This window comes from Molossus molossus, unplaced genomic scaffold (assembly GCF_014108415.1).
Source record: "Molossus molossus isolate mMolMol1 unplaced genomic scaffold, mMolMol1.p scaffold_m16_p_15, whole genome shotgun sequence".
Taxonomy (NCBI): domain Eukaryota; kingdom Metazoa; phylum Chordata; class Mammalia; order Chiroptera; family Molossidae; genus Molossus; species Molossus molossus.
This window is the reverse complement of record NW_023425350.1, coordinates 36,031,255-36,103,343: the sequence shown is the minus strand read 5'-3', so window position 1 is coordinate 36,103,343 and position 72,089 is coordinate 36,031,255. Positions and strand designations below refer to the sequence as shown.

General features: G+C 34.4%; 1 pseudogene; it reads right to left on the bottom strand.

Moving 5' to 3' along the window:
- Positions 1-38,617: 38,617 nt before the first annotated feature.
- On the bottom strand, positions 38,618-48,867 carry LOC118631157 (annotated as a pseudogene).
- Between the last annotated feature and the right edge of the window lie 23,222 nt (positions 48,868-72,089).

Here is a 72,089-nt window from a genome sequence, read left to right as displayed (position 1 = left end):
CCCGTTAAAATTTCCTGTAATAATGACTTGGTGATAACAAACTCCTTTAGCTTTTTCTTATCAGGGAAGCTCTTTATTTCTCCTTCAATTTTTTTTTAACTTTATTGTCTTTATTGATTTTTTTAAGAAACAGATTATGGGAGAGGGAGAGAGAGATAAAAACATCAATGAGGGAGAACATTGATTGATCGCCTCCTGCATGCCCCTACTGCAGATTTGGCCCACAACTTGGGCATGTACCCTGACCAAGTATCAAACTGGCAACCTCTTGGTGCATGGGTCGATGCTCAACCACTGAGCTACACCAGCCGGACTCTCCTTCAATTTTAAATGAGAGCCTTGCTGGGTAAAGGAGTCTCATTTGTAGGTTCTTGCTTTTTATTACTGAATATTTTGTGCCAATCCCTTCTGGCCTAAATATAAACTCTTTATACTGACAAAATTGTATTGAGAAAACAAAAAATATTTTGATCTTGAAAAAATATTAGAAACATTGGAAAAATTGCATGGTGCATAATCAGATGGTACATTAACAGAGTTATATCTGAGTGTGAGACACTATGTTAATGCTACTTTCTTATGTGCGAATTCAATTACACTTCAAGATAACCCTTAAATATTATTATTCTGATTTTAAATATGTTAATTCAGAGTTAAGCTGATTTAATTATGTTCCCTCAAGCATGTGGTCAATAGATGGGAGGCAGCATTAAATCTAAATATTATGTCTCCAGAAACACTATGGACCAAATTATAATTTTCTGCGGTTAAGGCCCAATGATGTATTAGCTTTATCAACATGAGTATGCTATTTAAACTTTCTAGTTCTAAGTTTTCTCACTTGTAGTGGTGATAATAATTAATGTATAAAGAACTTACAATGTGCCAAGTCCTTTATATGCATTATTTTATTTAATATTAATCTCCTTTTTATGACAATCAAAAGAAATTGCAAGTTAACTCAGCTGGAAAATAGTGACGTGAGGCATCAAACCAAAACTATCTTGCTCTGGAAACTAAGTCAGGATACTGTTCTCCTGCCGTCACTATGAAAATTTGAGAGGATTGAAAATTTTAAGTAGTATGTAAAATTCTGTGTCTATCTTATATTAGTTATATCATCATAATCATCATTATCATCATCATCAACTTTAACTTACATTGCCGTTCTGTAAGCCTACATTTTTTTTTTCTGAAAAATTATACTTTGTATTAACAAATATAGTTATCATGGTATACACAGTGCCCTGTTTAGTTAAAATTAAATATCCAATTATTTTTAAGTTTGAAAGGAAGCTGTTTTATTCTCTCCCCCTACATTTCTGTTCTCTCTGCAAATTCAACTTCTAAGAAAGGACTCTAAATTCATTGGATTATTTCATCGTTTAAGTTGGGAATCACTTGGTGTTTGAGAGGGCAATATGAGTGGATTATATATAAAGGCTGTATTATAAGCACCTGTATCAAAATATTCACAATTCCCCTAAATATATCTTCTCCCTTCATGAAAAGCAGTCATATAATGAACTTTCTACCAAATAAATGCCATACGTACTTCTTAGAGCATAGCATTTCCTTAGAGCACTAACAAAGGCACTGACAAAGCTTAAAGATAGATGGTAGAATAGTTCAAGTTTAGGACAGGTGGAGGGAAAACTTGAAATAGACAGAAAATATTCATAGCTGAAATACTTGCCTTGAAAACCTTATCTATGGTCAGGTACCTTGAGTAGAACTGACTGTTGCAGCCACAAAACCAATTGGAATTTGAATGCAGCAAAGCCTGTGGATGATGCTAATGCATCCCAATATAGTCTGGTTACAACAGTTAAAGAGTTATTTTTTCCTATGGTTGAAATAGTACATTATTGACAATTGAGGTGTGGGGCACAGCAATGCACAGTCAGTAATTGCCTCAGAAATGAAAAGTGAATGTTTCAGCAAGATAAAATATTTGCATTTAAATAAGAAAAAATCATGTCAGCACTATCTTTGGATTAAACTTTCTGAACATTGCTTATATATTTTCTTCTTTAAGTTTTGTTTTTTCATTTAGCTGCAGAGATTAGCATCAGAAAAAACAAACTCAATGATATAATACTGTATCATTCTCATATAATTGAATAGTGAGTTTGGGGAATAATGATAGTTGCAGGAAGGAAATAAGATAGTAATTTGCCAGGACTTCACTGACAAAGGAATATTCTAGAATGATTATTATACTCCAAAAAAATAGTTATGGTGATCAATATACCACATAATTTGTGTGATACTTGTTCTCTTTCTTAAGAATCTCTTGTGTCTTTCACTATTTCTAAATGCATGATTTCTTTCAAAAAATGCCAATTCTGATTCATTTACATACTTGATAAAGGGAATACATTTACATTAAGTGACTAAAACCAAATGTACAAGCTAGTGAATACCATGAGCATTTATGACTAATATATGTATTTTGAAACTAAAATTATGAAATGCATTAAATAAATCAAGCAAATGTTAGATCATCACATGATGATATTAAATATGTAATATATCAGGTTGATAATACATTTGAAAATGTATAGCATTCAGTATATGAAACTAGCCCTGGCCAATGTGACTCAGTTAGTTGAGCTTCACTGGTACATGAAAGGTCTCTAGTTCAACTCCCTGTCAAGGCATGTGCCCAGGTTGTGGGTTTGGTCCCAGTTGGGGTGCATGCTGGAGGCAAATGATTGATGTTTCTCTCTCGCATTGAAGTTTCTTTCTTTCTCCCCCTCTTCTCCCTTCCTCTCCTTTCCTCTCTCTCTAAAACCAATAAAAACATATTTTTTAAAAAAGAATATATAATCATTCTTATTCATGCAAAATATATTCAGTCCTAAAACAATATATGCCTGTTATCAATGTTAATTTAAAGTGAAATATGCAAGTCTTTATATCTTAATGCCATAACATAGAATATTTAAAAATATGAAAAATCCAAAATTATCAGATTATGTCAAAGAGTTCATTTATATTGGTGCTTTGTCATTTTAAAAGAGGAAACTAGCCCGGAGGGTGTGGCTCAGTGAGTTGAGTGGCATCCCATAAACTGAGAGGTCCTAGTTTGATTCCCAGTCAGGGCACATGCCTGTGTTGTGGGCTCCATCCCTAGTGGGGGGTGTGCAAGAGGCAGCTGATCGATCTATATCTCTCTAGCATAAATGTTTCTACCTCTCTCTTTCTTCCTCTCTCTCTCAAAAAAATCAATAAAAACATATTTCAAAAAATAAAACAGAAAATTAGTTTAAAAATAAATACTTGATTACTTATTTTAAAGATGGAATACAGAATATGAATTTCTATCCCTTAGAAGACTAGAAAAATGTTGCTATCATTTTTATATTTTTCAAAGAAAAATATTCTGTAATATGCTGGGAAGCAAGAAAGGGTACCAAGAGCAGGAGAGAAGTAAGGATAAATTTTCAGAAATTACTGAAGAAAGTTGGTTCCTCTCTAATTCTTACTCTTACAAAGAGGTGAATCATCAGGAACTACTTGTATTCCCTCCTGCAATTAACTCTCTACAAATTATAAAAGAAGGAGGTACCCAGAATAGGATAATATTGTGTTTTAGTGCGATTTTTAAAATATAGAGGGCGTTTTTTTAGGGCTATCTCATTCTGATTAAATGCAGACTAGTTAGAACTCTTTAAATTGTAGATAACTGATAGCAATGTAGAATAACTCTTATCTCTTGACAGGTAAATTCTATTATATCCAATTGGTTTCCCTTGTCCCCTGTGGGACAGTTTTCCTTTATTTGCATATTTATTTAAATATTCCTGATTTTAAATGTCTCTCATCAAATACTTTTTTTTTTTACCACTAAACTTTATTTTATTAGAATTGTTTAGGTTCAAAGTAATATTGAACACAAAGTACAGAGTCTCATATACTTTCTGTTCCCACATATGCATGAACTCCCCTACTGTGGACATCCCTACACCCTGGCGGTATACTTGCTAATATCGATGCACAAACATAAACATATAATTATCACTCTAGGTCCAGTTTTCAGTAGAGTTCACTCTTGGTATTATACATTCTATGGGTTTTAAAAATTGTATAATGACATCTATCAAAATCTTCTGTGCTCTGCCTATTCAATCCTCCCTTCCCCCAACTCCAGGAAACCACTGACCTTTTTACTTTCTCCACAGTTTTGATTTTCTAAAATGTCATATTATTGGAATCATATAGTATATAGCCTTTTCTGGTTGGCTTCTTTTACTTAGCAAATAGGTAGTTAGGGTTTCTCCATGTCTTTTAATAGTATGATAGCTCATTTCCTGTATTGCTGAATTACATTTTATGAATCAATCACAGCTTGTTCACCCATTCAAAGATTAAAAGTTATCGTGTTCATCTCTGTCTAGTTTTAGCAAGAATCCTGTTGAGTTGGTTTAGCTGGACTCCACCATCCTCCATATGTGACCACTCTCCATATCTAATCAAATTCTTCACCCCCATCCTTCCCAGGTAATGTCTGCCCCCCCCCCCACCCCAGTCTCCCTTCAGCAGCATTCTGCTTGGTCACTTTACCTCATCTCTCCTGACCTTGAGGTTTCCTTAGTGGTTTTGAAATAAAAATGAGTTTTTAGAAATTATGAGTAGGTCTGCCATAAATATCCATGTGTGGGCTTTGTATAGACACACATTTATCTCACTTGACTAAATAACTAGTAGCATTATTGTCAGATTCTAAGGTAAAATTATGTTTGTTTAGTAAGAAACTGCCAACGTGTCTTCAAAGTGGCTGTAAAATTTTGCACTTCCACTAGCAATCAAGGAGAGTTCCTGTCACTCCACATCCTCACCAGCACTGGGTATTTTCAATGCTCTAATTTTGTCTATTCTGATAGCTGTATAGTGGTATCTCGTTGTTCATTTTAATTTAGTTTCCTAATGAGATATGATGTTGAACATCTTTTCATATGCTTATTTACCATCTGGATATCTTCTTTTTTGAGGTGTCTTTTCAGGTCTTCTGCCCATTTTCTAATTGTTGAATTTTAAGAATACATCATACATTTTTAATAACTGTCTTTCATCAGATGTATGTGTGTGTGTGTGTGTGTGTGTGTGTGTGTGTGTGTGTGTGTAATAGCTCCTGGTCTGTGGCTTTTCTTTTTAGTCTCTTGACATTGCCTTTCTCATACCAACTTACCAGTTAGGTCTTTCAAGGATGGTTCCTTTGGTGTTGTATCTAAAAAGTCATAGTTATACCCAAGTGTATCTGAGTTTTATACATGTTTGAAGTTTTATAGTTTTACATTTTGATTTTAGATGTGTATTTTTAGTTAATTTTTGTGAAGGGTGTAAATCTATGTCTAGATTCCATTTTTTTTTTAATGTGGCTGTCCACTTGTCTTAGCATCATATGCTAAAAAATATTATCTTTGCTCTACTGTATTACCTTTGTCCTTTGTCAAAAATTGTTGACTATATTTATATGGGTCCGTTTCTGGGTTTATATTTTGCTCCAATGATCTATCTGCCTATTCTTCCACCACTACTACACTTTCTGATTACTATAGGTTTATATTGTCTTGAAGTCAAGTAGTATCAGTCTTCCAACTTTGTTCTTTATCTTCAATATTGTGTTGGGTATTCTGGGTTTTTGCCTACCATATACATTTTAGATCCATTTACCAACAACCTGCTAGAATTTTGACTGGGATTGTGTTGAACCTATACATCAAATTATGAAGAACTGATATTATTAAATCTTCCTATCCATGAATATGCAATATCTCTCCATTTATTTAGCTCTTCTCTGTTATCTTTCATGAGAGTTTGGTAGTTTTCCTCATATAAATATTTTACATAAATCGTTAGAGTTATACCTAAGGATAGTAACCCCCTACCTTATCCAGTTTCATTTTCTGCAGTTTCAGTTATTCACAGTGAATTGAACTTTGGAAATAATAAATGGATCATTTCAGAAATAAACAATTTATAAATTTTAAATTGAGTGTTTTCTGAGTAGTGTGATAACATCTCTCTCTATACCACTCCATCCCATCTGGGATTTGACTCATCTCTTTGTCAAGTGTATCCACACTGTATACACTACCCACCCATTAGTCACTTAGTAGCTGTCTTGATCATCAGATCAACTGTAGTGCTATCACAGTGCTTGTGGCCCCAAAATGCAAGAATAGTCCATCTGGTAATTTAGATAGGCCAAAGAGAAATTGTAAAGCGTATTCTTTAAACAAAAAGGTGAAAATTCTTGACTAAGAAGGTATGTTTTCATCTCACATCATCACAATAAGAAGGGTAAGTAATGTACAATGAGATATTTTGAAAGCTGGAGACCACATTCACATAACTTTTATTACAGTATATTGTTATAATTGTTTTATTATTAATTTTAATCTCTTCCTATGCCTGATTTATAAATAAAAGTTTATCATAGTTTGTATGTATAGGAAAAATAGAGTATATATAAAGTTTGGTATAACCATGGGGGTCTTGGGATAAGGGAGAAGTACTATATTACATAAACTCGGGTGCTAGTACAAATGGCATGTGTTTTTTAATTTTAAATTCCATTTTTTCATTGCTGATATATTAAAAAGCTATTGGCTTTTTAATAACAATGTTATATCTTCCAACATTGCTGTAATCATTTATTAGTTTGAGAACTTTTTGTTGAATATTTCAGATTTTCTCCATAGATGATCATGTCATTTGCAAACAAAGATAGTTTTATTTATTCCTTCCCAACATGTATACCTTTTATTTTATTTCCTGGTTTCACTGTATTAGCCAAGCTTCTACTATAATGTTTAAAGCAGTGGTAAGACAGATGTTCTTGATCATGATCTTAGCAGGAATGCTTCAAGTTTCTCACCATTGTGTATAACATTTGCTGTAGGTATTTTGTAGATGTTGTTTATAAATTTGAGAATGTCCTCACTTATCCTTTGTTTTCTGAGAGCTTTGCAATGTTGACTGTTAGATTTTTCAAATGTTTTTCATTCTGCATATATTGATACAATCATGGTCTTTGTCTTCATTAACCTATTAACGTGGTGGGTTACATAAATTAATTTTCAAGTGCTGAATTTGCATTGTATACTTGGGACAAATTGTATTTGGTTGTGATCTACAATCCTATTTACACATTGTTGAATTTGATATTCTAGTGTTTTATTGAGGATTTTTGAATCTGTTTTTATGAGAAAAATAAATCTGTAGTTTTCCTTTTTATTTATTTATTCATATTTGATCCTCACCCAAGGCCTTTTTTTTTATATTGCATTTATCTTGAGATGCAGCAGGAGGAAGAGAGAGAGAAATATTGATGTGAGAGAGACACATGGAGTGGTTGCCACTCACACAACCCCAACCGGGGCTGGGGACAAACCACAACCGAGGTATATACCCTTAGCAGAAACCGAACCCCAGACCATTCTGGTCCACAGGCCAAAACTCTAACTGCTGAGCCAAACCAACCAGGGCTGTTTTCCTTTTTTATAATGTCCTTATCTCATTTAATTTTAGGGTAATGCTAAAATCATAAAATTATTTAAGAAATGCCCCCCTTCTATACTTTAAAATAGATTGTAGAAAATTGGTATGATTTCTTCCTTAAATGTTTGGTTGAATTCAGCAGTGAATACATCTGAGGCTGTTATTTTTTGTTCTGGAAAATTATTCATTAATAATTCAAATTTTCTAAAAGATGTAGACCTATCCAACTGTTTATTTTTCCTGTGAGAGTTTTGACAGATTGTATGTTTCAAAGAATTAGACCATTCATTTATTTTCAAAAATATGTAAGTGTAGAATTACTTATAATTGTCCTTTATTATCATTTTAATGTCTATTAGGTCTGTAATGATTTTCCTCTTTCTGATATTAGTAATTTGTGCCTTCTCTTTTTTTCATAACCTGGATAGAGGTTTATTGATTTTATTGAACTTTTCAAAAAATCAGCTTTTGGTTTTATTGAATTTCTTTGATAATTTTCTGCTTTCACTTTTATTGATGTCTGCCTGTTATTTTTTAAATTTATTAATTTCTAGATTATATATATATGTATATACATATTTTTTTGAAAACTCTATACTCTTTTCATGGTGGTTGCATCAACATATATTCCAACCAACGATGCATAGGGTTCCCTTTTTCTTACATCCTGTCCAATACTTGTTATTTCTTATCTCTTTATAATAGCCATTCTGATACATGTGAGGTGATATTACCTTGTAGTTTAGACAGACACTTCCCTGATGATTAGTGATATTGAGCACTTTTTATGTACCTGTTGTACATTTATATGTCTTCTTTGATAAAATGTTTATTCATGACCATTTTTTAATTAACTTGTATGAGTTTTTAATATATTTTAAATAGTAACTACTTATCAAATATTTTTACCCATTCAGTAGATTGTATTTTCATTTTGGTTTTGTTTGTTTTATGTTTGTCTGTCTGTTTGTTTGTTTGCTTGCTTTGCTTTGCAGAAGGTTTTTAGTTTGATATAGTTCACTTGCTTATTTTTGCTTTCTTTGCCTTTGCTTTTGGTATCAAATCTAAAAAACCATAATCAAGACCAATGTCAAGGAGCTTATTGCTCATAATTTCTTTTAGTTTTATGATGGATGTTTTACATTTAGATATTTAATCTGTATTGAGTTCATTTTTGTGGATGATGTAAGATAGGATTTTTATTCTATGGAATATTATGCAGCCATTAAAAAGGAGGAGGATCTAAAGGTTATGGTATGGATAAAGTTCCATATTTCTTATAGTTAAGTGAAAAAAGAAAGCTGAAAAGCATATATGCAATATTACACCATTAAAGGAAAAATGTTATTAAATGAATGTAAATATCTTTACTTACATGTATTGATACATAGAGGATATTTGGGTGGATAGATAGATAGATAGATAGATAGATATGGATATATATGTGTGTAAGTAAATACACACCAAAGTATTAATAGTGGTCATATCTGGGAGGTTCGTGGAATTGGTAAGAGTTATTGAGGAAATTTTACATTTTATTGTTTGAATTTTTTTCAAACGTTCCTCTAGTAAACATCTATTTTTATACAAAGAAATAATTAAAATAATTGACTGACAAGACATGTATTAGTTTTTCCCAAAGCATGCTCAATCAGCATAATATACCCAATATGATTTAAAAGTATAGTTAATTATATATCTTTGAGAAGTTACATTTAAAAATTCTTTATTTACTATAATGCATTCTGTCAACAAGTGATTTATAACTTGAAGATAATTCTATTCATTTAAAAAATCTCTTTGCCCTGGCTGGTTTTGCTCAGTGGTTAGAGCATCGACCCACAGACAGAGAGTCCCGGGTTTGGTTCTTACTGAGGGCACGTACCTTGGTTGCAGTTTGTCCCCGGCCCTGGTTGGGGTTGTGAATGGCAACCACTTGATTTGTCTCTCTCACATCGATGTTTCTCTCTCTCCTTCCCTTTCTTCCTCCTGCTCTAATAAATGCAAAAATGTCCTTGGGTGAGGATAAAAAATAAATAAATAATATTTTTCATTGGTATATAAATTCTTTTCCTCATTTCATAATTCAGTATTTTATCTAAAGTTAAAAATGCAGACTGAATATGATAATATAAGATTATATACAAATATTTCTATGGATGAGAATTATACTTAAACTATACATTAACTCCCACATATTGGAAATCTGGGATAACAAGTGAGTTAATGTGATTCGAGAAATAGTCAACCCACTTTAATATTAGCAAAGTTTTAACGATACCTCTATCTTATTCATTCATATCCCAACGCTCATGTGTCACAATGCTTTGACAGTTCTTATCTCTGCCTGCAAAAATAACTTCAGAGTCCCTTGACATTTATTGTCAAGATTTACATAAACAGTCACTTTTACAAAATGAATAGAAAAAAGAAGCAGAGTTTATTTAAGAGTTCTTTGATTTTTTTTTCTTTTTCTTGATTTGGTGTACAAAGTGTGGGTGAGATTAGCTGTCTGATTTTAGAATACCTTTAGAAACTAGAAGAAGGCTAATGAGCTCAATTATTTTAATAACTTTTGGGAAATATCTAGACAATTAAAAATAGATCCTGATCTGGGAGAAATTATATATATGTATTTATAGTGAAGCAAACAATCTGCATTTATTGATTTATTTTTTAAACAGAAATATTGAAAGAAACTTTAAAACCATAATTCTCTTTTATATCTTCAAAGGTCAATAAAACAAAATCTGCCTTTCAATTATATTTTTCTTTAAGTATCTCAGAATGGATCTATATCCTGTCTAAAGAATACAATAATACACTTCCCAACTTGCTATTTGGATTTTTTTTTTTCTGCAAATAGTTTTTTTCAAATCTGTTATGTTGATTAAAAGCTGTCCTTTGTAAATATCTCTTTACTTTTAAGAAAATAAATTACATCAGTAATAGAAATACTATGTGACTACTTTGTGTATGTGAAATTAGAAGCTTTTTGGGTTCTATTACCATCCCATAAATTATCTACCAAAACATGGTGCGATTAATTAGAACCATTACATGAATCCCAAGAGTGATTTCTTTTCTTTGGTGCTGAATAAATGTAACTACATTAGACACACAAATCATCATACTCTATAAACTAATCAGTTCTTCTAAGGCAGTATAATAAAACCATCATGTACTCTAAGGATTCGTAATCCCATTCATGTCTTAGAAACATAAAGACCAGTAAGAGCTGTTTTATATTTGCCCTATATTTTCATTAATATTATAAACTCATGAGATCAAGTCATTAAAGTTGAGCCAAATGCCAAGCCTAATTTTGATAAATGTGTATTGTGGTTAACTGTGATTGGTTGGCTTCATATTCTTTGTTTCTAAGATTTATTAAAAGTCTATTCTTTATTTCTTTCTAATTTTGGCTAGCTTTTGGGTGTAGACCACATTTCACTGAGTTGAAATTTTAGGTTAGCATGGCGTTTATAGAAGCATTTCCTCTTCATTATTAAACAAGCAGCAATAAACAATATGCATACCACTTGTTAATGAATGAAGATACAGGACACCCTCTATTGTTATATCTTTCAGAAGAAATGAAGGCACCTAGTCGCTGGAAACAATCTGTTCTCCCTGACTTTTTATAGTATACATTAACACTTAACCTTAGGACAACTCTTTGCCAAATAAATCTGACATTTTTTTCAAGCTGAAGACCGCTGCCTCAAAGGGCTGTTGTGAAAGCACACATCATAACACTAAGGGGGAAACTGTATTTTTAATGTTGCATTCACCAACATTTTAATGCTATATTTTAAAAGATATCATGAGATTTAATGCCATTCAAAACCTTTCCCTCTAAATTTTATCCAAATCTACATTCCCCTACAGATTATTAACTATAGACATATTGCACATCTTATAAACAAAAATGTACAACATTCAGTGGACCCAAAAGGAGCCCCCAAGTTAATGTTTCAGCCAACAATAGACCGTATAGATGATGGTGGTCCTATAAGATTATAATGGAACTGAAAAACTGTTACCTAGTGACGTCATAGCTGTTGTAATGTCATAGTGCAACACATTATGCAGTGACGTCCTAGGCCCTCACATTCACTTGCCATTCACTCACTGACTCACCAAGAGCAACTTCCAGCCCAAGAAGTTCCATTTATGGTACCATTAAAAATATATATATATTATTGGGGGGGTTTCTTGTTGTTTTTTACTCTCCTTTTCTATGTTTAAATATGTTTACCTACACAACATTGTAGGTAATGTTGTGTTTGGGAAATATCTAGACAATTAATAATAGATCGTGATCTGGGTCTACAATTCCCTGTAGTATTCAGTAGAATAACATGATATACAGGATGCTAGCCAAGGAACAATAGGCTATACAATATAGCCTAGGTGTGTAGTAGGCTATACCATCTAGGTTTGTGTAAGTATACTCGATAATATTCACACAATGACAAAATCACCTAACAAAACATTTCTCAGAACATTTCCCTGTAGTTATTAAGTGGTGCATGACTGTGTTAGGAAAAAAAAAAAAAAAGGAAACCATAGAACTCAGGTGCATAATTTTTGTTGTTGATCTTCACCTAAGGATATTTTCCAATTGATTTTTAGAGAGGAAGAGAGGGAGGGTGGGGGGGAGGGAGACGGTGAGAGAAACATCACCCAATCCAGGTATGCATCTTTGACTGGGAATTGAACCCGCCACCCTTTGGTGCACAGGCGGATGTTTTAACCACTGACCCACAACGGCCAGAGCTCAGATGCCTAATTTTGATCACATTTAAAATTTAAAAACAAAAAGACACATTAACTATAAGTACTTTATTCGTTGAAAGGTACAAAGGAAAATTTATGATAAAAGAGAAATAAAATTACAAATATGTATATCACAAAAATATGTTCAATGTTACTGATAATCAAGTATATAAAATACAAAGTAATAAAGAGTCATTTTCTTCAGTATATATATAGCCCAAAGAATAATATGGAGAAATATCCACCATCAACAGCTGCCAGCGAGACTATATGTAAATATTTAACAACTTCAAGACATTTGTCATGTGATAAAATAAAAGTGACTATCTGAGCCAAAAAAGAGAAAATTTAGTTGCAAATATTTATCCTTTAAAATAAAAATACCAATATATAAAGATGTAAGCACTACTTATGATTAATTGAACATTAACTATGTACCAACCACTGTCCAATAATTAATATATTTTCCCATTTATCTCTACATACCTAGGAGGAAATTCCTATAATAATCTAAATTTTTAAATCTAAATTAGCCTCACTATCATCTCCTATTTTAGAACATTTATTGCAGTGTTGTTTGTTAATATAAAATAGGTATATAGATGTGTACATATATAAACAAACTATTGAAGCAATCAGAATCATCATAAATAGAGCAATATCTAAATATATATAGCACATTCTCTATGAAACATTCTACAGCTGTTAAAAATAATAATGTAGATACAGATATTGACCTTGAAAGAAGTCCACGATAATTTAAGTAAAAAGAACAGAGTAATAAATAGAAGTGGAGCATTATTTATAAAACAAAAATCAAAAACTTTGTAGATGAGTAAATATATTATCATGAGCTTGTGAAAGATTAAATAACGTGGCCTGGCTGATGTGGCTCAGTGATTGTGCATCAACCCATGCATCAAGAAGTCGCCGGTTCAATTCCTGGTCAGGTCACATGCCCAGGTTGTGGGCCAAATCCCAAGAGGGGGGCATGCAGGAGGCGACCAATCAATGTTCTCTCTCATTGATGTTTCTGTCTCTCTTTCCCTCTCCCTTCCTCTCTCTCTAAAAGTAATAAAGAAAAAAAATTTTTTCATTAAATAACCTGAAAAGATAATTCAAACTGTTGATACAAGTGAATCACACGTTGAGATTTATGTGGTTGTGTGAAGGAATAAGCAGGCAGAAAGAGACAGAGACCACCTATCTTTCTTAATATATATTTAAACTTTTTAATTATCACAATGTCAACATTCAAAACAAACATTAACTTTTTTTTAAGCCCAACATATTATTCCCTATGTATTTTTTTAAATTTCTTTCTTTATTGATTTTAGAGAGAGAGAGAGAAATATCAATGAGAGAACATCAATTGGCTGCCTTCTGCATGCCCCCCACTGGGGATCAGGCCCACAACCTGGGCATGTGCCCTGACCAGGAATCGAACCAGCGACCTCTTGGTGCATGGGTCGATGCTCAACCACTGAGCCACACCAGCTGGGCCTTATGTATTTGTTTGTTTTCTCAGTGTAATGAAAATAAAGTACACAGTGGTAATTTTGAAATATATAAGCCCACCTTCTTTTACACTGCATTTTCTATATTTCAAAGAAATGATATAACACAATCATGTTAGGAAATCTGGATGGAGAACAGTAATCCTAGTATAAAAATAGTGTTTAATTAAGATGAAACTCAACACTAAAATTTGTTTGTGGAAGAATTCTGGGGAATGTTGAGATTTATATACCTGTGGTCTTTGCTCGCCTCCTAGTCTGACCTCCACCATCCATTCTCTGACTCCCTGAGGCCCAAATTTTCTGGCCTTCTGTCAGTCACTCTAATGTATATTCCTTTATCTCAGTCCTTTTTGCACATTATCTTTTTTTACCTTGAGCCACTTTTTCTGCACTCCCCAACCATTGTCTAATTTATTCTTACTCGTTATACATAATCATGAGTTCAAATATCAACTCTGCAAACAATTGTGTACACCATGCTGCTTCTGATAAAAGGTCAGGGAAATGCATTTTTAACTTTCAAAGTATCATGTACTTTCTCTTCATATAACTCATTATAGTTGGTAATTATATATATGTGAATTGTTTGACTAATATGTGGCCACTCTTGTGATTATAAAACTCCGATGACAGTAGGAAAATGCCTACTTTGCTCATCATTTTATTTTGGTGCTGTGAAGAGTGACTGATGTTTAGGTGATATTCATTCAATTTCTGTTTGATGTATGAACTGAAAAACAACACTCCCCAAACTGGGGAGTTTACTCCCCAAACTGAGCAAGCACTGACATCAAATATGGACCTAGACAGTGTCTACACCTCTCCTCGTCTCACAAAGACCTGGAAGGACAAATAACTCGGAATAATTCCTTTCAGTATTCTTACATGGAGTGAACTTTCTGTAACTTGTTCTCACTGTCTTTTGTTCACCCAGTTCCCTACCTTATAATCACTTATACACCCAATGTAATAAGGATGCCAAAATAATCATAAAAACTGGAGATGGGAAAGATAGAGGCCAGCTACCATTAAAACAGAAAAATATCAAAACATTTTCTAAAAGATTCAGTGGATAAGGACATCGTTCTGTGACATGTTATTAAAAGCAAATAATTTTGTATTTTGGGAGTGTTAGTGAGTAGTAGACTATGAACTAGCAGAAGTTAGGGTAAATCCCTAGTACTTACTACACTCCTCACCAGATCATAGGTTTTGGCAAAAGTTCATTGAATTAATAAACAAATATATGAGTAAATTTTTAAAATATCATGATAACCTGACATTCTCCATATAGGAAAAAAAAGCACAAAACATAGCCAACAATGATACAATCTTTTCTTTATTCTCTATTTTGGATTCATGGGGGGGGGGGGGGGCATTAATCATCACTCTCTATCTGCCTGAAATTGGATGTGGCCACAAAATCCTTTTTTACAAAAAACTACATGCACTACACATCAATCTGAGTTAGCCTAAAAATTGGCCACCCTTGCATAGCCAAACCAACAATTATAGTTATCTTTTTTTTTTAATTCTCACCCGAGGACATTTCTACAGTTATCTTCAAATAGAGGGGGAAGTAGAGAGGGAGGAAGAGAGAGAGGGGGGAACACAGATGTCAGAGAGACACCTTGAGTGGTCGCCACCCACATGACCCCACCAGGGCTGGGGACAAACTATAACTGAGCTATGTTCCCTTAGCGGGAACCAAACCTGGGACTCTGGTCCACAGGACGATGCTCTAACCGCTGAGAAAAACCGGCCAGGGCTATAGTTATCTTAATTACCAAATAAATATTCTTGAAAACTGACCAAAGAATTGATGGAAAAACCTTTTTGAAAACAACTATCAGCTGATGTGATTTTAACATTGATAGGAGCCTGTTATTCTCTAATGTGATCTCCCCATTCTTCCTGGTCTGACCTACATCTGAGCTTTCCTCTGATGGGTTATCAGGTTTAAAACAGTTCATCTAGATTGACTTCCACAACATGCTCAAAACAAAATGTCAAATTGTTTCCTTTGTTTAAAAGATGATCTCTTTTCCTGTTATGGAATGCAAATAAATGGCAGCAGTTTTTTCAAGATACTGCTGGGAAATGTGAAATTTTCCCATTACAGCTATGTTATCTGCACTCCTCTACTCTTGAATTACCTTCATCCTTTCCAATGCACCCAAACTCTTTCCTCAAGCCCATGATTGGGCACGGTACCCCCGAGTGAGGCACCAATATTTCATTTCCTATAAAGCAGCAGTACGAAGCATTCTGATTCATCATGAAGAACTCCTTTCTGTTAGGGCCTCTACACTAAATCTCTAACATGAAAATTTGGTACAGTGTTGCAATATCAGATTGTCATTTTCTCTTGGGCTTTGTTATTCATGATTGAAACAATATATAAGGGGTTCACTCCTACTCTTCCAAATGGACCTGCAAAGGAATCCACCCATACACTTTTCTAATACTTTTATTGACTTCAGATTCTAGATGTGTTCTGTGTTATTGTTTTCTTGTGACTTTTGTTCCTCTTGTAGTCCTGAGTATTCTTAATGTTTATGTAAAGGCAATTTAGCTGACAATAGATAGGGTCATGTTCTATATTAAGTGAGCCTACCATAAATTCATTAGACACAGTGGAAGAATGTGGCACATGACAAATCCAGGTTTACTGTATCTTAATGGTGATCTCTCCTATGTGTTAGTTCATTATTGAAATTGTTGACATAGTTCAAGTCATTGAGTTTTGTAATTATCTGTTCCCAAGAATTCAGCAACCAGGGAAGTTAGGAACTAGTCAGAGCTCATTGATTCCACGTCTATCATGATAGAAGTGCTGGAAGACCCAGTGAGTAGGTTGTAACGAGCGTCCTCTAGAGCAGCAGTGCTGATGCATTCTGATTCATCATGAAGAACTCCTTTCTGTTAGGGCCCCTACACTAAATCTCTGACATGCTAATACGGTACAGTGTTGCAACATCAGATTGTCATTTTCACAGTAACAAAAATAACCTCTACTTCACTTACATAACTAAATTGTTCTTTACGTTACCTCTTATTTTTCCACCCATAAAGAATGTTTGATGAATAAATTGAGAATATTTACATATTATAAATTCAATAAATAACATGACTTTTTAAAAAATATAAATGTTTGAAATAAAAGGTTATGAGAAAAATTTGAAGTTTAACTTTTCAAATTCTTGATCTTTTGGGGTTGCTCAATATCATGAAAATCCCTATTCCATTATCTACAAGGTTTCATATTTTTAAGTGTTACACATTTAAACAATTCATCTCATTTCCAGATATTCTCAATTACATCAATCCAGAAGGCTTAGAGAGGACTAGCATGAACAATTTTAAATTGCTTTAGTTCTTTATTATAAATACAACTTTTCACAAGAAATATCTAAACTTATGATTATTAGAAACAACTATAATTAAGGAAAAGAAACCAAAATAAGGAAAGAGATATTGCAAGAAAGCATCTTAAAAGGAACACAAGATAGAGAAAATTAATGTGGACTTAACTTATATATAATAGTAGTGGCCACAACTAATATGTTTACTATACTTACATAGTATTCTTCTTTTCAAGCACTGTATTAAGTTATATATATATATTTATGTATAAATATTATATATACACATACATATACATTATATAATATATTATTGGAGATAGTCCTTAAAGGGTCGGGCAGTGTCAGTCACATATTATATGAAGAGATAAATAATTTTAAGGTTCTGCAAATTAAATTCACACTTATAGTTAACTTTCTTCTGGTTCACTTTATAGAGATGAAAGGAAAACTGGGTCCAACATCACTAAGTAAATCTTCAATGCAGAAAAAAGTCAAGTACACCTTCTGCAACCCAAAATATGAGAAGCAACATTTAACAAAAAAAAAACACCTCTAGGTCTCTAGGCAAGATTTCAACTTTTCCTTAATCAACACTTGCAGAGAGGTTGAGAAAAGTTTCATCCTCCAGGTTTCAGCAAATCTTTCATTGGGTGCAGAGAAAAAATAGCAAAATGTGCTTTAAGGAACACTGTTTTTATTACTTTGTAAGTTCCTTGATAATTCATTTTAATTGTTAAAAGTTGATTTTGATATTTGATACTTGTTTTGAATTTTAACCTATTTTACTGCACATCTGCTTTTTTTTAGTTTTAAGAAACATTTATAAGAAACATTTAAATTTTTTTCATTTGTCCTTAAAATATAGGTATTTGAATTTTGAATACTGATATCATTTTGTTTCTGATTTAATAGACTTTGATTTGTATAATAAACAGAATAGTTTTACACCCAAAATTTAGATTTATGGAAATTAAGACATTTTATTTTACACATCTCTGGGTAATGGGTAGCTTTCTGACATTTCATTTAATGTAATTAAATCAAGCTATTTATATTCTTATTGAGGTTCATTTAAGATCACTTCTGTAGAAACCATGATGTTAGTTTAAATAACTCGACTGTGTTATATTAACAGAAACATCTGTTCAATTTATAAAATGTTCTACATTAGAATACAGGTTCTGTAATACAGAATATATTAAATCTAAAACAGGAGAGCATAAAAGATAGATTTTGTATCTCCAATATAATAGATTTTGAGATGACAATTTATTTAAGGCATACAGAGCAGTATCTTCTTGATTTAGAGAAAACTCAGTAGTCTGGGCTTCTTTTATTGCCCTGGTTTGGATAAATTTGCTAAATACTTATTTCCAGGTTGGGAAAATATAAAATGGCTTCAGTTTTATTCAAATTTCATATTTGTTTAGAAGATATTTTATTCCATCAACTTACAAACTTTTTATTCTCGCCTAGATTACAAATAAGACTGGTCCATGTAGGTCAATACCAAAGTCCTCAGTAATATTTTGTCCCAGAGACGCTTGTCCAACCTTGCTTATCATTAGACAATGGGATTGTACTAGAGTAGGAAGATGATTGGTTGAAGTTTGAACCTTCATCTTTTAAATTTAACTCCTGCCCTATTTCAGCAAGTGGTACAAATAATAAGTCTGACAAAAAAATGCTTCTTAATTGTTTGCAAAGAGCCCTGCTTAACAGATAATATTTGAATAATACCAATAGCAGACATTCCAAACCTTTCAGAATGTCATTTTTCTGTTTGTTGCCATGGTTACCACTTTTAAAATTCTGTTTTTCAGATGACTTGGTTCTGTTGTTGCTCACATTGACTGTTGCTGTCAAAACAACTAGACACAATGACCAATACTTATTGATAGTTTAAAAAGAAAAAAACAACAACAACATTCCAAAAACATTGAAGTTACACATTGGCTGGCTTTTAGCACAGTTCAGAAGCATATGACTTATTTACAAAGTTATCAAATTTTTTCTGAGATAACATCAAGCACTAGATAACTTTATCTTTTGATAACATTGGTGAACATCTTACTTCTATGAGGACCTCAGAAAAGAATTACATAATAACTACCAGTTTCATCAAATGCCTAATTAATTTACCATCACAGGCATAAGCACATTTAAGGCAGTAATCCCAATTGGAATACAGGTCTAGAACTATCTAAAATCAACTCACAGATTACTCTTTTTAAAAATGTATACAATATAAAGAAACACAAAATTTTCAAGTAGACATGAGTACAATTTGTGACTCAGTCCCTCTCTTGGCATAAGGAGTTTTAATCTAACTCATCCTAATTTTGAGAAGAACTTTTTTATGCTATCTTGGAGTAATTAAGATTAATAGCCAAATCCTATTTTTAAACTTAAGATTTTTGTTTGTGTGCTTGCTTATTTAACTTAGACAAGTTAACTGTCTTTCTTAACCTTGAAGTTCTTACATTCCTTTCAGATATATAGTGAATATATGTGAGGTGTGCATGTGTGTGTGTACTTCATGGAATATTGTTCGCATATGATATTGACAGTGGCAGAAAGGGTAGACAATGAGAGAAATTAGCTCCCAGGTGCAAACATGTGATTCATTTGCTGTTGATAGCAAGCCCAAAAAGTAAGGACAATTGTTCACCTAAAATTCCATTAATAGTAACTGAGTTAACTAAACTGTAATGTATCAATATTATAGAAAACTATATGCACCACTTAAAATGTTTTAATTTTATATCTGCTTTTATGGAAACATTTTTGAAGAATATTATTGAATGAAAGTGGCTTCATATTACATAGAATGTTACATCTACATTAAACACACATAAAAATGTAGTGACAAATATACATAAGTCCATATATTTTTATATTTCCTCAGATAAGTAAGGAAATTGAATCATATTATCTGGAAAGATAAACATCCAATTTAAAATAGTAGTTACCTCTGCTTAAACACTCATTTTGGACTATGTGTTCATCAACAACAATTAAAACTTAATGAATACTGTCTGGTGATTTTAAAATAATAATGTTTTCATTATGCTTAACAACAACAAAGTAAGTGTTTTTATATTATGAAACACCTCTCAACAAAAATACAAGCTTGATTTCCATGTAGGTGTCAGTGAGACATTTTATAGTAAAACATCAAGCATTACTTGTGATTGGCACATATTTTGAATGCAAACTACTTGAAAAGAGTTTTGTTTTCTTTGGAAAATATTATTTCTACAAATTTGTTTATTATTTTCAATTTAAAAGATTACTTATACCATATTAAATATTAACCTTTGCTATCATCTAATCATTGTAAATACAGAGTTAGACCCTACTGATTTATTTTTATATAAAACCCAGGTAAACTAACACTCAATTCCAAGCAAATAAACTATATTGATTTTAGTTATTCTATTCATTAAGGAGGTTTAGATTATAACTGACAAAAGGCATAACTCAAAATAACTTAGAAAGAAAAATATAAAGATATACTTAAAAGTCTGAGACTTCCTGGGAACTCTGTTAAGTGTGAATCACATGCCCTTCGCTGCCTCATCAGTGAGCAAAGGAACCAGGGGCTATCTCTCAGGGCCTCGGGGTTGGAAATCCAGATGTAGTAGTTTCACTAAAAATCTTGTCATTAGAATTTGGAATGAGGAATTTCCTCCCCCAAATCGGCAGGGAGTGAGGGAAGCTGCATGGAGTTCTGGTACATACCACCACAATGAGGCTCTCAGTAGGTATACGATGCAACATGATCACTGCTAGTGCTTGACAGCTGATTTTTCCAGGTACATTGTTACACTTCCAATCTGGCTATCTTGGCTTGCTCTTTATATTGCTTGATGATTTTGTATTTCTTCATTTGGCATCTTTTCTTTCTCTGAAAGCATATTTTTTACTGTTTTCCCAAATCCTCTAATTCTGTTCTTGCTTTTCTATTCAGAAGACTGCCCTGACTTTTCAGAATCAATCTTAGTAATTTCAATATCCCATCAGCGCTATAGATCAGATTGGAAAATTAGATCAGGGAATATACAATGTTAAGTTTATAAATATATATAGATGTGTGTAAATAAAAATTTTTAAATGGAGTGTTTATAAAGGCTTAACACTGTTGTTACATAAGCTAGTGCATAGTTTGCTCTTTAACATAATAAAAACATCAAATAACAATTACTGGATTTTAGAGCACATAGCTTGATCTACATATATTGAACTGCAATTATTGACCTGCTTAAACTGAGTAGTAAATATCAAGAGAAAATTGATCCTTGAGCTTAGAACCTGCCTGTCATCTCCACCCCTCACCCCCCACCCCACTGCATGGTATATAATAACAAAAATAAAACAAATGTTTGTGAATCAAAACCGCCTCACTTGTCTCCTGCTGGATCCTTGACTAGGACACTGTAGAACACATTCTCCTGCTGATTTCATGATTTCACTTAGGTTACTAGCAATTGTGGCAGCTTGATTTCCCAGTTTCTTATTGCCATCAATGAGGAATTGATTAAACCTATTCTGAGGAAATAAAATAGGGTTTGATACATTTCTCCTTCCCTAAGCCATCTTATTCTTACTCTTTTTCACATATGACCTTTATATTTTTGCTCTCAATTCTTGGCTTCTTTTCTCCTCTGGGAATTTACCCAATTAGTCTTCCCATTTCCTTCTTCTGCTTTTATCTATTGCCAGTACAAAGGGTCAATAAAAATGTTCAATTCTTCTATAACCTAAAAATAAGTATCTTGACCTCACTTCTTATTGAAGGGTCATACTTTTATCTTTAACTAAAAAAATTCTCAAAAATTAAATGTAGCTTTTCTGATTCCAAGTTCTCATTTTCCACTAATTCCTCAAAGTACTATAATTGTATTCTGTATCTGTAAGTTGATTTTAAATAGGAAATTAAAAATCTTACATTGCCAAAATCAACAACAATCTAGTCATAGGCACATACCTAAAAAATTTCCATTGTTTGGCAATATCTTCTTGAGACTGAATTTACCTTTCATTCTAATACAATATTGTATTTTCTTCCGGTCTTCGCTCTCTCGGCATCTTTTCCCCCAGATTCAAACATCAATTATATGACAGTTACTTAAAGCCTTTTCATGTTAGGGACCAGTGTGTGTATTGGCTTTTCTTTACCTTTTTTTTTTTTTTTTTTCTTGACTAATTAAAGGCATTTATTTTACTATTTCTTTAGTTAAACTATACATATTTGTTTTTTCCAGCTTTATGAGATATAATTAAGATATAACATTGTGTAAGTTTACAGTGTACAATGTGATGATTTACTAAACATATATATTGTGAAATAATTATTACAAAAGGGTTAGTTAATATCTCCATCACCTCACAAACTTTAGTCATTGGATTCATTTCCTTCTTTTTTCTGTGCTTTCTTTGCAGTGTCCTTCATTCACAGAGCTTTGACTTTATCTGTAACTACAACAGCCAAGCCACTGATGCCAATTCCAGTATCTCCTCCGACGTCTAACGCCTTAGTTCCATATTTGAACATGTTTATGAAGATGTCTCTCATTGACACTGAAAACTTGTGAGATTTTTACATGGAACCATAGTATAACCTCCCTGGCCTGCTTTTTTTTTTCATTTTATATCTCTGGATATAACTACTAAGTTAACCAAGTTATTGATTTTAATGCCCTTTTTAACCAAGTTCTCTCCCTTTATCCCTCCACTGAATCTTTTTCAAGTCAAACTTTCTATCTTCAGAGTGTCTTCAGAATCTTTTTAATCCACTCCAAGAAATGGTTCATAGATTAGATATTTTTAAATGCACAGCTATTTCTAATTTTTTTCCAAGTGTTCTCTAACACCCATCATTTCTTATTCACCAACCATTTGTTCTGTAAGACTACTTTTAAAATTTTCATTATTAAAAAAAATATTGTTTCATTTTATTGTTCAAATTTTTTTCTTAATTTAGATAATATTTCCTATTATGAATCATTTTGAGTCCTCATATTCATACGTGATATTATCTAATTTTTCTAAAGTGTTTATCTCTTTTTAACAGACTGTTTCTCAACCTTCAAGACTTAGGTCAAACGACAAACCCTTCCTGAAGCTTCTTCTGATGCTCTCAGTCAGAAAAAGTTTTTTTGTTTGTTTTTTTTTATCCTCACCCACGGACATTTTTCCATTTTTTGTTCAGGTAGAGTGGGAGGGAGAGAGAGGAACAGAGAGAGAGAGAGAGAGAAACATCGATGTGAAAGGAACACATCGAGTGGCTGCCACCCGCACGACCGACCAGGGCCGGGGGCAAACTGCAACCGAGGTACATGCCCTTAGCGGGAACCGAACCCGGGTCTCTCAGGACCGCAGGCCGACACTCTAACCGCTGAACCAAACTGGCCAGGGCCAGAAAAAGTTTTTATCCACTTGAGTATGTCACTCAATTATAGTTCTTACTAAAGCAAAACATAGGGAATATAATCAATAATGTTGTGATAACTACATATGGTGCCAGTTGGGGTAATAGAAGTATCGAGGAGAACTCTATGTAAAGTATATGATTGTCTAACCACTAAGCTGTACACTTAGAACCAATACAAAATAAAACTGAAAGATAAATAAATGAATAAATAAAATACATTATAGAGTAAAATTTCTTAATGGCACAAAACACAAGCACCAATGAAGCTCTTAAAATACTTAAATTACCTAAAATTTTGCTGAATTATGTTTTATTAAATCACTCTGTGCTTAGCTATATTGATTTTATTAGCTAATCAGTTAGTCATACAATTGACCTGCAGTTGGCACCATTGGCCTACAAAGAGTTGGTTATAAGATCAATCCTGAGACTCCAATGATTATTAGATTACATATTTTTATTCCTTCCCTCTAAAAGTTGGACGATTCTATGTAAAACCTCAGGGTGGCTCATGGACTTGATTCCAGAAGCCAATGTTTTCCTGCTCTTCTCATTTTGTATAGATTGTGCAATCTTACTGTGTATTATCTCTAGTCAACAGCTGCAGATAATACTCATCTTTTACTTTTCCTATGGTGTTGATTCTATGATCTCTTGAATGAATCTCTATATAAAGTGTAAGTTTTCATAGGATTAGTACTCTATCATGAGACTATTTAAGAACAGTTTCCCAGCTGGTGTTGCTCAGCAGTTGAGCATCGACCCATGCAACAAGAAGTTGCTGGTTTGATTCCCGGTCAGGGCACATGCCCAAGTTGTGGGCCAAATCCCTAGTGGGGGTTTTCAGGAGACAGCCAATCAATGTTCTCTCTCATCAATGTCTCTATCTATCTCTCTCTCATTTCCTCTCTCTAAAACCAATAAAAATGTATATTTAAAACACACACACACACACACACACACACACACACAGTTTCTTGAATTGCAATTATCACCAAGTGGGAAAATTGTTTTATGAAGAGAACATTAAAATGGGTTTCTTAGGACCTGAGGTCTAGTTCTGATTATTTTTATGAAAGTCACACATTTTTATTTGTCTGTAAATAAGGGTTATATGAAATAAAGATAGGAAAACTTCTATGGGATGCAGCAAAAGCAGTTCTGAGAGGGAAGTTCATAGCACTACTGGTCTACCTCAAAAAACAAGAAAAATCTCTAATAGACTATCTAACCTCACAACTTAAAGAGCTAGAGAGCAAACCCTAGAGCAAGTAGAAGGAAGGAAATAGTAAAGATAAGAGCAGAAATAAATAACATAGGGTCCAAAAAAACAATTCAAAAGATCAATGAAACAAAGGGTTGGTTTTTCAAAAAAATAAACAAGATTGAAGGACCCTTACCAAGACTCACCAAGAAACAGAGACAGAACCCAAATGCACAAAATCAGAAATGAAAGAGGAGAAGTAACAACTGACACCACAGAAATACAAAAGATCATAACAACTACTATGAACAATTATTTGGCAAGAAATTCAACAATCTAAGTGAAATGGACAAATTTCTAGAAACACATAGTCTCCCAAAATTGGACCAGAAAGAGACAGAAAATTTTAACAGACTGATAACAACAGAAGAAATTGAAGATGTAATCAAGACTTTCCCAGCAAACAAAAGCCCAGGCCCGGATGGCTTCATGGGGGAGTTTTACCGAACATTCAAAGAAGAACTAACACACATTCTCCTCAAACTATTTAAAAAAATTCAAGAAGAAAAAAGACTTACGAAACTCATTTTATGAAGCCAGCATAATTCTAATTCCAAAATCAGAAAAAGACACAACAAAGAAAAAAAACTACAGGCCAATATCCCTGATAAACATAGATGCAAAAATCCTGAACAAAATACTAGCAAATCGGATCCAGCAATACACCAAAAAAATAAAAAAATATTCACCATGACCAAATGGGATTCATCCCAGGGATGCAAGGCTGGTACAATATTTGCAAATCAATAAACGTGATACACCACATAAATAAAATGAAGAATAAAAACCACACGATCATATCAATACATGCCGAAAAAGCCTTCGACAAAATCCAGCATCCATTTCTGATAAAAACACTCAGCAATGTGGGAATAGAGGGATCATATCTTGACATAATAAAGGCCGTATATGAAAGACCTACAGCTAACATCATACTCACAGGGCAAAAACTAAAAGCATTTCCCTTAAGAACAGGAACAAGGCAAGGATGCCCACTTTTGACACTCTTATTTAACATAGTACTGGAAGTCTTAGCCACAGCAATCAGACATGAAGAAAAAATAAAAGGGATCCAAATTGGAAAGGAGGAAGTAAAACTGTCATTATTCGCAGATGACATGATACTATACATAGAAAACCTCAAACACTCCATCAAAAATTTACTAGACTGAATAAATGAATATGGCAAAGTAGCAGGGTACAAAATTAATGTCAAGAAATCAATGGCATTATTATACACCAATGATGAACTCACAGAAAAAGAAACTAAATAACAATCCCCTTTACCATTGCGGCAAAAAAATTAAGATACCTAGGAATAAACTTAACGAAAGAAATAAAGGACCTATTTGCAGAAAACTACAGGTCATTGAAAAAAGAAATAGAGGAAGATATGAAAAAGTGGAAGCACATACCCTGTTCATGGATTGGAAGAATTAACATCATTAAAATGTCCATACTACACAAAGAAATCTATAGATTCAATGCAATCCCCATCAAAATACCAATAGCATACTTCACAGAATTAGAACCAGTACTTCAAAAGTTCATATGGAACCAAAAAAAGATCTTGAATAGCCACAGAAATCTTGAAAAAGAAGAACAAAGTTGGAGTAATCACATTACTAGATTTCAGGTTATACTATAAAGCCACTGTAATCAAAACAGCCTGGTACTGGCATAAGAACAGGCATATAGACCAGTGGAACAGAACAGAGAACTCAGAAATGGACCCAAAGCAATATGCTCAATTAATATTTGACAAAGGTGACAAGAGCATACAGAGGAGTAAGGACAGCCTCTTTAATAAATGGTGTTGGGAACACTGGACAGCTACATGCAAAAAATTGAAACTAGACCATCAACTTACACCCTACACCATAATAAACTCAAAATGGATAAAAGACTTAAATGTGACTCATGAATCCATAAAAATCCTAGAAGAAACTGTAGGCAACAAAATTTCAGACATCATATCCTGCAGAATTTTCACTTATACATCACCTAAGGCAATAGAAACAAAGGAGAAAATGAACACATGGGACTACATCAAACTCAAAAGCTTCTGCACAGTGAAAAATACAATCATCAAAATGGAAAGGCTACCCACTGTATGGGAGAGCATAATTGCAATGATATATCAGATAAGGGGTTAATTTCCAATATATAGAGAGTGCTCATACAACTCAACAGAAGGAAGACAAAGAACCCAATTAAAAAATGGGCAGAGGAACTTAATAGACACCTCTCCAAACAGGACATACAAATGGCTAAGAGACATATGAAGAAATGCTCAACGTCACTAATCATCAGAGAGAGGCAAATTAAAACAACAATGAGGTATCACCTTACACCTGTCAGAATGGCTGCAATCAACAAATCATCCAACAAGTGTTGGCGAGGTTGTGAAGAAAAGGGGACTCTAGTACACTGCCGGTGGGAATGCAGGCTGATGAAACCCTATGGAAAACAATATGGTGTTACCTCAAACAATTAAAAATTGAACTTCCTTTTGACCCAGTGGTTCCACTTCTAGGAATATGCCCTAAGAAGCCTGAAACACCAATCAGAAAGAATATATGTATCCCCTATGTTCATAGCAGCACTATATACAATAGCTAAGATCTGGAAACAGCCCAAGTGTCCATCTGTAGATGAATGGATAATAAAACTGTGGTACATATACAAAATGGAGTACTATGCAGCTATAAGAAAGAAAGATCTCTTATCCTTTGAGATGACATGGAGGGACCTGGAAAGTATTATACTAAGCGAAACAAGCCAAACAGAGAAAGACAAGTCTCATATGATCTCACTTATTTGTGGAATATAATGAACATAAAAGTCTGAAGAATGGGGTAGTCCCAGAGATGCGGAAGTGGGGTAAAGACTGAAAATCCCCAGAAGAGGGGGTGGTGGAGGAGAAATAAACCACAGAACTTATATACATGTATGCATGAACAATGGACATGGACAACAAAGCTGGGGACAGGGCAGGGAGGGAGGGTGAGGGGGGAATCAGTGGGGGGGAAAGGAGAAACATCTCTAACAAAAATCAATTAATTAATTAATTAATAAAAACAAAAGTGAAGGAGGTAAAATACAACATAAAACCTTATGATCGTCCTGGCTGGTTTAGCTCAGTGGTTAGAGTGTCAGCCCTCAGACTGAAGGATCTTGGGTGGGTTCAATCCCTGGTCCCAGTCAGAGTTGTATAGGAAGCAACCAATCGATGTGCCTCTCTCAAATTGATGTTTCTGTCTCTCTCTCCACACTATCTAAAAATCAATGGGAAAATAAAAAGCTTTTGATTTTAAAAAATAGGAAAACTTTATATATATATGAAATAACAATTCTTACCTTAGAGAATTATTTTGAAGTTTGAGCAAGATAATATTATAAAGCACATATTGTAGTTTTTGGTACATATTCAGCACTTAAAAACATGCAGCCATATATAACTTTGAAAAGTCTAAAGTGCTTTCACAATTACTTGGCATAAATAAGAGATTTTTAACCAGGTATGTGTTGATAGAATTTAAAGCAAACATTAATTTTAATAAGAAAAAATATATCTTTCTTAATCTCTAATGGATACTTAACATTTTCTTCTCTTATGAATAAAGGCAACAAACTATAGTAGAACCTCAGTCTCAATGACACTGAGATAAAACCTACAGATATTGTCATATATTATAGCTGTTGCAGATATTACAAAACAGAATGTACATCCATCACTACTTCAAATTACAGTGCTTATTATACCCACAACTACTCATTATGTAATGTCAATCCAGAACACATATATTGAGGAGATAGGGGTAGGTTAGGCAGCGAGGGATAGGATCAGGGGAAGGGAAGACTGAGACATGCAGCAAGATTGCGATGACTTGGAGCTCAGCACCCAGGCAGGCAACTCAGTACACAGTAAATCTGGAGGTTTATTCAGAATCTACAGATTTCAAAATAAAACTAAAATCAACATTAAAAATTGTGCCTCCAAGGCCAGAACTCCCAGCCTCCATTTATAGAAATGCAAATTAGAAGCATCTCCATGGAGCACAGGTCAATTACATCACAACAACAACCACCACCACCACAAAACAGAAAGGCTCTTTTCAAGCAAGGCAACCGGATCACTGAATGAGTTCTGCTGCGAAACTATAGAGTGTGTTTCTATTGCAGAAAGCCAGGTTCCCTTAGACAAAATTATAGGAAACCAAGGTTGGATTTGGGGGAGAAACCAAAAGCAAGTATAAGTTGTTCTGAGGCTGTTTCCCTTCCTCCTCACTAATAGTCTGGGAGAAGTTTAAATTATCAAAAAAGGGAAGCCACTACGGCGCCTACAGATGACCTAGGGCTGAACCCAGTCAGGCGGGAAATACAAGCTTTAAAATGTATGGATGTTACCCTCCACCCCCTCCCTCCCTGCCCTGTCCCCAGCTTTTGTAAGAAAAAATAAATAAATAAATAAATTAATTAATTAATTAAAATAAAAGATACGTTGTTTTATTTAAAATAAATAAATAAAATGTATGGATGTTGCTAAGGCAAAATTCCTTGAAAGGACCAATCAAAGGCTAGTAAAGTATGTATCTACAATGACAATGGAGCCTCACCGGCAACCCACTTGGGTCCCCTCCCTGCTGTGGGGAGTCTGTCTATCTTTCAAATAAACTTTCCTTTCATTTACCTCTTGGTCCATGAACTCATTTTTTGATGTTGCTAGTAAGTGAACCCTGAACTGAACACCACCACTTGATTATAATATGACTATATCTAAATTTTCAATTTGTAAAATTTTATAATTATATTTAGATATAATTGCTTTCATTAAAATCTCATGTATTTTATTTTGTACTTTCAAATATATCTGCTGTGAAAGAAGTAGATATGGTTCACCAGGCTGCCAAAGAGGTATGGGACAAAAATGGTTCATAGTTATTCAACATCAGAACAGTAAAATTGAACGTTGTATGTGACACTGTTCATGTTCAACAGAATTCTATTTTTGTGTGTATAATTATTATTATTTTAGTGAAGCAATGCTTCAAACTTGACCAATTTTGACCAAACACACCCTACAAAACCATCATTCTAATTGCCCTTCTTCAATGGCTCTAACTGCCTATGATATAAATGCTTGAAACAGATATTCAGCATTCTTAAATTTGAAATTGGCTCTTAATTAAAATGGGAAGCAATTACAACTTAATTTGTGCCACGAGAACTTAAAATTCTTTCCTCCAATATAAATTTGTGAGGAAAAGTCTATCTTTTGGTGCCAATGATAATATCAAAGTTGGCTGTTACTTTGAATATTTGTTCAATTTCTTTACAACCTTTTATTTTTTTATCTATTCATCACATGTAGCTAAGGATATTATGTATCTGTATCTATAATCCAATATAGATGACATAGGTATAAGTATAGATATAGATTAAAATATGGATATGGATGTAGATTATATATATATATATATATATATATATTACATTATTTGTTATTCTAACTTCTATAAGTGAACTTTTTGAAACTATAAACTCCCCTAAATCTTTTAATTACTGTTCCAGAAACTCTGGCCATCATCATATTAGCCAAAACACTAGTTGTTAGATAATAAAATATATCTGATATTAGTTCTTAAATTCTTCTAAATTGCTGGTCATGACAACATTAATCTCAGTTATATGACTACTTTAAAATATATTTCATGTGTATATATACAAGGCCATGCTTATGGAGATAAATGACATCAATTTTACAAAATTTACAGGTTTTGGTTGTGACTTAGGAAAGATATCTGCGAGATTTATACTTCGTTTCTGAAAGATACCAAACCCTTTTCCAACCATCACCTGGAAAATATCATATATTTTTAATTAAGTGGATTATTGTAAACCTATCAGACAACAGAAAATATACTCATACAATTCACATTATGACAAGATGAGGACAGGGAGATGATTCTCATGATATCTTCAGTGGTAACAAAATGAACTATGATGTGTTTACCAAATTCTGAAATACTTTGTTCAATAGACATTCCATGAAATTTTAGGCTGTGGAGGATGAGCAAAAGCAGACAGATATTTTAGGACAATTGAAACTTTGAGAAATTAACTGGCATGGCTTGAGGTTCTCACTGTTACAGCTTCAGCCTGAGAGCCAGCTGAAGTTGCAGCACAGCCAGGGCAGCTAAAACCCAGATAAAAATACCTGTCATTTTACTGACCTGATGAACTGGAAGAGAGAGTCATCTAGTATATCTTACTTGCAGGACAGTCACTGCCACAATAACGTGATGAGATGAAAAATCATGCCTGAGTCTCTAGCTGGCCTTTGAACAGCACATGCTCAGGGAAGATCCAAAACAGCTCAGCTAAGGGAAAAAAAATGTAATTGAATTGAGATTTCAGTTCCCTCTCACTGTAGGTAAAACAAAGTTTTTAGTTTGATCCTAGTAAGTTATTGCCTTACTAAACAAAACAATAATATTCTTCAGAGAAATAAAGCAGATTCCAGATTTCCTACAACTTAATGTGCACAATTTTTTTTTTTTTTTTTTTTGGTACATGCCCCTAGCGGGAACTGAACCTAGGACTCTCTGGTCCACAGGCCGATGCTCCAACCGCTGAGCCAAACCGGCCAGGGCAATGTGCACATTTTCTAAAATATAATCTGAGTTCTTCACACACACACACACACACACACACACACACACACACGCGCGCGCACAAAAATGTGCCCCTTTCTCAAAGGTAAAGACAATTAATGGAGGTCAACATCAAGACAACCCAGATCTTGTAATTATCAGACAAGTTCTTTAAAGTAGCCATTATAGCTATGTTCAACTAGACAGAAATATATGCTTATAATACATAAAGCAATATGAATATAAGAAAAATATAAAATACAAAAAAGCTAGAAATGTAAAGTCTAAAACTGAAAAATATATTTTAAAAAATAACACTGAATAAACATAATGTCAAAATAGTCATTGAACTTGAAGATAGAATAATATAAATTATTCAATCTGAAAAAGACAAAGTTGAGATACATATTTTATTTTATTTTATTTGTGTGTGTGAGTTTACATATTTTATTGTATATATAATGTATTATATGTTATATTCTTAAACATATACTAGAAAAAGAACAAAATTGACAGAACACTCCAGTGACTTGTGAAATGATCTAACATGGTCTAAAATATGCGTCTTTTGAGTTCCAGAAGAAAAAATTAGTGAGAATGGAGCAGAATAACTATTGAAAAAATAATAGCCAAAATTTTTCCACATTTGGTGAAAGACATAAATTTACAGGCTAAGAAAGATCAGCAAACCTAACAGCTGTCAGAGGGGAAGGGGTTTGGGAAACTGGATGAAAGAAGGTGAGGGATTAAGGCGAAAAAAAAAGATATATATATTTCACAGACAACAGTGTGGTGGGTAGTAGGTGGAGGAGGGCAAATCAGGGGAAGAATGAAGACAAAAAGAGATTTTTCTTGGGTGATGGGCATAGGATGCAGTGTGCAAATGATGTTTTATTGAAACCTGTATCTCAATAAATACAATTTTAAACAGAAATTTAATTTAAAAAAATCAGCAAAGCCAAAATAGCTAATATGAATCAAACTTTGCTAGAATTAGTAAAGTCAGGTTGCTGAAGAAAAAAGATAAAAAATCTTAATCCATGGCAGGTGTGGCTCAGTTGGTTGAACGTCATCCTGTGCACCAAAAGATCACAGGTTCCAGTCCCAAGCAGGGCACGTGGCTGCATTGCAGGCTGTCTCCAATAGGGGGCATGCAGGAGGCAGCCAACTGATGGTCTTTCTCATCAATGTTTCTTTCTCTCTAAAATCAATAAAAACATATTTTTTTTTTTAAAAAAAAGGAAAGTAAATATTTTAAATAAAATCTTTAGAAACATTCTCAAAAAGCAATTACATGTTATATACAATTAAAATTAGAAGTACTGTTGCTTCTGCTAGAAACAATGGCATCCAGGAGACGATGAGAAACCTTTTTTAATGTGCCAAAGCAATTGTGTTAGGGGGTCAATAATGACTTCTATATCTGGTAATAATATTCTTCAAATAATAAATCCAAATAAATGAAATGCTACATCACAAAGCAGGTATGATAAGCTTATCATACCAGAATGATGTCATTAAACCACACTAGATATATATTCAGAACAATGCTGGATTGGTTGGGAAAAGATCAATTGTTAAACTACTATCTCACTTTATTTTCATTTCTCTTATGGTACATATTCCATTTTAGATTATAATAATTTCAGTCACTACCTCTCTTATAAATTGTTTGAAAAATGAAGTGTGTCTTATTTACCTTGATATACCCGCAGAACTTTACACTTAGTAGTTGTGTAAAAATAGCAGTCAAATAACAAAGCCTAATAAAGAAGAGATTTTAAGCTTTTTATTAAATCATAGGTACTTAATAAAATGAGTAACATAAAACAAAGGGATATTAAAATATGCAGGAATAAGTGGCTTAATATTCCAACTAGTTTTATCTTTTATTATTTATTTATTTTTATCCTCACTTGAGGACATTTTTGCATTTATTTTCAGATAGAGTGGGAAGAAGAGAGGGAGGAGAGAGAGAGAGAAACATCAATGTGAGAGAGACACATTGACTGGTTGCCACCTACAGGATCCCAACCAGGTCCGGGGACAAAATGCAACCAATGTACATGCCCTTAGCAGGAACCAAACCTGGGTGTCTCTGGTCTGCAGGCCGATGCTCTAATTGCTGAACCAAACCCACCAGGGCCCAACTAGTTTTATTCATTTCTTCAACTGTGTTAATTGGCTCGTATTGTATAGATGCATTTATTCCTCAACTTTTCTTTAGTTAATTGAGAGTAACTATAGTGCGATGATTTAAACAGTGGCTCTCAAGCCAGATTGCCTGACTCAAATTCTCAATTCATAGATTCTGACAGCACTACTTGCGTAATGTTTTTAATATGTATGTTTCAGTTTCCTCATTGAAAATTGGCGTAATAATTGTATCTACCTTGTAGGGTATTGTGAATGCTTACCACAAATATATATTTGTAAAGCACGAAGAACAGTGCTTGGAAGATATCCTGCTTTAATCGATGTTAGCTATAGTAGCTGGAGTAGAAGTGGTGATAATAGAAGCATATGTAAAATAGTGGTAAAATCACTCATTCCCACCCTTGCAGAAACCATAAGAATATAGGTTCTGTTGGGTTTTCCTCTCTTGCATTTTAAAAATATTTTCATTACAAATTATAGGCTATGGCCAGCCGGTATGGCTCAGTGGATTGAGCATCATCCCATGGGCTGAGAGATCCAGGTTCTATTCCTGGTCAGGGCACATACCCAGGTCATGGGCTCAATCCCCAATAGGGGGCATGCAGGAGGCAGCCAATCGATGTTTCTCTCTCACATCAATGTTTCTCTCACTCTTTCCCTTCCTCTCTCTCTAAAAAAAAAAATCAATAAAAATATATTTAAAAATAAATAAATTAGAAGTATAGGCTATGTATGCACAGGCTACATATATGAGTGTCATTCAAACATGATGTTTTCTAGAGATAACTTTTGTATATTTCTCTTTAATTAAATTTCTATTTTTGTCCTGAGTATTTTTAATGTAATAGAATAGGATTTAGAATATGCAAAATCAGTTTTACTTAGTTTTTTAAATTTTACTTAAAAGGATTATTTTAAAGGCAATTAAAAAAAATCTACAGTCCCTCTGTATATTAGTGGCAATATATTGTGGCAGATGTGTTAGATACACACAGACATTGGATACGGTCTTCAGCACCATACTCAGAGAAAGAGTAGTCATTCCTTCCTTGTCGGTAATTGGCTTCAGGGTTTATGATAAAAGAATTAAAGGAAGCAAGACACAGCATCTTACAATGCTGTTTATGATGCCCTTGGTGTTAAAAATATTAAGAGAGGCAGGCTGTCAACTGTTTATGAAAATGTTTCTCTCTTTGTAACAGATAGAAAGCAGAACAAATAAATGATATTCTAACTCTGGTATTATTAATCAAATGTAATTTTTTTACTAGCCAACACAATGCAGCCAGCCATTCATTCTGTTTTAGTAAATTTTTTTGCTGCATTTGATAATTATTTGAGTCTCCACTAATTAAAACTCACTTTACTCTGGAAATAAGCCAATAAGAGTGAAGAATCCTACAATCATTCATAACATATACATGTGCATGTACACACACACACACACACACATACACACAGTTTTGGCTCTGAACATTGGACACCAGGGCTATTGCAGCTGACATTATCTCACTTAGTCCTTGACCCCCTATAAATGCGGGAAAATAATGACCAATGAAACTAAGGCATTACCTGGATGGAAGCATTATGAACATACTATTTGAGGGAATTGAGTAGTCTATCTCAGAGCCAAGGGTGAAGGAATGGCAGTGGGAAGGAACAAAATAGATATTTGCTACTCTTTCCTCCTATTTTTGTCCACCCATTCAATGAAATTTTATTTCTTCTTTAGGTATCTGATGATAAATTGGATGGAAGCTATAAATTTTTGAAGTAAATGTGTAGAAACAATTATGCAAAACAAACTTACATAATCACATTGTTAAAACGATTATTTTCTTGAAGAGAATGGTAACTTATGAATGCATTAATATAGATCATTGTATAAAATTTATATAACATTTTGTATATTATTAATGCATTACAGCCGTCCCTCACCACGATAGAGTGAAGCTGCAAAAGTCTAAGTGTGAAGTGGCGAGGAACAACTGTGTATAAAGAACCCTACTTCGTGGAAATTCATTTATAGTGGTAGAGTCTGGAACTGATTAACCACGATAAACGAGGGCCAACTGTAATACAGTCGTCCCTCGCCACTTCGTGGTGGCTTCAGTCTATCGTGGTTTTTTTCAAATATACCCATTAAAAAGTTGATCAAGACAGTGAAAATGAGACCGTGCCTGCTCGGTTGTCTGAGTCAATTATACACCCCTGTATTACAATTAAAATTAGAATTACAGTACATATGGACTGTAGGCCTATGTATTCAAGCACCCCAGGAAACCTTCAATGCCAGGTGCAACCACTAGAGTCTGGAATGGATTAACCATGATAAATGAAGAATGAATGCATATGTTAAATTGCCTTCTTGAGGTTATGCTGATCTGTGTCACTATCTGAAAATACTGATAAAGACATTGATAATAACAAGCAGTATGTCAAGGAGACATGCAATGAGAAATAGTAAAGTCAAGACCATACAGAAATAAATAGACATCTAAACATGCAGAATCTTGTATCTGCTTCTTTTTCACCTCATGCTCATCTCATGCCCCTCCCTCCTCCTCTCCTCTCCCCACCCTCACAGCCCTCCTCATCTTGAACACTGTAGCACACCATCCTCATGGTTTCCTTCCATTTCTATAGTAAACAAAACTCCTTCCTATAAAGGATCCTCAGCCTGGTATCTTCTCTCATTAGATGGTGCTTCTTTTCCTTCTCAGCACTTTGCCAGCTTCTTCTCTCCAGTCAGGTGTCTGTTTAGGTTTCATTTCCTTAATTTTCTCAAAGGATCTTTTTCAAACACCCTTTCTACAGCCGCCTCCCTTGCTGTATTATATACTGCAGTGCCCTGTGTGTGTTCTTCATGGCACCTGTCACAAATTGCCATTGCTTCATTTAATCTTCTTTTGTTTATACACTATCTTTTTTCCTCATTGGACTCATCACAAGAAAGACAGCACGCCTTGTTCACCACGCCGTGTTAGGAACCGTAGTCAGGCTTAGTTTCTCACCCACTTCACAGTCACATAATGGTGGCCTGGGGCCTGGAACATTTTCTTCCTGAGATATTGAGTCCTCACAGCCTCTGCTGGACTTACCTTGTGAGGGAATTACCTTTCCCTGCTCCCAGCCAGATATATACTCCTTTGCTATGTTTAAGGTATGAGTCCCATGGGCATACTCCTAGCCTTACATATCTTACAGAAAACATACATGGGGTGGACGGTGGGTCGAGATCTTTCACTGCAGCACAAAGTGGCCTGGTACTTGCAGTTACATTGCCTGTGTGGGCTACGGAAGGGACCCCCATTTGGGCCATGGAGCTCTGATGTATTGCAAAGGGCTAGATCTTGTGCACTCTCCTCACTTGCTGTTAGTAAAGGCTGTACAGATTGAGCTGGTGTGCATATTGTTTGACCTTGAATCATGCACAGTTCTCTTTCCTGGGTGGCACTTTACTGTCTTTTGACCTTGACTGCACAATCTGGCCATAAGGAATGGAGAACATTCCTAGTGGTTTTTGTAATAACACATAGAAGACATTTAATAAAGATTTATTTAATTAATAAAGTAATAATAATAAAATCTTCTTAACCCCTCTCTAAATATATTAATTGGTTCCATAATTAGGAGGAAATGGAGGATGATTTGAACTTCAATATATCCTTGGTTTTTGTAGAATTTAAAGATGTTTAAATTTATCTAATTTAAATCTGCTTATAACACAAAGAAAAATGCCAAATATTAAAGTAATTAATGAAACAATGTTTACCCTAAGTCATCATTGAGTACAAATCAGCTTAACAATGTGATTTAAGAAGAAAGCAGGAGAGCATGCAACTGCTCTCACACACAGGATTACAATAGAAGGTGAAAGTACATCTGTTTTGGTAATTCTAAATATACAAATATAACATTTACCAGATTACCCTACAGTGCAGCACTGCTTCATTTCCAAATACACAGTCATTCAAAAGCCTTAAGGAAACATTAAAAATGTTCCAGACTACTTTACTAAACATTAATGAATATTATTCCCTTGAGATATTAGAGCTAAAAATACCATTGTTTTTAAAATTAAAAGCTATCATTATTTTCTTTCTTTTAGTCCCACAGATGGCTTTATGTCAAAGGAATCGTTTATGTTAAAAGAAGACTGTCTGACTAAATGAAAGCTGTCCTCTTGGTAGAACATCAAATTTATAACAGTTCCCAAGCATTTTATATTAATCTCATCAATTATTTCTAAACAGGTTGATCAGGGGGTCCTTACTTAACACTCCTCTTATATCTACACTGGCTATTGAAATGGAACCCTTATGTACTATTGTTGAAATGTTCTCTAAGCTCTGATTTGACCCTAAAAATGACATCCATAAAATACTGACCTCTAAGGAATAAGGCATCAAAGGCATTGGGGGGCACACAGTGATATTTGGGACGGGGAGAAGGGTGAAGATTAAGTTGAAACATGTCATCTCTTCTACAATCAAGTCCTAACCATACCATAATTAAGTCTCAACCGACTCCTGATTAGCTCTTACCCTTCAGGAATTACATACTATACAGTGAATAGATACTGAAGAAAATAAAGAAAAACTTTTGAAAATACATGAAGCAATAGAAACATGGAATTTCTCACAACACCCTGCATCAAAAAAGTTTACAAAAGATCTTTTGAAAAAAATCACTATTTGTGAGCTTTTTAATACAGAGAGAACACTGTGTTTAAACTAAGTCATGTTAACTTACCAATAAAATAGTAAACAAACCAACATTTAAACAATTTCATAAATACTTGTCACTTTTTTTTGTATTTTTAGTGTCACCCTCTCAACAATATACAAAAATAACACTAGAGGACTATCCACCTAACCTGCCTCCATCTCCCAAAGTCGTGAGCCCTAGAAAGAGACTGGTCATCAATCTTCACTGTAGATGTGCCCTGCCAAGGGCAGGTGCATGTGGCTGCCAGGGACACTGGGCAATCGAGATAAGTCTGGCAGGCTCTGGATCCGGGACCTGAGTTCTTCGCATACCAGAGAAACTCTGACTACCCTGTGCTCATAGTCTTCCAATTTATGCTCTCTCTGCAAGGGCTTCCTTTTGACGTCAAAGAAACTTTGGTAACATTGAGTGAGTTGTTTCCATCTGTTTCAGCCACTAGTCTGCCATTGTAATCTGCCTGGAACATACAAGCATCCTCTACCATTTTAAAAACCCTTTCTCCAGACTCTCTATCCGTTATCGCATCTAGTAGGAATACTTCTTGGACTTCCACAGGCAAAGAAGCTGTCCTCTGATGAACTGCTGCATCACCTGAAGCAGCATTTCTAGACCTTGTCCTGCTAACGAGATCTAGAGTCTGTGGTGGCTCACTTGGAGATCCAGAGAGGAACAGTTTTCATTTTCACGCACCTTTATCTGTTCATAAATTCGCTTCCTAGACTTGTCGCCAGACAGAACTTGCTTAAATTGTTCTAATACATCATTTTCATAAACAGGCCTCTCTTCCCAAATAGATAACACTCCTCCAAGGTGCTTCTTACAACTTTCGCCAGCTTCACTTGAAGCATGCTTAAAAGTCTCCACTCTAACTGGTGCAAAATCTTTTGTAAATGTACGCCCTTCCTTTTGCTGTTCGGAAGGGCATCATTGGCTAGGTAGAGAAAAGGAAGCTTCCCGTTTGGTCCGGCTTTGTGCAGCCCCCGCTCCCTGCAGTGAGATGGAGCCCAGTGCCTGAGGCAGTGGATGCGCAGGGACAAGGTCTGCACCCCCTGCTGTAACTTGCTGGATTCCCACATCTGCTTCTCCAGCGTGCCTCAGAGAAGGTGGCATCCCTCCCACAGGGCGCCCACGCCCTCCCACGCGGTGGGGCTCAGAATATGTGCTTTTCTCGTGGTTAACCCTCATCCTGAGTTAGTGCAATAGCAAATGTTATACAACTGATTTCATAATGTGCTTTAATCGTATTTAATTAATTAATTTTCATAAAATTCTGGGCAAAAGAAGCCCTGTAGTCCTTTTTATACATTGTTAACCACACCTTAAATACCTCACATTTTCAGACTAGGTATATTGGGTAAAGAATATTTATTTTAGAAATATTTCTTCAGCCAGGATTATTTCTGAATGAATATTTTACAAGCATATCTTCTTCAGACTTGCCTGGTCACTGCTATTAATTGGGTCTTTAAAGAAATACTTAGGATAAGTGATAAATCATAAAAGCAAAAGATAAAAGAAATAAAAATTTTACATCAGTGATTTTATGTTATGCCCAGAAGAAATGAAGATTTCATCTTTACAAAAGCCCGAAAATAAAGGAAACCTAGACTATGTTTTAGAGTTAGAAGTAAGGACCCAAAGGAATAAAAAGTAAATAAAACAAGGAAATAAGAATTAATTTCGAATACATTCTAAGAAAGATGAAAGCAGCACCAAATGTCAAGGAAAAAATTGGACCTTTCTGTTTGGTCCTGAGTTGGCAGCAGGTGCCTTTGTGGTGTTGGTCCCTCCTCACCCCAGTCCTATGTGGACGCTGCAGTAAATCCTGTTTAGCTGAGCCGTCTATCATTTTCCCTACTCAAGTCTCCGTCTAGAGAGGTAAGAGTTCGCCCCTGGCTTGCTGGACTATTGCCCTACATAAAGATAATTAGATTTCAACAGAACAGAAGCTAATTTGTGGGTTTAATATAGTGCTGCTTTTAGATAGTAATAAAATCCTTTTCTCAAACACTAAGTGCACATCAGCATTAACATAAATCAAGCAGTTTCCAGCCTTACATTGGAAGGGTGTTTTTCATTATTTAAATCCCTTGAGACGGTGCAGTATCTATGGCTACCTAATAGGTCTCTGTTATAGATTGAGATAATACTATTTTACACTTGTGTTGGAATCCAGATGGTTTTCAGGGATTAGAAAATATGGACTGACTTGATTGGTTTGGTCTGAACTTTTCACTTTTAAGTCTTGACAGATGGAAGACCAGTAAATCATTAGATTGCCAGAGTTAGATTTGCTGTATTATCTACAGACTTCATGTGAAATTAAGTCAGATGTTTTGCCTTAGCAATTAAAAAAATATTTTTATACTATGTAATCATTTTTTATCCAGTGTGTGGAAATAACCTTTCACTATGCACATTTTGATGATCTAGCACACAAAGGTGTGAAGTCCCTAATAATATATGAAAAGGATATGTAACATCAAGTAAAAACTCCATACTTGCGGCTTCACGATGCAACACGACCAGACCATTCATGAAGGTAGAAACAACCTGTATTCTGTCACAGAAAGAATACAGGTGAGTAGTTGTCTGATGAGGATTTTTATTTTCTTTCATTTTCTTGTATTTTCTTGTACTGCATGGGAAATATATTTGGAATGAATCACATATTTTGGAATCATGATCACGCCATTTCCATTCTTCCTGAAATGGCACGTAATTTTATAGCTGGTTCACAGCGAAATTCAGATCTCGGTGGAGAAAATATGGAAAAGGATAGGCCCACCATAGAACTGTAATCAAAGAAAATTGTTGTTGGAAGTGTAATAGATGATATAGTATCTGTGTGTATGTCTATATACAAAGAAGTACCTGGAACATATGGGGTATGCATCAAGTTTTATGTTATTATTTATTGTCCTGTCTGTTGGCTTTTTGTTATCACTGTTATTTTTCATGTGTTTGTATGAATGTGTGTATACGTTTAGCAAGGCATGTTTACAACGGCACATATAAATTATATCCTGCGGAAACAAACATTGAAGCTAGTTCCATTATGTAATTTAAAGGAAAAACATTGGGTGTAATGGAAACATGTTTTAGATGAACACATTCAAACTTATAATTTCAATTTATTATTTCATCAAGCATTAGCAATAACAACATGAGTATGTTTTAAAGCCTACAAGAAATTTTGAGTCTCTGCTAAACTGTACTTATTTTCTCTCTTCAATTCAGCCAAATTTTATCTTTAATATTATAAACCTAAGAGGTTCAGATGGTAGAGGTTAATTTTCAATAGCACAGCTGAATATTTTGGTGCTCATCCAAGCTGAGCCTTTGGAGACTTATTGAGCTTTGGTATGTGTTGACCCTGTGGCTGAATTTTCTTCCTTCTTCTCAGCAGCACTCAAAGCCAGACCCACGCAGGCAGAATACCAAATAAGAGTCTCTAGCCAAAATTTTAGGTTTTTACATTGCCTTTTGTGTGCTTAATTTGTTTTCGAATAATGTTGTTTTTTATTTTAAAAGTCACATAAGCCCTGGCTGGTTTGGTTCAGTGGTCAGAATGCCAGCCCATGGACCAAAGAGTCAAATGTTCCATTGCTAGTCAAGGACATGTACCTTGGTTAAAGGTTTGATCCCCAGCCCCAGGTTGGGGTCATGCAGGAGGCAACAAATCAATGTGTCTCTCTCACATCAATGACATCAATGTCTCTCTCTCTCTCTCTCTCTCTCTCTCTCACTTCCTCCTTCTCTCCCTTCCTCCCACTCTATCAAAAAAATTCAATGGAAAAGTATCCTCAGTGAGGATTAAAAAAGCAAAGTCACATAAGTATAAGGAATGAGTTTAGAAAATAAAAATAATAAGTATTCATAGGCTGAATCAGAGACAATGGGTATAGACATTCTTATCTATTTCTCTTCCTTAGAAAATTTTAAACTAATTTTATTTTATTTTAAAATATTTTTTATTGATTTTCAGAGAGAGAGGAAGGAAGAGGGAGGGAGGGAGGAATACATTGGCATGAGAGTAAGACATCAATCAGTTCCCTCCTGCATGCCCCCAACCAGGGATCAAGCCCGACACCCTGGCATATATACCCTGACCAGAATTGAACCTGCAACCCACTGGTGCTAGGACAATGCACAAACTGATCTGTACTGATAATAATCCAAAAATAATTTCAAAAATATTTCTTTTTCCGCTACATGAGTAAATACAAGATTGCCTTATATAGTAGTAGTATCTTTTGTATTTAACATTTCCAGTAAATAGTAAGCAATGACAACTAGTCGCAAATTGTTGCATTATTCTCAAAGTATTAAATATGTTTTAAGCTACAAGATCTACATGCCTCAACATCGTCCATTGCTACTTGGATACTCACTTCTTCTAATTGAACCTGCCCATGTCTGTATCCATTTATGAAGCTTATTCCAATTAGTTATCAGGTTTTGCTTTTTAGGAATCAATTAATCTATAATTTCTTAATCTTCTTTCAGAGGAGGGAAACCATGCTTAGAAAGAAAAATAAGAATATATGTGCGTGTATATGTATATACATAGTAATATATATATAATTATTTCCTGGAATTTATATACATGCATAAATCTCAATTAAGGGAAATATAATTAAGAAGGGGAAAAAAGGAAATATAAATCACTGTCAGATTTTTAATATGATGGTAAATTTGTATCTTATTCTTACCATCCCAATATGGTAAATTTATTTATAGCAAGAATTATTCTCAGATGTCTATGAAATGTAAATTTATTTATTTTTCTGAATTTGAACTTAGTTTTTATGTAAGCATCATTTTCTTGATGAAGTTAGAATTCCTCTCTTTACTTTTCCAATGACTCCATCTAATCTTGCGTGCTAATTTGGTTTCAAACAATCATTAGAGAGAGGAGGAGAAACAGTGATATTTGATCCTTGGTGCTATCAACTACCCTTAATGGAGATAGCTATGATATCTGCAATTCTATCTTGATTTCAGTCATTAGTCCAGAGTAGACACTTTTTCCTCCTGACCACAAGAACTCTTAGGTTTCTTAGTGTTCTTTGCCACATCATTAACAATCTAGATAACCTTACAGAGGTCCCACATCTCCTGAGTCACACTACAGGTCTGTCTCACGTCCTTCTCTCTAGGAATCCACACCATTTACATATCTTATCTACTTCTTCTAAAGGGAGCCTAAAGTATGGTCCCTTCCTGGGCTTTATGCAGGAATGGAGTACACATTTCTTATACCCCCAGGTCCCCAAATTTTCCCAGGCACTTCTCCTGCTTTTCCCACCTCATGATTATTAGCCCATGATTCTTTACATAATTTAATCTTTCTTACAATTTCTGGGGCTCAATAATACTAGTTGAAAGGATGGATGGATTAATTAATTACCATTATTTTTATTAGTACAGATATTAGCATTAAGCTTTACTAACCCAATGTATCAGGACTTTTCACAATTAAAAAAAATATATCTAAAGCCTTTTGATACTTATGAAGCATTATTATTTACTCACAAATCTGCCATTGGCATAGAAGGAAATTGTAATTGAGTCCATTTTGCCTATGGTAAAACTCATTTACATTCATTTCCAAAGAACAATTAATGATGAAATATTACATCCAGAAGAGTCTATTTCAAAAGGCTTTAGGCAGAACTTTCAAATCTGAAAATAATTCTCAGGCATCATTTCAAAGTGAAAACATTAAACCATTCATTGCAACATTGCAGACTTCCCCTTTGCGGCCCTTCAGATGATTCCGACTGAAGTTTGACCCAGACATCTCTGTATGATGTGTCTTTACAAAGACCACAAACAAGAATATTCACTATGAAAAAAAGGTGAATCTTCAAGTAATTTGTATTTAACTTTTTAAAGAATATTTGTTGTAGCATTTTGCTTATTTTATTTACTTCTTTTTTTCTTTATTGATTTTAGAGCGAGAGGAAGGGAGAGGGAGATAGAAGCATCGATAAGAGAGAACACCGATTGGCCACCTGCTGCATGCCCCCCACTGGGGGTTGGGCCCGCAATCTGGGCATGTGCCCTCACCAGGAATCAAACTGGCGACCTCATGGGTTGATGCTCAACCACTGAGCCACACCAGCCGGGATATTTACTTCTTTTTTATATCTGCCTTATTCAAACAAATATTTTAATCAACTTCAAGATGATCTATGAGGATAAGTGTAGCACATGATTGAATCACCAGGTACAAAATTTGGAAACAGGAAAACCAAAACAGCATGGTAGACAGAGCATTAAACTAAATACCAATTCTGCCAGCAAACAGCTGTTTAAATGAGAGTCACATACTGGATAGCATACTTAACATGCCGGATATCAGTTACTTTTTTTATTTTTTTATTAATTAATTTTTGTTACAGATGTTTCTCCTTTTTCCCCCACTTATTCCCCCCTCTTCCTCCCTCCCCACCCTGTCCCCAGTTTGTTGTCCATGTCCACTGTTCATGCATACATGCATATAAGTTCTGTGGTTTATCTCTCCCCCACCACCCCCCTCTTTAGGGGATTGTCAGTCTGTTTCTTAAAAGGACTGTACCAGTTACTTTAATCATAGTTGCAACTGATAGAAAAACCTACTGAAATTAGATTAAGCAGTGTAGGAGATTTAGTTGTTCATAAACCTATAAATTTTAGACTCAGAGTAGTTTTAGGTGAGGCTTTGTAAACAGTTCAACAATGTCAAGAAACAATGGCTTCCTTATCTTTTTTCATGCAAGTAATGAGTAAAACAATGATACCCTTAATTCCCCAGGGGCAGTTTCATCTTGGAATTGAGTGTCCTCATAATCTCATAATGACAAAAGCAGTTCTGGATCTCATTTGCTCACACGACCTTGTTTAGAATAGATTTTTTTTTTTTTTTGTATTCTAAACAATTTCTTTGGAGTCAGACAATCTCCCAATTGTATTTTCTGTTATCTGTTTGTCTTACTGTGATTAATTAAAGATGACTATAGATAATTTGACATAACTTCATGGGAAAATGGGATATATGTCCTCATTCCTTGAATCACAGATGGAAGCTCTGTGACTCCTTTGACCAGCGGAATCACACAAGTGATACTGAGCCCATTTCTGGACCCAACCATGAAGATACTTGCAGTTTCTACTTCTTACTACTTAAAACACTCACTCTTGGAACCTCTCTGCCATGCTTTGAGAAAAACCAATTAACAAAAAGCACACATGGTCAGAATCTGGGCACAGCTGATAGCCAGGACTGAGCTATCAACCAACACTCAATAATAATTTAGCCAAGCAGGTGAGTGAACCATCTTGGAAGTGGGTCTTTCAGACTTACTGAGATTTCCCAGCTGATTCTGTGTGGATGAAAGCTGTCTTTTTATGTATGAACCTTACCTAAATTTCAAATCTCTGGGCACAGCAAATTTTGTTTTTTCCCTAAACCACTAGGTTTCGGAGTGGCTTGTTTTACAGTAACAGTTCACCAGAACACCACTGTATCAATAGTACAGACTTCAGTATTTATTTTTTCCTAATTGTGTATGCTTCTTCCTGATGTGTGTTGTAGTAACTTCCCTGACTGGTGTTGGAGTAGCATTATAATTGTCAGCTTCAGAATTCATTGATATAATGTTTGATAACATTAACTTATTTTATTTTCAATGAAATACACCAAAAGACTTACTTTTATGTTCATTATATTTGCTTCAAAATGACATTGTACCTTGTCAAGTATCTTGGAGCTATTGGTCAAACGTGTAGAATAAAACATCGAGAATTGTATAATTTTGAACAACATAAAAGTTAAACTTTAATGGCATGTAATTAGGGCTGCCTCTAGGTTAAACATGACCCCATCAAAAAACCTTTTGTGGTATTCTTATATATTTAAACAGTTTGAGTCACCTAAATAAATCATTCAGCAGCATTCTGGATGGTTCCATAAATGGAATATCACACTACAATGGGGGCCTGGCTACAAGGCCCTAGAACAATCCTATAGGCATGAGGTCCCAAGGCCCCAAATGTATCTGGCCAACCTCACACATGAGGCAAAGGGTTGAAGAGCTCTCCATGGCCCAGATGGGTTCCAGACCAAGTCTGACACATCCTACCCATATGGCATTGCCAGCCTGGCTCAGACCGAGACCCCAGAGGGGGGCTTTCCTGCGGCAGAGGCCCCGCTTGTGTGGGTCTAAGAGCAGAGCTGCTTGTAAACCATACAGCATATATTCTGTTTTTGAGAAACTGTATGGAAGTATAGGTCTTATTGCTTTCTTTCATCTTATACTACTTTTGTGCAGTCAAAATCATTGAATAATTAGCTGGTCTTCATAGTGTAATTTTATGTGACTCCTGATTGATCTTATGCATCATCATTTTTTTCAAAAAATTTTAAGTGAAATTATATTATTCACCTATATAAAATATTATCTTGTAAAAGTAAAATATCATCTTTCAAATTTACTTTACCTGGAATAAAAAATAATATTTATACAAATATATTTAAATAAGAAGCAACCACATAAAAGGCCTGAAGCTTTATACAATATTGCCTATTCCAGCACAATATACATTTGTTATTTTACAACCAACCAATATCCTATTACAAGAACACAGAGCAGCACATGTGCACTAATCTTGCCTGCCATCAGCTGAGCCTGTAACTGAAGACTAGAGTAGTGCCTCCAGTGTATGGGTTGGGGTATAGATCCTGTTCAAAATAAATTTAAAAAGAAATCAGTGCAGACCTGTAAATTTCTAATCATTTAAGAGTCTGAGTAGAGATGACAAAGTGATTTCTACAAGGGTTGTATTAACATGAGTAAACATTCTAGCCTATCTAACGTATATATGTTATTCGTATAGGTTAATGTTTTATAAGTGGTATGTATGGGGGAACATGCTTATTAACATTAAAATGATTAAAATATACATTCTATATTTTTTTCTAAATATTTTTATTGATTTTTTTAGATAGAGAAGGGAAGAGAGAGAGAGAACTATCCATGTGAGAGAGAAACATCTACAGGCTGCCTCCTGCATGCCCCCCGCTGGGAATTTGGTCCGCAACCTAGGCATGTGCCCTGACCGGGAATCGAGTGTCAGTCCATGGGATGACACTCAGTCCACTGAGCCACACCGGTCGGGCTGTATATATTACATTTTTAAAGGTTAATTCAAACTAAACAGTTGAAGGTTTTCTTATGAACCTCCCTATAGTTTTCAGAATATAATGTGAATTCTTCTGCAAAAGATAATATCAGATCCTCTTAGGCTCTGAAGAGGCTCTTTTCCCCCCTTGACATGTGAAAGGAAAGGTCATGAGCATGAAACATCTTCTGATTTGCCTGATCTTACCATTTACTGTTTATGTAGAGGGAACACTGATATCTCCACAAAATATCACTCAGAGAGAATATTCTGCAAAACATAAAAATAGTTCTAATGTCAACAGCTTTAATTTCTTTTCTAAATCTCATTACAAATATTGATGAAAATATCTAAATTCTGGAAATATCTTTGCCTGAGCAAAATGTTGAATTCAATCTCATTCTGATTGTGACTTACAACAGTTAATAGGAATTAATTCTATTTAGATGTTTAAGAGGCTTTCTCATTTCCTTCATCAGGTTCAATCATAAATAGCTTAATCATTCAGAAGACATTACTTAATTAGATTGCATTAACTGCATAATAACAGAAAAGAAAGGGCAATATGGAAACAAACCAAAATGCTATTAGGAAGGAACTAAGTTTATTCCCTTTAATTCCTTTGTTGATTTGTTGAAATTGCTTGATATGACCTCAATCAGCATTTTAGTTCTCCTTTGTTCATCAGTTTCTCTTCACTTTAGGAAATAAACATTTGAATTTTTGAGAAATATCAAGGTTATACTTATGTTGAAACAGGGATTTCAGGCAACTGTGTGAGTTTAGAACCTAGGTCAGGTTCAAACTTTGATAAAAGGGACCAAAAAACAAATATGAGGTTACATAGTAGAAAGGTATTCTTGTCTTTGTCTTAACACCAGTTATCAATGGGAAGATGCTACTCTACAAAAAATGGGAGGAACAATTAGTTGATGAACATTAATGACATAAAAGAAGAGTCTTTAAGAAAGGTTATGATTACACTGAAGAGCCACACTATTTATTTGAAATATTAGTGTTTGCAGGAAATAATAGTGGACAAGTGCTAGACTGATTCACTTATAGTCAGAATTTTAAAACAGAAAAGAAACCTGAAAATCATCTGATCAATTACCCCTTTTTTATAAATACGTCTGCAGTACTGACTGACTTTCTTAAAATCACTGTGGTTGTTTGCAGTAGAGTCAAACCCATAGGGCTTGTTGGTTTGGATGGAACCAAACTTCTCTGCAGATTTCTTTGCTTCTTCTAAAAAGAATGCCGCAACTTGAATCATTCTTATCTGAAGTTATTTTAATATTTATTATTTCATGGCCACAGGTAATATCATGGCCTTAATTTTCCTCAGTTTATTTCTCCCAAATTATCTTGCATTAATCTTCCTCCTCACTCCATTTTTCATCCCAGCTGCATTCCTTTTGGTTCTCATATTCTCAACATTCCTCCTCGTCTCCCTTGTCTTCAGAATAGGTCTTTACAAAAGCTTCGGCTTGGGGCACTCCTTTTTGTCCCTTTGCCCCACCAACCTCTTAGATTTTTACTAATCCTTTTGGTATCTTAAAATTATGGGAGTGGAATATGTCTTAGTTCCAAATGCTTCGTATTCTAGTGTTTTAAAAACACAGCGTGTGCTTCATCTCTTTACTTGAGAGATTGGGTAGCTTTTCTCATAGACCTGCTCTTTCTCTTCACCTTTTCAAAATACCATTAATGGGGAATCCCTCTAGAAATTAATATAAGTAATAGAAATATAAAGAAGAGAAATCACTAAAACAAGTAAAATGATGACAGATTGTGATAAGCACCATGAATGTAAATATCAAGGCAGCAAGCTAGAAAAACCTGGGAAGCCATTTTGTGGAAAAATCAAAGAAGGCGTTAATAAGGATACAATACTCGAGTAGAGTCTAATTTTTTGAGGAAGATCCAGCAATGAAAAGGACTGAAGGAAAAGCATTCCAGACAAAGAAGATGTAGATGCATAAGCCCCAAAGAGCAAAAGGAATTGATACATTTAGAACACAGCAAGAAGCCCACGAAGGCAATAGGACAGTGTATGGGAAAGTGTTAGAAGTTGGGTTTGGTAAAATAGGTAGCCAGCAGTCGCGGTAGACAGGATGAACAGTTACTGTTTTGTTGTAAGCGCCAAAGGAGGAATTTATTGGCATACATTTCCTTATTCTAAAGAATAGCTAGCTTAGGAATTTACAATTAATTGGCTTGAATTGAGATAAAGGATAACAATAATATATGTAGTACATAGTAAGAGTTTATAATGGTTACTCAGTCTAACAAATGTATAAAAGATAACAACTAACTCATAAAACTTTGAAATGGGAGAGATTAGAAAGGGAGCAGTCAACTTTATATATTAAGTGATTTTTTTTTTACTTTATGATAAAATTTTTTAAATTTATCTACATATAGACTATATATACATACAGCTGTATGCATGTAATAACTGTGCATTTATACAACTTTTTATATGGGTAAAGCAATAGAGATATGTCTGTCTTTCCTAATTGTTTTCTTATTAGAGTGAAAAATTACATTATCCAATTTCCAGTTATAAATCTACACAGCCTATATTCCTTCAACTTGTTGATCTAAAATATGTAACAGGTTATAAGTAATAGGTGAGAGTAATCATTTTGTGTGACAGAAAGTGTCATTTTTAGTATAGAAATTGGAAGTGCATAACACATCCATTTAAATCAGCTACATGAGCATATAGATGGAAGTGTTTGCGAATCTCTGGGGAACGTTAAATATTGCCAGTATTCACTTTAGCTTGCGTTGCCTGCCAGAAACCAGTTTTCTATTCATGATGCTCTTCCCTGAACTTAAATATATATTTTTTTCTATTGTCACTAGCTAATCAGAGTGTAGAACATAATATACTTGTGATAATGTTACTCATGGCATGTAATAGTCACTGAAATGTCCATAAGGCCGTATGTTGTAAAGAAGACAATCATACCTAATTATCTTCTATTTTGGTTTTCACTTTGCATTATTTATGCATAGTTTGGGAAAACAGTTTGTCAATACAAGACTATGAAAGAAATATCCAGTTTTTGCTTAGAGAGATAGCAGGGTCAAGGGTGTTCTTAAGCTGACATTCAGCAAGCCACAAGTTTTATTTGTTTTGGTTTTTACTCTAGTTATTTAGGATGCAAAGGGCCATTATATTACATTTATAAAGATCTATAAGTAAGATTTAACTTTTGTGTATGTATTGATATAACACTCAAAACATTATATAAAAGGCAACTTTCCATTGCATCCTTTTGCCTCAATACATTTGGCAATGTTTGCCTCAAGTTATATCCTCTCTAGAAACCCTTTGCTAATTAATCACTAATGGTTAGTTCAAATCAAATCAACAGCACTTAGTTTAGCACTTTGTCCTGCTTTTTGAATCAATGTATATAAAATTTGGTTATATACTAATACATAACAAAGTTTATCTTATAACTGTCTGTTTTCCTATTTAATTAAACGAGAGTGTTGTAAGGTGGCAAGTGAACTCAAACAAATACCTTAGCACATTGCATCATACATAATAGACTGTCTACTCTCTCCTTTCATTCACTCAGTCCTCTTTCCCTCCTTTCTTCCCTCCTTCCCTTTCCTTTTAAATCTAAGCTGCTTTAGATTAAGGGCATTACCCTACTGTACAGTCCACAATATCTAGCATCATGCAAAATATGGAAATTCAATAGCTGCTTGTCCATGTCTTTGGTTAAAAAAAAATTTTTTTTCTCTGTTCAACACAAAACTTTACCTTCCAATTTCCCCACAGCACAAAAGTGACATTTTCTGGTTCTCTTTCTATATCTATTTTAAGTACTTCAGTCTATGTACTCCAGTATCTCTCCAATCTAAGTTATTCTATACTATGTCTGTGTTCTACACATTTAATCACTGGCCCATTAAGTTTTTCTCCTTTCATTCTCTCTTTATCCTCCCTCCCTCCCTCCCTCCCATTTCCTCTCCTCCCTGTACTACCAGCTCACAAGCTCCAAAAGCATTTTAAAGTCAATAAAAATAGAAGGAAAACCCTTCATTCTATATGTTTTTATTTTAACATCTAAATTGTCATAATATAATAGATTTTTTTAAATAGGAGAAATTTCTTATCAACAGCAGAATTATTTTCTATTTACTCACGCACACACACACACACACACACACACTTGAATTGAAAGATCTCATGAAAAATTACTTTGCATGCAAAACTTTTTAAAGTTACACATACACAAAATGAGAGAAACTTTACATACTCAAATTTAAATTTTAACTAAGATTTTTTTAATGTCTCTTTCAATTATAACAACTAAAATCAACATGTTTTTATTCAAACAGTTCTTTATATCTAGCACTATTTTACACACCAACTGAAATCAGAAGGACCAGCACAGAAAAGGGTTTTGAATTTGATTAGACATTATAAAATTATTTTGACAACACAATTATTTAATTCCCTCAGATAAAAGATAAAAGCATTGATATTCAAGGAAGTTGTGTGACTTCATCATTTTCAGACATAGTGCCATAGTGAGAGTCTAAGACTCTCAATACGTAGGGGGCAATAAGATTATACACACACATGCACAGACACCCAATGTCAAATGCATTTAATACATAAAGAAAGCTATATGATGTTCTTTTTTATAAATTATGTTAAGAACTCTTAACATGAGATGTACCCTCTTAACATTAACACATTTTAAAATTATGCAACGCCGTATTTTTAACTATAGGCAAAATGCTGTACAGATTTCTAAAACTTAATCATCTTACATAACTGAAACTTTACACCCCTTAAATAGCAACTCCCCATTCCTGGCCCCACCCTCCCATCCCTTGCAACTACCATTCTCTTTACTTCCATGTGTTTGACTATTTTAGATGGTTCATATAAGTAAAATCATGTGATGTTTGTCCTTCTGCACCTGGCTTATTTCACTTAGCATAATGTCCTCAGAGTTTATTCATGTGGTCAAATGTGGCAGACTTTCTTTGTTTTTGAAGTTGAAATAATCTATTGTAGTATATACCACATTTTCTTTATCCATTCATCTGTCAATGGGCATTTAGATTGTTTTCTCCTCTTGGCTATTATAATGACTAATGAATGCTACAATAAACATAAGATTGTTACTGTCTCTTTAAAATTCTGAATTCAATTATTTTGGGTAAATGACCCAGGAGTGGGATTGCTGGTTCATATGGTATTTATTTTTAATGTTTTGAGGAAAATCCGTATTGTTTTCCATAATGCTACCAATTTGCATTCTCAACAGTAGTTTATGTACAAGGATTCTCTTTTCTCCACATCCTTGTCAACACTTGTTTTCTGTTGTCTTTTTTATAAAAGCCATCATAACAGGTGAAAGGAGATTTCTCATTGTTTTGATTTGAATTCCCCTCGCGATGAATGTTTATCTAATTTAATTAGTGATTAGTTGAGTATCCTTTTATATAGCTGTTGATTTTATTCTTTTTGATGCTATTGTAAATGGAATTGTTTATTTTTCCAATAGTTCATTATTAGTATATTGAAATACAGTTGATTTTTGTATGTTGATTTTGTATTCTGCAACTTTATTATTTTTAACAACTGTTAGTTATTAGTTTCTGCAGTGTTTTGGATTTTCTTCATATATGATTATGTCATCTGCAAACAGATAATTTTACTTTTCCCTTTCTGACTTGGATGGCTTCTATTTCTTTTTTCTTGCCCAATGGCTCTGGTTAGGATTCCCCATATGTACCATGTTGAGTAGAAGTGGTGAAAATGAGTTGATAAGTTATTAATACATGTCAACTGTTGTGCTTGTCAACTTATATCATTTCAATATTGAAACAATTCTCCAAAGTAAAAGTGTTTTTTCTTGGCATCTTGGGCAACAAAGGCTTGAAGAAAATGAGACATTTGTGGAAAGTCTCTCAGGTAAGAAGCTACATTCAAACTTAGCAAATATGTCACCGGTTGAATTATCTCCAAAGTCCATACTTTTCCCATTATTCTAAACTATCTTTCTAGAGATTATTTTTTGATGTTGGAAGTTAGAACACAATCTATTTTAGAAGAAGATGTTAACTGTGTGGTACAAACATGAATTCATGGGAGAATTAAAGATGGCTAAATTAATAAGTCTTGAATCCATTAAGAAGACTTCCAAGAAATGTAATTTTGGAGCTAAGCCTTAACTACTTTTTTATTTATTATTTTTACTTTGATGGACATAGTTGTAAGGTAGAACTTTATTTCTCGTATCTGGTGCACTTCAGTTTTGAGGACATCTTAAAATGTCTCCAAAAAATATCACTTTTCAAAAATACCTTGAATATCTATAGTTACTTGATAAGTTACATACTTTCTCACCTAGGTGGCACCAGTGAATAATTCCATTGGCATCCAAAGCCTTTCCAGTTTTGCCACTCATTGAGATTCAAGGCTTTCTATCTGCTACACTTGGTTAAGGCTCATTGTGAATTGGTAATTGAACCAAACAGTCTATGCCATTGTAGTGAGAAAAGATCTTCAAAACAGTTCATACTTGTCACAATTCAATTCAACTTATAAGTTAATTACAATGTACCCTCAAGCTAAATTTGATATAGACTACTATCTGATATGCTTTAGCAATATGGATTCAAGAGAAAATGTTTAATTTCTTTAGGCTGATGCACCTTTATCTGTATACTTGAAAATTTTTTATTTTCTACTATTGGTTCTCTCTTCTCTGAAGATTCGCTAACCCGCTTTTAGTTTATACGCTAAGTAAATCTCACTTATACAATTGAAGTTGTTTCCTAAATATTCTCTCTGCCTTTGATCTCCATGTTGTCTAGTTTGTTTTTTCCTCAATAGCCAATATAATTTTTCTAAAACACAGGAGTCATTTGCTCAAAAAACATACAGTAGTTTCCATGTACAATAACATAAAATTAAAATGTTAATGTCCAGACATCAGTTTCTAGCAATATGATGAACTAAGTATACAGGTAGACTCTCCTTTTGTGAAAACTACTAAAAAATTCTGGGGAAAATTTTTTAAATATCATTTTAAATGTGTAATTGAACTTAGAAGGTAGGACATGCTCAAGCTAAAAGTAAATGAAGATGGAAACTCAGATAGATAAGCAGGAAGTGAAAGCCACATGTACTATTTAAAATATTTCCTAAATCAGGTTAAGTGACTGAGTACAAGAGATAAAATTCAGGGTGTGGCCAAAATAGAGTCTAATAGGAGACCACCACCCAGAAGGCTAGTGCTTTCAAAGTGAGCCAAAAATAAATCAGTCTGGCTTTCTCACTCCTTCTACAAGGAAAGTTGCCCATTTAAGAATTTGACACTGAGGAAGAAGTAAAAATAATAAATAAACGATCTCCATATGATTTTTTAAGAACACAACACCACTATCTAAAGCTCAAATGAATATGTTTTTTCTCCAGCCTCTCAAATTTCATGATTTTAGCTGCTGTATTTTAAAATTATTTAATCTTTTAATCAGAAACCACAACATATTTAACATTTAAAGTGAGTAACTTCGCACATAAATTCAGCAGTGGACAACTGTTGACCAACTTGATCATCATTCAGTTTCATCCATGCCACTCCCATTTTTCTTAGGAAATCACTTCTCTTCTGTGCTTAGCTTTTCTATTTAGAGGGAGATTTCTTTCATATACCCACCCAACTCACTGCCATCCCTACTTCCATTTCAGATCTGGGCAATCAGAGAGTTTCCATTTTCTACAATGTTGCTGTATTGATGTACACATCCCATCCCATTCAATCCTGGGGCATAAACTGTGATTATTAACAGGGAGAGTTTGTCTCTTCCATGAAGTTTTTTTAAGCTCTTACCTTGTGTGCCTTCAAATTCAAAGACTACCAAATGAAGAAAACCTGCCTCAGAAGTAAAAACAGAAAAACAAAACTGAATGATAAAGACAGAAATAATATACTAATGACATTCATTGAGGCTCTTTAAATCCAGCCACATCTAACCCTGGTGGGTTTGGCTCAGCAGTTGGACCATCAGCCCATGGACCAAAGAGTTGAGGGTTTGACTCCAGTCAAGGGCACATACCTTGGTTGCAGTTCATCCCCAGCCCTGGTCAGGGTCCTGCAGGAGGCAACCAGTCAATGTGTCTCTCACACAGATGTTTCTCTCTCTCTCTCTCTTTCTCTCTCTCTTTCTCTCTCAACCCCTCCCTCTCACTCAGTCTGAAAATAAATGGAAAAATATCCTTGGGCGAGGATTTAAAAATAAAAATAAAAAGATAAATCTAGCCACATCTAAAGATAGGTTCACGTCTTGAACTTTCTTGTTGCATGCACCAATATATCTGCATGTTTGTTTAAACTATCTTGAGTTGAGTAACTTATAGTTAACATAGGTGATTTGATATTGATTATACTGTATTTCCAACTTGTAAAACTGTGTGCAGCACATAACTGTGTGCTAAATGAACAACTCAATGAGTGCCTGCAGGCATCAGCCTGTCCCGAACACACCAATCATTTCTTAAACAGTTGACAGCTACATCAGGGGGTCATCCTTACCAGTTCAATTATAACTGAAACTATACCACAGAACATTGAGTCACTATTTCCAGCTCTCTGGCTGACCTTTTCTCTAACTTACAGAAATCTTTTAGGACCCATGTTGAACTCTGGCAATTAAGAATGATAGTTCGTTAACCACCTTCAGAACAATACAAGTACAGGGTGGATAAAAGTAGGTTTACAGTTGTATGAGAAATCTAGAATTTATTCTTATATTCTTATTTATTATTTATTGTGTGATTTTCCATACAGATAACTGTAAACCTACTTTTGACCACTCTGTATTTCTGAACTTACGCATCTGTGTTCTGAGTGACTGCTACATGTAGGCATTATACTGTATTCTCCCTTAGGCTACTTCTGGTATCTTCCTTAACCTTGTTGTTACAGTCCTTAGGAAAATAAAAATACTTAAAGTAAAAATTTTATAAATAAGTGAGTATCCTAGTAAATAAATAATACAATAATATAAACAATGCTAAAAGTGATTTATTCCTGCTCAAAAGAACTAGGCTAGCACTGCATGTTTGGTGAGTGTTGATTACATATTCATTTACAGAATAATTTCATGAATAAAAGACCATTAAAATCACCTTGACAGTAAGAATTGGGGCAGAGGGTTCATGAATTTATGAAGCTTCTAAAGAATCAAATAGGCCTAATCCAGTTGAAGTTTTAACTGCTTCTGGGCTTGGTGGGGGTTTAATTTGTAACCTTTTCAGTTCTGAGTCTATCAAAATTAGCTGTCGATCACAGCATCACAGCGCAACATTCATTTCTGCAGAATAGAAATTACTTGCTTGTCAGTGAAGTTTATCTATTTTTTTTCCCTGAGTTTCACTGTTGCAAATAATTCCCCTCTTGGTTGGCATCCAAGTCATCCAAGTTGTGATTGAGATTTCCAGTGGGATTGCTTGTGAAGGAAAGCAGACAACTGCAGCAGATTGCCATTTTAAATAACAATAGAACCCCTGGCTCCAGATGTTCTGTGTACTTGTGGTAAAAGAGGAATCCCAGTGGGCAAAAGAGCATAAGTTTGCATTCTAAGAAAAGAATCAGTGACTTTCTCATTAGGCTAACCATAGACATCAGCCTAGTTGATTCAGGGGTTACTGGCAAATAATTTATATGCCTAATACATGGTCTTGCTGTTTTATTTATTTATTTTTTAAGATTTTTTTTTTTTCTTTATTGATTTTAGAGAGGAAGTGAAAGGGAGAGAGAGATAGAAACATCGATGAGAGAGAACATTGATTGGCCGCCTCCCGCATACCCCCCACTGGGGGTCAGGCCCACAACCTGGGCATGTGTCCTGGCCAGGAATCGAACCAGGGACCTCTTGGTGCATGGGTCAATGCTCAACCACTAAGCCACACCAGCCGGACTGGTCTTGCTGTTTTAGAAGGAATGAGCAATATCCTTTAAAATCGTGAAATAAAAGAGATCTTATGAGAAAGGGATATAGGAAAATGCTTTCTCAGGCTAAATGTCTTGTAAATTGTAATACTTTTGGTTGACAATATGATTCAGAAAAGGGATATTGTAAATTTTTATTAAAATACTGCTGATACTAATAATACTGATAATTGAGCATTTTCCATATACCAAACTGTGTGCTAAATTCTTTATATGTGTTAACTCAGTAAATTAGGCATCAGAAAACCTGAATTCCATGCTGAGCTCTTTCACTTACTCGTCAATGACATCAGTATTTTCATCTTGTAAAATGGAGAAAAAGCCTACTTTTTAGACTTCACGGTGTTTCAGTGGGGTTCAAATATATACATGTGAAAAAATGCATAGTAAATGTAAAAACACGTTACCAATAAAAAGAATCATCATTGCCATTATTATATTCTAATTATGTTTCAAGCATTTGGAGAGTAAAGTTAAAAAAAAAATCCTGTTCTCTTTATAAATTATGGATGTTAACCCCTTATCAGATGTATCATCAGCAAATATGTTCACCCATTCAATGGGTGTCTTTAGATTTTGTTGATGGGTCCCTTTGCTGTGAAAAGCTTTTAAGTTTGATATTGTCCGATTTGTTTGTTTCCTTTGCCCAAGGCAGAATGTCGGGAAAAGCACTGCTACCAGAATGTCAGAGATTTTACTACCTGTGTTTTCTGATAGGATTTTTTTGTTTGGAGTCTAACATTGAAGTTGTTAATCCATTTAGAGTTTATTCTTGTGTGTGGTTTAAGAAGACAGTCTAAGTTTCACTTTTTCCACATGTATTTGTCTAATTTTCCCAACACCATTTATTGAATAGTCTATCTTTACCCCATTGTATACTTTTACCTCCTTTGTCAAATATTAATTGACTATGAAAAAAAACAAACTCTCAAGAAAACAAAAGTCCTGGACTGAATGCTTCATAGGTGAATTTTACCAAACATTCAAAGAAGTAAAACCTACCTGTTCAAACTTACCCAAAAAATTCAAAAGGAGCAAAGACTCCCAAACTTATTTTACAAGGCTAGCATTATCCTAATTCTAAAACCAGATAATGACACTACAAAGAAAGAAAATTATAGGCCAATATCCCTGAGGAACATAGATGCTAAAATAATAAAATATTAGCAGACTAGATCCAGCAGTACATTAAAAAGATCATACACTACAATCAAGTAGGATTAATTCCGGGGATGTAAGGTTGGTACGATATCATCAAATCAGTAAACGTGATACACCACATAAATAAAATGAAAGATAAAAACCATATGCTCTTATCAATACATGCAGAAAAAAAAACATTTGATAAGTCCAGCACCCATTTATGATAAAAACTCTCAGCAAAGTGGGAACAGAGAGGTCCTACCTCAATATAAGAAAGGCCATATATGACAAACTCACAGCCAACATCATACTCAATGGGCAAAAACTACAAGCACTAAAGATTTCAGCAAAAACTTACTAGAACTGATAAATGAATTCAGAAAAGTAGCAGGATACAAAATAAATATCTAGAAATCAGTGATTTTTGTACACCAATTATGAACTATCAGAAAAAGAAACTAAGAAAATAATCCCATTCACAATTGCTTAAAAAAAATTAAATACTTAGGAATAAATTTAACCAAGGATATAAAGAATCTGTAGTCAGACAATTACAATACACTGAAGAAAGAAATTGAAGAAGATACAAATAAGTGGAAGTATGTACCAGGCTTATGAACAGGAAGAATTAACGTCATTAAAGTCTGTGTCCACACTACCCAAAGCAATCTATAAATTCAACGCATTTGCTATTACCAATGACGTAGTTCACAACACTAGAACAAATTATCCAAAAATATATATGGAACCAAAAAAGACCTTGAGTAGCCACAGCAATTTTGAGAAAGAAGAACAAATTTGGAGGAATCACGCTACCTGATATCAAAATACACTACAAGGCCATAGTAATCAAACAGCATGTTACTGGCATAAAAACAGACATATAGATAAATAAAACATAGTAGAGAGCCCAGAGACAAAGAGGGCCATTTGTGATAAAGGTTTTTGTATCACAAATAAGAATGTATTAAGGCATGAGCATTATTGTTTGAGGAACTTGGCTTGCGAGAAATATCAAGGATTATATTTCTTTGTCTAAGATTCTACACGCATGTGCACAAGAGTGCACACACACACACAGATTTCCAATCAAGTTTATTTCATCCCATCTCTAGCTTTCTGGAGTAAATTCACAACATCATAGAAAACACTCTAAATATGTCCCTTTCTTTCTGTTCTGAAATACACTGATATAACTCAATTGCTTCTGCTTTGGCATTGTTCATTTCAGCAGCCTCCTGGATTTGTTGTTACTGTTGTGCTCAAAGGCAATGGGGTGCTGAGGGAAGAAACTGTGTGTGGCAGGAAGGATTTCTAGGAACAGGGATTCCAGTTGTCCAAATATATATGTTGGAGGTATCGCAGTTCAGTGTTAGTGCTTGGTTGTTTTGAATTCCTACAGTGGTTTACTGTGAGGATTTCAGATAAGGTCACCCTAAAATATATTTTCAGAAATATAGGATAGTTGTGGTGAGAGTCAAGCTTTACTTTGCAAATTTTACTGCAACCCAACACAGCATGACTATTTCTTACAAACTGACGTTTCCTCATTTTATGTTGTTAAAGGAAATATAGGGGGTGGGGGTGGGGGTCTCAATGTACTAGTTGTGAAACAGAACCCACATGTGAATATTGTAGTAATGTTTTCAGAAAATCTGCAAAGGGGTCAACAACCAATGGTGTGTAATTAGATTTTCGTTGCTGTTATTTATTCAAATAGTCTTGCTGACAAGAATTCAAATTATCTTTATCAGTATCTCTAGATAACCAAAATAAACTTAGCCTGGGAACTATTTGTCCTTCAGTATAAAGTACATTTAATCTAATTTTGTATTCATACCTTTAGAAATATCTCTATTTTTTTTATTTTTTGGTACATGCCCCTAGTGGGAATTGAACCCCAGACTCTCTGGTCTGCAGGCCAATGCTCCAACCACTGAGCCAAACTGGCCAGGACGAAATATCTCAATTTTTATCCTCAGCTTATTGGAGAAATCTTCAAGTAAGATAGTGTCCAATAAGTTTTGATGGGGGAAAAGAGAAAGCTAAAAGATTTGTCATGACTTTCACAGTGTTTATGTAAATGCTTAGTCATCTTTTACCATTGCTATATTTTAAGATTATGGTGATAGATCCTCAGGAATAGAAAGAGATAAATAATAGTATAAGCTGAAGTCTTAGAAAGCTTTCTATCTAGTTGGAGAACCAGAACATGAGCATGCTGAGACCAACCACTCTCCTTAGTTTGACTAAACTTTAGATGGTTGTCTTGCTGATTTATTATAGACATCTACCTTCCTTTCCTTAAAACATTTACTTTAGAAAACGTTCAATCCTAAATTATTTTTCTACCCCTTTCAGATAAACATTTTCTTGCATCCTCTTATAAGTGTTACCACCCAGGGATATTTTTTTTTTCAGGTACCTAGGAACCAACTCTTTGAAATGTTATGCTAAAAAACAACAAGGGCCCTCAAACCCAGTCTTTGTGGGAGGGCAGGAACCTAATGTTTATAAATGCCAATTAGCAAACACAGATGGATTAATCCCAGTGATCAACCTTCCCTCTGACTCCCTCCCATGCTTTTCCACTAGCTCATCCCAGCATTCAAAAACTCCTGCTTTCTTGCCTTCAAGCTCTCTCCCCTATTGCAATAGTCTTAAAATATTTCTTGCCTATCTAAATTGCCCAGTGCATGTTTGATCTGACAATAAATTAAACAATTTAAGCATGATTAGTGGGCATGTTCCATTGTAGCTGCCCAATCCCTGAGTGCCTTCTGTCTGGAGAAGTCTCAAGAAGGAAAGGAAAGGTTTTATCATTTTATCTTCCACTATGAAAACTGCAGAGGAGGGGTGTCTTGGCTTTCTTCTAGGGCCTTGGCACCTAAGTTGGGGGCCTTTGACCTCACTTTATCCTGGGCAGCCCCGAGGCTCAGACTGACTCTACAGTGGTTTGTGCAAATCAGCAAGAGCCAGTCTGAAACCATCCAGGAACAGTAGCAGCAGTAGAGCCTGCATCCTACCTGGAGGCAGCGGTGCCACTAGGGCTCTGACCATCGCTGCTTCCAAAGCTCTCTGCTGTGCTCACGGACAGAGGAGAACAGGACTACGGCAGTGGTTCTAGGTGTCCAGTTTCAATCAACCCCTGCTCATTTGGGGGGTCTGATTCTTCAACATTCCACTCATTCTATGCAATTTGCAGCATGTGAAAATATATTCAGTTTTCCGCAAAGTCAGTTTATTTTGTTTGTAACCAAAAGCATAACTAAAATATGACCAAAGCAGTAAGATAATAGTGGCTGTGTGAGATGACGCAGATATATCGTTGGACTTGTGATTGGGAAACCCTGATTCTGCTTCTTGTTCTGCATTCTCTAATTGTACATGAGGTGGTTCACTAGATGAACCCCTTTATCTCTTTATCCCTCAGTTTATTCATCTGGAAAATAATGACACAGGATGGGACTCATCAATCCCTAATGTTCTCAGAAGGTGTATCAGTGGCTTTATCATAGGTGGAATGTTATAGAAAGTTGAAAGTGAGAGAAATCACTATGACCTTAAATGGCCAAAAAAAAGTCCCAAGTTCAAGCTTTTCTAGCATATATGTAAATATTAGGTGCTCATTCAAGGATCTTTTCTGGATGTATATAGAAAATTTTGAAAAAGTAGAAACAAAAGAGCATTATTTATAGATGACTTCTGCAGTGAACTACATTAAGGAGGGAACCGGAAAGACTACGTGTAGAGCAGTTGCCCTGGTAATGGCAGTGCAGGCTGCATTCTTGGTTGTGATTATTAATCAATCAATTTGTTATGAAGAACCTGTCACCAGGAAGACATTATGTAATGGCTGAGACAGGGATGTCCAAGGCTCTTCCCACCTTAAGAGATAAAGACATGATGATAAATGTTGCAGGTCCAATTTCTCCTTCTCTACTAATGCATTTCTCTGAGATCCCAAACAGAGGGAGTCTGATTCTCTTCCTGCCTCCCCATATGTCTCAATACAAAGATATAAGCTAAACACTGTGCCTTTGTGTTTTCTTACACGGTGTATGGATTCAGGGCATGAGCCTGGCGATGACAAAGATTCAATTCTTGACCTCACTAACCTGCTAACTTTTGACTTTCATTAAGTCATTTACCTTCATGAAACTTAAGTTTTCTTACCTACGAAAAAGAAATCATATTCATATCTGGGATTATTGTGGAGAAAAAAAATCATACATATAAAGGACAAAGTGCTTAGAATTCATTGAATAATGGCTTCACATTATAATGTTACATTATGTATAAATTTTTAAATCATTTTTATGACTCATTAGGTAGAATAAGCTGGGAGTGTCATAAAGCTCGAAATAAGCTCATAAGGGCCTGTGAGCGAACTGGAAGACAGCAAATCGTGGTTGGAAATTGATTAATACAGGTTCTGTGAGGGGTCAGAGGGCAAGAGGTGGTAAAGATGAGAGGGACATTTCTGATCTTAGACCACATATATATTTTAGAAAACCTCCTTCCACCACCAAGAAAAAAAAAAGAAAATTTACAACTAAGTCTACTCACGCAGTTACCTAGGAAACCAAGTTATATAGCATATGCGACAAGTATCAGTTAAAAAGTCTGGAGTGTGTTTCCCAAACCTGGAAGAAAAGCTATAGGATTTAAACACATGATTTAGTACGTGACTTCTCTCATGTACCTCAAGGTAAAACAAAAATTTGAGAACTTATCTTTGCTTTATGAAAAAAAAAAAAAATATATATATATATATATACATATATATATATATTTCTACGAAGCTGTGAAACCCATTGAAGTATCATTAATAAAACAATCAAAAAAATGTTTAAGTGACTGTTTTCTTAGGTAAGTGAAACCAAGAACTGGGAAGTATAAGACTAGCTAATTCGCTAGCCCGCCCCACCCCTTTCTTTTCTCTTTCTCTCTTCTTCTCTCACTTTCCTGCTTAAGGGCACATCTACTCATTTTTTGTATAGACTGGCTTTCTCCACTTTTTCATGTAAAAAGCAGCTGCTCCCCACCTCCACCTATCAGGTTAGTATAACTTAAGTGCAAGCAAACAACTCAGTCTGAATTAAATTAGAATCTTTCTCACTTCGAAGAGATCTGACTAGCAGTTATCTATCCCTGAGTAGCTATGGCCAGAAAGCAAGGCTCTGTAAGATGACCATAATTGTGCTATTTCATTTTTATGAGACAGAAATAGTGGGAGTTTGGGTGGATATATTCTCAGAGGAAAGGGTATTATTAGGACCTGGCAGGCATCGCAAATTATGCTTACTTATTGTAACTTAAGTAGAATAATCATATTGTTAATCATGTCAGGATATCAGGAAGAAATTCAACAAATGGCCAACAATTTTGGACACACAAAAATTCTAAATTTGTTTGTGAAGATTAAGGACAGAATATGGGAGTAAATCAGAGGTCTTCACAATGAAAACAGCAATAAACATTTAAGAGAAAAAAAACCAATACTTAAATTTATTAGAAGATACAAAGCCTCCACCATCTATTGCCTACTTTACCCTTATGATCAGTATGGTGAGTGTGAGCCTTCTGCTGAGCCCTCACCTTAAAGCAGAAAATGAGGGATTTCATGTAAATTCTGTGCCTATTTTACAGCTTCTAGCCAGCGAAGAAGTAAAAACTCAATTTTGCAACAATGTAAAAACATTTTTTTAATTTAGAATGGCCTTTTCAGTTATAAATGCTAGTATTATACATGTTAAACACAGCTCTTATGAAGTTTGGCAAACATTTGCATTATATGTGTTATATTTAGTTAGGAGAGCAATTAAAATAGAAAGTAAACAAACTGCATAGTATATACACAAGTGGATTTATTCCCAAGAAGAGGGTTAGAGAAGACATTTATATAAAAGTTGAAAAGCAAGGAAGATTATTTCAAAGAACATTTATATTTTCTTGAAATGATTTCTTAATAGGATTTTCTGAACTCTTACACTGAAGATGATCTAAGGCCTAAGATAGTAATGTAATCACAGTGCTACATGCACAGGCATTTGGTTACAAAGCAGGAGGCAGGATGTCTGTTCAGCACTATCACTAGTCGGAAGATAATAAGATTTCTGTGAAAGGCCCATTCAAATTACCGCTGCTGTGTGTGGTTTTCTTTCATCACTTACTGATTGGTGTTGTAAAACCCTCATTTCTTTATAATATGTAAAGGACTACATGAGAGCAAGAATTGTACTTAGCATTGTTTCTACTTACAATTACCAAGTGGATTTAATAGACATTAAAATTGAACACACTATAATAACATATTTCTTCATAGTTTCATCATGAATTATACTTGACAGAGCTTCATACATGTTTTAATGTCGAGCTTAAATTTTTAATGATGTGAACATTCTATAAAGATCCAATAGTATCTTAAATAACAATTAACTAAGCATGGGAGAGCAATATTTACAAAAGGAAATACTAAATGCTATGCTATGCTGGCTTTACACCAAGTTTTTAATCTTCTTGATCTTTGTTAACTACACCATTCTAATTTAAAATAAATGAGCAGATAGTTCATGTTGGCAAGAAGGCAATAACGGGAGCTGTAATACGGTTTTAGAAATTCCCAGGCAATAATTATTTTACTATGCTTTTATCTGTAGAAGAGATTTGTACAAAGCTCTAATTGGAACTTGAACCTCAAACTATCTCAGCTTTGAGGTATGTGATGATGTTATCCTAAGGAATAAATCAGCATAAATCAGTAATTCATATCAAAGAACATCTCTAAATAGTACATATTCAGTATTATAAGAGCATAGCAGAGGTGATAGGAAAACAAGACAGTTTGCCAGTAATGAGTGAAAAAATAGTTAAAACATATCTTGTTTAAAAATATCTTCAAGGTGAGCCCTGGCCAGTGTGGCTCAGTTGGTTGAATGTCTTCCCATGTACCAAAAGGTTGCTAGTTCAGTTTATGAAAATATATTAAAGACAATATAGACATAGATAATTTAAAAATCCACTGGTAATACTCCAATTTTGTGAATTAGTAGTTTCAACATGCCACTGAAGATCAAGTTCATGCTATACCAGTGGACCATGTGGGCATTCTCTTGTGAACTTCAAAGCAACACTAATGTGTTTTTACATTGAGGTATGACATCTCATGGTTTAGCATTTTCTGAAATAAAGTGAAACCCATTTTCACATAAAATAAAAGTATGCTTACTAGAGACAATAAGATTAAATATTTAAAATAAAATGTATATTTAGTCTGTGCCAAAGTACTTATGGTAGTACACAGTGAATGTACTTATTAGAAGACCTACTCAATAGCCAAGCACAATGGAATTAGACTACCATGCTGATTAGGGTTTAGGCATATGGGGACCTGGAGCCTGTGAAATCTTAAGTTCTTCTACAACAGAGTTAAGCAGTTTATGAACCCCAGGAAGAAAATGTTTATATTGTTGTTTTCTTTCTTTCTCTTCTTCTTCTTTTCCTTTTTTAGAGAGAAAGGAAGGGAGAGATAGAAACATTAATGTGAGAGAGATACCTCAAATACCTCAATCAGCTGCCCCCTGCACACACCCTGCTGGGGATTGATCCCACAGCCCGGGCGTATGCCCTCACCAGGAACCAAACCCAGACCTCTCAGTCCATGGGATGATGCTCAGTCCACTGACCCACACAAGCCGGGCTACATTGTTGTTTTCTGTACATGCTCATTTACTTATAAATGCTTTGCACTAGGCATATAACATAAAATAAAGCCATGATGATTGTGGGGCTTACCTCATGGGATTTGGGGGTACTTATATAATTATTTAAAGAGTTTATCGCAATGGTTGTCATATAATGAATAATAATGGAAAACTTACCTAGAAACCATTTTTGCAAATGCCATATTCAGAACATGTTTAGGGATCTCCAATACGTACCAGTTACCCATCATTGATTGAGGGTTGAAAATACTATTCAGTGCATTAGGAAAAGAAACTACCATTGTTAACTGCTTACCTCATAACTCAGGGGAGCAGGCCACTATTTCCTCTTAGAAATAATCACCATTACCAGAGAGATCATTCATTTGCAGTTATATCATGACTTATTCTGCTTGCTAAGGCAGTCATATAAATGGGCATAAAACCATTCCCAGACAAATAAAGGTTAAAGTTGTATCAGGATTGATTTACAATAGTATGTACAAATAGATTTTAAATTGCGCTCTGGCCATAGTTACAGGAAATTTCATAGACCACTTTTTATCCTTTTATTAGAACAAGTGGTTATTGCCAACAAATCCACTGCCTTAATTTGAAACCAGCTCTTAAATAGTATTAGAAACATTTCCACATAAACTTGAAAAATGAGAAGAATGTGCAATATTAATTAGTTTGACTTTCTCAATCTACACGCCTCTTCACCACCACCAGGAAAAACAGTATCAGGACTTACTATGTCGTGGGGTATTTGCAAAAAAAGGTAAGAATATGTTTTTCAAGTAAATGTGCCTTTTATTTTTTATATTTAATAAATGAAAATTAGAATTTAAAAGTATTCCCTTTAGCAGCAAAATCAATTTAGCATCTGTCTATCTGGAAAAAAAACTATCCACGTTTTCACACATTTAAAAGGCTTTTGATATGGAATACCAATGAATCCTTTCATGTAAACAGTGTATCTGTAACATATTTATTAGATATGGTGAAAATTCTCCATGGCATTATTTTACATATATATCAACAATTTGAGGTAACATGAATGGAGACACAATTTTTGGGGAACATGTATCAATATAACATTGGTTGTTAAATTTATTTCTTGTGTCTCCATGATAAACTCCATACTCACAATTGATCATAAATCATACATATAAAGTAGCCATCTTCAGATAACCTCAATATGAATTTATTTTTTTAAATTTCCATACAAATTGCTCCACAAGTATGGCTGCTGCTAGGTAAATCATGGACAGAATGTTAATGCTGTTTTGGATTTCCTAATAAAGTGATTTATTACCCTGGAATTCTTTAGTGAAATTTATATGTTAACATGATTACTTTAACAATCTTTCTTTGAAAGGAAAGCATGTATTAAACAATTAATTTCCACTCTTACCATCTTAAGCCCATTTGGAAAGTAGGCAGTGAATAAATTTAAAGATGCCAATGAATATTTAAATTTAAATTTTATATTCTATTGCAACATATCTATTTCCCTTTTTTGTTTTATATATATTATATATATAATGTTTTTTATATATATATATATAATATATGCGCTAATATATTCTGGACAAATCAAATTGCATATTATTATATAAAATGAATTTATTCCAAATTTAACATGTACATAAATTTCAGTATCCTCCAACATTAAATGCATAGTTGCTAAAAAACTTTATAGTAGCTGTGATTTATTGAATGATTTTATGTTGACCAGTGCAGTGATTAAGCCCAGAGATTTAGGTCCCTGAATTCCTGGATGGTAATGCTTTCTGTCATTAATCTCTCTGTGACCTCAGGAATGTTACTTAATGCCTCGGTTTTCTACAACCTCTAAAAGTGGGAAGAGTATTATCACCGACCTCAGGCTAGTTTTTGAAAATTAAGTGGGTTAATATTTGTGAAGCACTTAGAATAGTTTTGGTTCTCAGTAAGTGTTATATAAGTATTTATTAAATAAATAAATACAGTAAACCTCAGTTCAAAGAACCATAATCTACAAACCAAAGCTATGCATTTAAGGAAGAAATCATTCTCTTATTATATAAGAAAATAGTTGAAATAAACAGAAAATTGCTTTAATCGACAAAATACCCAAGATATCATCCCTTTGCTCTTGGAAGTTGGTGAAAACATCAGGTAAATTTAGCTTAAATGGTAATTTCTGAATTTTCTAAATTCTATTTCCAGTAAATTAAAGTCAGAATCTTAACTGTAGGGAGGACTTACAGCTCTTCTACTCTAATCAATCTACGTATTCCACATTTAAATGCACTCAAAAGGTACTGAACGTCCACTCAGTCTATGAGTAAAAACTCCAAGATTGGGAGAGTCACTGAATCTCCAGGCTGTCCTTCCTTTTTACCATAGCTCAGGGTTTCTTCCTATTTAGTCAAACTGACTCTTCACTTCAACAAACAGTAATAAATTAATTCCCTTTGCACTTGATACCCTGTAATATATATATTACATATATATATATACACATATTACATATATATTACATATATAGTACATATTACACTATATATATATATATATATATATATATATATATATATATATAATGAAAACTGTTATTTACCACTCAAAGCCTATTTTTTTCTGGACACTCTCAATATTTTTAGTTGTTTTTCAAATAATTGTTCATAGTATATTTTATTACTAAGCAAATTGTGTAGGTGGAATATAAATGTCCAAAAATAGGGGAATTACATAAAACAATTGGTATTTAAAAGTAATAATAGAGGGCACAGCTGGTGTGGCTTCATGGTTGAGCGTCGACCCATTCCCAGTCAAGGTACATGCCCAGGTTGTGGGCTGATCCCCAGTGGGGGGCATGCGGGAGGTGGCCAGTCAATGTTCTCTCTCATCAGTGTTTCCATCTCCCTCTCTCTCCCTTCCTCTCTCTGTAAAAATCAATAAAGAAAAAATAAAACAAGTAATAGAGGAATTTGGTTCAGGATGATACCACGAATTTTCACTGAGTCATCCTCCCACCCCATATCCTACTCCGAATGCACACTAATGACAAATAATACCTGAAAACGGAAAAGAATAAAGACAAAACTGAGCTCAAAAACAAGATAAATATTGATTTGGAGCAAGACTATACAAAACACAAAGTAGGGCTTAGATATGATGCCGTGGGCATGTTGGACTTTGTGTCTGAAATCAGACAGTGTTGACCAGGAGTTAATTCCCAATGGGATAATGTACATTTCTAATCAGGGAACCAAATGTAGACTCACTTTTTTTTTTTTTTTTATCCTCACGCGAGGACATTTTTCTATTTTTTGATCAGATAGAGCAGGAGGGAGAGAGAGGAAGAGAGGAAGAGAGAGAGAGAGAAACATCGATGTGAAGGGACACATCGAGTGGCTGCCACCCACACGACCAACCACGGCCGGGGACAAACTGCAACCGAGGTACGTGCCCTTAGCGGGAACCGAACCCGGGTCTCTCTGGACCGCAGGCCAACGCTCTAACCGCTGAGCCAAACCAGCCAGGGCTAGACACTTCTTAAATCAATGTGGTAGGATAGAAATTTTACAGAAAAAGCACAAAGATATATATTTAAATCAAAACTTACAAACCAAAAATCTGTTGGTTGACCTGTTTCATTATATCATGTAGGAAGTTGTAGACTGAATGAGAGAGGTAGGAGGGAAAGGGCCCTACCTTTGACCAGAAAGGAATCAGACAACTGACTGAGCCAATGACTGCCTCTGCAATATTCAAACAATCGTTACTGAAAAAGACCCAGAAACACCATTAAAGATCTCAGATGGAAGTATGTATGTGTGTTATGTGTGTGTGTGGCGGAGGAACAGAGGTATGTTTAACCAAAAACAATAGTGTAGTGAAGGCCTGGGGTGGGGCAGGAACTGGGTGGAGGGGGACAATGGAGGGAAAATGGGGGCATTTGTAATACTCTCAACAATAAAGTTTAAAAAAAAAAAAGATTGTGTTTGGGTTTGGAAGTTCCTATGACAGAGACTACCCAAACGCTGTTTGGTAGGGTTGGGGGAATATAGAAATATGGTCTAGAATTCACGCCCCCCACACACACACATACACCCGATCCCAAAGAATGAGAGTTAAACAAAAACACAAGTTGCATGAACAAATCTTTCCATTGTAAAAGGAAGAAATCATGAAACAGGAAAAACTCAGGAAACAACGGATAACAAAAAATGACTAGAATCTTGCAAATAAAAAATTTATAATTGAAATTACTAAAAAGAGGATAAATAAACTCTAGGACAAGAATGAAGAGATCATTATAAAAAATATACATAGAAATAAATAGGAAAGTTAAAGGAGTAATAAAGAAGCATAGTTTTAGAAACAACTGGTCAGAAAATGAATCCAGTTAATATTATTCCAAAACTTTCTCAGGAGAAGAAAAAATAAGATAAAAGCAATATTTGAAGAGATAATAGCTCTAAATTTTCCAGAGAAGACACTATGCCTCAAATCAAAGTATACTCTGTGCAAAAAAAAAAAAAAAAAAAAAAAACAAGATTAAAAGACTCAGATCTCTAACTAAACTCCTCACAGTGCAGAATAGAAAAGGTTGGAGAAGTTGTAAAAGCCAAAAGCCACAAAAGAGATTACCTACAATTGAACAACAATTAAATTGACACAGACTTGTGAAAAACAACAAAGGAGGCCAAAGAGAATGAAATGGCACCTTCACAGTATTGAGAGAAGCTACCACACAATCTGTAGCTTTTACTAACGTGAATTCTCATTAAAGAGGGAGAGCGAAGTAAAGGCATTTTCTGACTTATAAAGACTTTGAGGGTTTGCCAACATTTTGTGCACATTATCTCAAAAAGCAAGATGAACTCAAAAGAGGCTAATGACACACACAATATAACAATAAACAGAAATTGGCAAAACTGAGAAAATAACCTTTAAAATGATCAAATTAAATCTAGTTAATAAGATGGGTTGTTGAAAGTTAAATCTGTCATATTTAGAAAAAAAATCAATTTTGAATAATTTTGATTTGCGTACCTCAAGAATATGGGGTGTTAATCACACTGAACAGTTATGGCTGTCCAAAGCCATATGTCTGGAGCATGACCCTTGTATTTATATTGCTATTGTTTTTCCCCTTCATTTGGAAGCCCAACCTCTGCTCTCTCCCCCACCCCACCATGGTTACTTAAATAAGTTTTGTATATATGCTTGAATATGTATTATGAAACTTAATAATTAATTGTTTGAGTTAAGACATTAAAGAAGTACAGAAGAAATATAATTAATTTCATTTAACCTAGCATGAATATAAAAGGCAGGATTGGAAAAAGGGAAATCAAATCTTTTAACAAGTTAGTCAAGAAAATAAATAGAAAAATAAATATACACATGGTAATAGAAAACAAAAAATAATGTTGAAGAAAATAATCTCTATAAAAACCAATACTTATAAAAATGTAAATGTATTAAATTCTCCAAAAAAATGGCAGCTATCAAACTGTATTTATGAAAAAAAAAAAGAAGAATCTAGTTCTAATGCTACTTTTAAATACTACCACACAGAAAAAGATGAAAGTAATGATATCATGAGTTGCCAGGCCATGTTACCTAAAAATGCACATTAAAATTAA